The sequence below is a fragment of the Hyalella azteca genome, unplaced genomic scaffold (assembly GCF_000764305.2).
Source record: "Hyalella azteca isolate HAZT.00-mixed unplaced genomic scaffold, Hazt_2.0.2 contig1004, whole genome shotgun sequence".
NCBI lineage: Eukaryota > Metazoa > Arthropoda > Malacostraca > Amphipoda > Hyalellidae > Hyalella > Hyalella azteca.
The window spans coordinates 23,072-84,019 of record NW_025931337.1 but is presented as its reverse complement, the minus strand read 5'-3'; the positions used below and the strand labels follow the sequence as shown (position 1 = coordinate 84,019).

Sequence of the window (60,948 nt, the reverse complement as noted above, 5' to 3'; positions counted from 1 at the left end):
TTGTCCGAATTTCGCTATCCTACATGATTTAATTCTTTCTTTTACTCTCAACTGGACATGTTATGGAGAGTTTCTAGCGTGTGTCGAGATCAGCTAAAATATTTAGTGCCGCTGTTCTTTTGCCCCTGACACAATATTTTTTAGTTATATACAATGTAGAAATATGAATATCTATGCAATTCCGCATGACAGGGATATAGCACGGCCCCATGTGAGAGTTTCTAGCGTGGGTCGAGATAAGCTAAAATATTTAGTGCCGCTGACCTTTTGCCCCTGACACAATATTTTTTAATTCAATACAATGTAGAAATATGAATAACTATGCAATGCAGCATGATAGAGGTATATATATACGTAGCACGGCCCCATGCATATTGCATTAAAAATAATTTGAACTCTGATCGGACTTTGTTTCGGAAATTTGCATTAATGGTTCCTAATTTGAAAATGTTTTTGCAAATATGTTAATTTGTGTTCAAAAATATCGTCGAATAACTAAAAATGTTTCTTTACAGATGATCGGACGTGATCAGCCATCTTACTCATTTCAAGAAACCTGTCTGATAACATACATCAAATTAGCGATAATTCGTAGTAATCCGTCGCTGCCGTGAAACTACAGCAGCCATGATTTATAGAATTATATATTCCTTACTTTTAGCATCTAGCTGGCTAGCGAGTAGCGCAAGTCCGACCTCTCTCGATTCCAGTCCCTCATCCCAAGACGACACAAAATACCAGCTAAAAGGACATGAATCTCCTCGACTCTTTACTGAACCCTTGGGTTACGGTTCAATACTTCAGTCTAGCGAGTATTATTCCTACGAGGCCAAGCACGGATGTCAGTGTGCAATGTTCCTGGTAACGAATTCTGAGTGGCTGCCGCAACACAAAGTCTTCGCCACAGGCGAGCAATATCCTGTCAACTGTTCCTTGCCCAGTGAAGCTCATGAAGATTGCCGAAAGGCGTGTCAGGAAGAGGTAATTATGCTGTTTTTTTATTTAGAGGTTAAAATAAAAAAATAAACAAAATTTTATCGGTCAATCAGATGGTTAATTTTTTGCTGGTTTGTTATTTTTGTAAGTTTTGTTGCAAATCGACTCTTTGGGTCACAATGTTCCAAAAAAATTCTATCTTTATTATTATAATAATATGTGAGTTGCAAAATTATTCAATATTGTTCCTATCAATTACTACTTTGAGGGTCACCACTTCATCGATACATCTGCAGGCTGCAAAGGAAAGATTTTATGGTCAAAATTCATCATTGTATTGTGTTGCAGAACACGAGCGTGACGCGCGTGTTCCAACTTCACCCCGAAGCCTTGTACATGTATCCTCCTTCATCGGCCACCCCGTGCACGCTGCTGCCCGCTGCCACCGCCACCTTCTACCAGGCCTGCGGGGAGCAGTGGTCGCCGCTGCCGCTGCCGTCTTTCATGCACGTTTGCTGCCATCCTGAGACGGGCGCACCTGCGTGGTGAGTGAAGGATTCCGGGAGTAAATAAAGTACTTGCATGATAATGGCTAATGAATTTAGAAATACAATTAGAATGGTGTGTTCCTTCCTGCAATTTTACTGTCTCTCGAACAAACGGTACGAGTTTTTGTGTTTGAAATTGCTATTGAATATCATGGTAGTAATTTTGTGACCGATGAATTGCAGCCCTTAAGACATTGTGGGCTGTTACTAAAATTATAAATTCATTTTAATAGGCTCATGATGAGGATTTACTTCTATTTTTCTAGGTGCGATTCCATCCCTGACGAGCTTTTCACCCAACGTAATGGGTATGGGCAAGACTTGGGCATTGAAGACCGCGGCTTAGACCTGGAAAAAAGCCCCGACGACGCAGAGAACAACGAGATAGAGGGATCGACTAAGCCTGAGAAGCTAGATAATGACGTAAGCCTATTTTCAACGAGGAACAATACACTGTTCCTCGAAAAATATTCTTTCATTAAAAAAATTCCTACTTTTTTATTGAATTTCCATATTCGTTGCGAGAGGAAATATTTTCGAAATTAATATCATAATTAGGTACTGAAATACTGCTTCGAAGTAATGTATTTAATTGTTTAGTCCCAATTAAAGCTCCTATGGTTTTAATTAATAATTATGTACTTCCAAAGTTCTTACAATTTGTTTCCAAATTGCTTTGGCAACAACACTTATATTTCAATATGGAATACAAATCTAAAATTTGTACCCTTGTTCAGATCTTGAGTGGTGGCGCTGAACGGTCATGGCTGAAGTATGTACTGAACATCTTCGGGTACAACAGCCTTGGAGAGATGGTGCAAGGCTTCGATATCTTCTCCCTACCTCAGAGACTCAGACACGCCGTCAAGGTGAAAATATATCTTGGTTGTAATATATTAGATCATTTTTAGCTTGGATTTATTTTATTCTTGAGTATTTCACTTATGAAATTCAAATTTCACCTTTCTATACGTTTTTAAACTACGCAGATTCAAATTGTGCTCCTTTATTGACAATCTGAAATAAGATGAATTTATCCTAAATGAATTTTTTCCTGAACGAAAAATATTCTGAAACTATTTTTGAAAAATATCCTGGATATCTATGTGCAGGACTACCGAGACGAGGTAGGCATGGGCCAGTGCTACATGGAGTATACGACCTACTCCATCTTCACCAAAGGCGAGAACCCCTTTGAGGCGTTTATGCGCTCTAAACGATCCGTGAGCGACGACCCAGACTTGAGCTTTTCACTGGATGGTGAAGAGGTGGACGCGGCCGTAAATTCTGCGCCGGATGAAGATTACAGGAACACAAAATATTCCAGTGGAGAGTCGAAGAAAGCTCAGATCGAGACCATCAAGGTTTGAAATATCTAAATTCCCTATTGTTGATAAAACGATTGATTCGTGTACAAAGTATACAAATAACATGTTTTAATCCTGCTGTGTTAATGCAAATTTTGCTTGCTTCAAATTTTGTATCGTCCCTTTCAATCCTTTTTGTCACCTACTAGATTCACTGCAATTTATCGTCCCAATTATCACGTCCCTGTAACAAAACCCAGGTTATTTTTTGGTTACTAGCTTCCCAATGCATGAATTAAACCCTCGAGAATAATAGAAAAATAAATGCAAACAAATTAGAAAACACTGCACACGCTTAACCCATACCATGCACAGATACTCACCCGTTCACTGACAACAGTTGTGTTGTTGGTAATTGTAGCGATGAACAGTTGCTAGATGGATCAGGAAATTACAATGTAGTACCACATAACTAGACTAAATTAAAGTCTACAACTTCTTCTCTGCTGCACTTGAAGTACATTTTCACATTCATTTATTAGTCTGGCAGACTCCTCACTTGAGGAACATTGCAAAAATAACCACGTACAGTGAATGTAAGGTGAAGGTTCTACGGTAAACAGTAAATGTATGATAAGCCGGTGCAATAATTACCTGAAATTGTTATTTAAATACATCCCAATGCTCGATTTGAGTAATAATAATTGCTGAAAAGTTTTCCATCTCATTTAAATTGATTGATATATTCAATGCACAATATACAATCCACAATAATGGGTGGATTTTCTTTTGTTAAATTATTATAACTTTATTATTGTGAAGTCAGTGGCCTTCAGCTAAGAATTCTCTACAGAAAATCGCATTTAATGAGAGCTGCTTGCATTTACATACATACCATTTCGTCTTCAATTAATGTTGAAATTGAAGCCAAAAACTGATCCCTTCACTTTGCATGCTATTTCAAATACATTATTTGAATAATGAGGCCCACTTTTACTCCAGGTGCATTTACCCAACATAGTATTCATTCTAACCCGAGTTCATGTTCTCCCTGTTCAGTCATTGGTTGGGAGTCTGGTGAACATGTTAGATCAGTCGGAGAGCACCAAACGCTATGCAGTCGTCATAAGACAGCTACTGCCTGTCGTCACGCGCGTCTATGCAGCCGAAGACCCACAACAAGCTGTGCATACGCTCGTGTCTTCCGTGCTCGGACCCTACCTCGAGAAGGCGAGACTGCGCTCTTCTTAGCAGGGAAAATTTAACCTTGCCTGTGGACATTGAGTGGCTGATAGTCTGTTATCGATTCTACATGAGAAAAATACTTTTCACGTTAATTACTTTTAATTTATCAATGGTTTTCATGTCATTACAAGGATAATTGCTTTTATACTGGAAGTTTTGAATTAAACTCTAAAATGCACGTGATTGATCTGCATCGAAGTAAATAGAAATGACAATATGTCGTCCACCGAAAATCTTAATTAACGTATAAAAGAATGCTTTCTAATTTTGCCAATATTTGGGAATAGTCATTGATAAATTTTAACCGTCAGCCATTGAGTGGCCACAAATAATTAGCTTTTGATAAATAATGAGGGTAGTAATGGAAGGTTCTGTTTAAAAGTTCATTTAGTACAGGAGAAATTCGCACCAATTGGATAATAATAGTTCAGCTGTTTTTTATTAGTGAGTGAGAAGGTTGTATTGTAACTTAGGTGACAAGTTTCTTAATTATTATTGTTTTAATGTTGTTGGGGTACAGCTTATTATGACCTCATTATTCCCCACTAGCACCTATTTTTCCCTAACGTAGTAGCATGTGAGAATACTAACTAATAACATAATTGTGTGATGGTGTAACTTGTTAATTGAGCTTTTTCGTCAGATAGGGTTACTAGTGGTACTTTCCTGTAAGTAACTAAAACCAAACAATGTTGTAAAAAATGCCAATTTTCCGAACAATGAATGTATGATTATATTTAATCATGAATAATATGCGATCTATATACCTTGCTTGTGGCTGCACGATGATAACAGCATGCTAATTGATCGGAATAAGCAGATTATAGAAATCATTATCTAACGAATAGTTTTGAATGATTTAGTTTTCATGGTGTCGACTCATTATAGTATAGTTTTTTCTTTGGTTAAATAACGATAAATTTAAATGGTTTTTGCAATATTTTGATGTATCTTTATGCATTCCCTAGTAATCATGAAGGTCTTCTGCAGATTCAAACCCGCAAACCGAAGCCTGGCGACAGCCACAAAATTTCCGAGAAGAAAGATAAGTTGAAGTCATCAAAGCCATCGATTCCTGATCCACCATCACTGGATGACGCGATTACCGAAGCTGGAGATGACGCTGAACCTTCACCCATAAGCACCATCTTATTGAACCTCGTGCGCCAGTACATGGGAATTTACTTCAACACGTTGACCGGTAACTGTTATAACCAACATCGCCTTCCTATGAATTTGGAACGTGTGCATTATTATCTTTGCGACGGAATATGAGTGCATACATTATTTTATTCGTCGTGTCATGTTATTCATTATACGTGCGGATTCGGTTTGTAATTCAGCATAATTCACTTTGCGGTGTTTTTTGTGTTGCGCCCTCGTAGATTAAAACCTAAAGTTAAATTCGCTGCAAAATTTAAAACAGATAATTTATTAAACATCAAATGTGATCACTGTTAGATTTTGCAGATTTACCAGTAATCTTAATGGGCTATATAAACATTCTAACTATATTTTTTGAGAGAATATGCTGTCCGAAAATAAGAATTAGCTATGTTTTTAACTTTTTTTTTTTGGGGGGGGGGAACAATTCAGTATGGTTGAAATCAATTAAAGGTATCTAACATACTCTTAAGGGTATATATTAGTATCATTGGGTTCCTACAGCAGGAGCTGTGCTTGAATTGCTTGCCGGTTAATTAATCGAATTATAGGCAGTAAAATTCAATATGAGTTCTTATGACACGCACTTTTACGTTCTTGTTGAATTTCAGGATCGTCTCCTAATAAAATCGTAAACGAAAACTTGATAGAAGAAAAAGTCGAAGATGAGATCAGAGTACCGTCGAAAAAGCCACCTTCGCGACCAGCGGCGTCGTTTGACTGGATGAGGCTATTGAACCTATTTCTTGGTGGACCTGGACAAGCAAATCCCCGTCCTACGACTACCAAGGCTACAACGACCCCCGCGCCCGTCATCGATGAGAAGAAAGATGACGTCGCTGCAGCGGAGCTGGTCCGGCCCAGAGACTTTGTAGACGTGATACTTGAAATTATCCGGCCTGTGTTCATCAGCATACTCGGCAAGGTGGGTTGCTCTATGAATATTGGTCGTATTTCAGTGGCAAGCAATGCTATTTCGAAGAAATTGGTCCACTTACTGATAGACGAGTAATATAAAATTAGGATTTTTACGGAATGGATACTTGAAGATAAGCTTTAGCGGGCGCAGAAAGATTCAAGTTAATGTAAATCAGAGATGAATTTAAAATTATTTCATTACTACCGTCCCGGCTGATGTGAAACCCGTTTTTGTTGAGCTTACCAACTAATGTTCATAAGATTCACGACAAAAAATTTTCAGCACTAATTATACAATCGCAAACGCTAATAAGTTCATGATAAATTGAGTAATGCTCTAGAATTGACGAAGTTAATCCCTTATTTATTGAGACACCGAGATTCGTTCTGTGTGACTCAGGCCCCTGGAGACAGCGGCGTGGAAAACATCAGGGAGATTTCTCGCCTCAGCGTCCTGGGGCGTGTCGACGATACCGTCGCGGCGAATGTGAGTGAATTGCTAGTTAGGATACAACAAAACTGATATCGTCTCTTATCCCCATCTCTAAATTGTTATTTTTAGCGCATTTTCTCTTTTATGGAAAAAAGCGCTATTGTGCTCGCCATGTCCGTCCGTCCGTGACTTCACATTTTCGTCGACCAGAATATGCGCTCTCTGTCACTCACTGCAGTGAGTACTGAGTTGTATTTTTGGATTATGTTGCTAGATAAAATATATCTGAGCTTAATATCTCTTGCAAATGAAGTAGAAATAAATGAAGTGCTCCTAATTTTTTTTTCAAATCTTATTCTATCGACAGGTTTTGTCACCGTACTTCTGTCTGAAGACATACGGCGTCAACAAAGCTTGGTCGCTAACGGAACGAACCTTAAGAAGCTTCGCTGCCTCGCTTACGCCTGAAGATCGTCGACCAGAATATGCGCTCTCTGTCACTCACTGCCGTGAGTACTGAGTTATATTTTTGGATTATGTTGCTAGATAATATATATCTTGGCTTAATATCTCTTGCAAATGAAGTAGAAATAAATGAGGTGCTCTTAAATTTTTTTTTCAAATCTTATTCTATCGACAGGTTTTGTCCCCGTACTTCTGTCTGAAGACATACGGCGTCAACAAAGCTTGGTCGCTAACGGAACGAACCTTAAGAAGCTTCGCTGCCTCGCTTACGCCTGAAGAAATTGAAACAGTGAGAGCGTTACTGGCGTGATAACAACATTTATTTTTGTCAGAAGATTTATGAGGAGATTGAATAGTTCGCTGGAACAATTAAATAAGGCCCATCTTTCGATTTAACGACCCTATCCAGGGAGTAAGAAATACACTACGAGGTGTACATTTTTTTCCTGTTTTGGCCGGTGGTGTTCCAGACCGCGGAACCGATTTCCCGGAAGCTTCTTAATTCCGAAGCTGAATGATCATAAACTCAGTTTTATATTCACAGCTGGAATCCCATGAAAAGATGCTACAGCTATCAATTGAATTGGGCTCATGTGGGGATACTGCTGTTAAATTGAAAGCAGCAAGTTAATTTGTAAGGAAATATGTTCGCCCATTTTCAACTTTTTGATCACGTTTTGTCATTTGTCAATTTTATAATTAATCAATTACAGCGTAAATTTGATGATTCCAATTACCGTTACTGATTTTCTTCAATGAAATTGCCATTAGAGGTAATTTATTTTTACTGCTGTTATTTGACTAGTGCCAACGATTCGGTGTGCGTGCGTGACGTATGCGTTTTAATTTAATTCTAGATGCAGGATTGATGAAGATGGACTGTGTATAGCCGACTATTAGGCTCACCTATATTTTATTATTTATTACCTGTTAACTTCACTAAAACTGTTAGCGCTCTAGTTTTATAATTTTCAGCAGTCATAAATACCGTGGTTCGTCTCAAGCTGTTAAGAGACCACCTCTAAAATTAAATTTTTATCACCTAATTTATTACGATAGACGTTATAAAATTGGTGTTTCTTCACAACATTTCCGAAAGTACCACAAATGAAATTTATTTAGAGTACTGCCATGTTAAAGCTTCACCCTGAGTGTTAGATTGTTTTTTCTGTCAAGGACAGCTTTATGAAGGCTCAGTAGTCGTAAATTTCATTTTAAATCAAGAACAACATTTTTTAGAATATAGTCGACGAGAAATGTTTTTCGAGCTTATCAAGTACATTACCTTAAGCGGACCTTAATTATTGAAATGATTTAATGACTCTTGATATAATACCAATTATAGTATAGTTGGCATGTTAATACTTATAATGTCGTCTATTGAAAGTGATAGCTTCATATTGTGAATCTAAACTATTTTCGAGATTTACAAATCCGAGATAGTTCGTTTATAGATCCTATTTGGATCTACAATTATGTTTAATGTACGGTATTATTTTGAAACATATCACATATCCATTCTTGTATCGAGTACGATGTTGCCTTAACGAATGACTACCAGTTTCTTCCTGATGATGTATAACCTCCACCCTTGTCTCGAAGCTTGCAAGCTACCGTAATTTGAACTTCTCGATTTTTCATAAATCTTGCCGATCTTTAAAGTCTTGAAATTCCGGTAGTAATTTATTTATGAACATCCGTGATACGCTTGCACCTCGTTGAGCGTGTAGATTCTAAATATTCTTAAATATCACTGAAGAAAAACTTGTGATGGTAATAGAGATCAATTGATCAATTATACATGAACTAAGTTTATCAATTAAGATAAAATCTTGTTCCGGGCCTTGTTTAGGTCGTAAGTTGAGGAGAGACATTTCGTTGTGAAACCGAGATTTTGTTTGTTCTCGTTATGCATTCAGACACTCTTACTATATATTTATTTAAATTATTACTTAGTATTGACATTTATTAGTAAAATATACCTACTGACTATGTTTCACTTCCTATGTACGAGTTTATCTTTAGCAGCTTATTTATTCTAAGTTTCTAGTAAAACTCGTAAACATTCAACTATCCACTATGTATATAAGGTAATTCATAACAATCGACAGTAAAACATTTATTTATATAGTTGTGGCTCTGCATAAATGAAGAAATGACTTGTATGCAATATCGGAGTCAAAAAGAATTTACATGCACTTAAAAAAATAATTTTTGTTATTTCCCTTCGATCAATTTCCTATGATTTTTTTTTCGATTTATCTGCGATCAATATGAACGGAGACAAGTACTGAGTTTCCACGGAAGCAGAATTGCTTTGCTATTTCAATAACGTTTAAACTTAATAAAATACGGCGCTACAGGTAATGTTGATTATTTACTCAGGATGTGGATCTTGTAAACGCCAACGAGCATATGCGTAAAAAGTCAATATTTATTGAAAATATTGCATATATTGGGCCAAGCTTGTGAAAGAAAAGTTGCTGAGTGAAATTAGATTTGCATTCAAATTATACTTTTAGTGTAGGTCAAGCTTATTAAGATGAAATAGTAGAAGATTGTTGCAATAAGGGTATGAGTGACGTGATTTCTTGAGTGATATATACCGGTTTTACATTGACTTTAGAGAAAAATACGTATAATTTGGTGCCCCTTTACTTAGTACGGCACGCTGATCCAAGGTGTCAGGTCCAGCTTGGGTATAGACGCGCTGTCGCAAGGCACCTTCATGTTCCTTGAGTATTAAACATAATTTATTAGCCACATGTGCATGGAAATGAAATGAATCAATTAAACTGTCTACTCTCGTAAAGGGGAATCACTTCATCGTTGGAAATTAAGGCTGCGTTCTACATTTATATAATACCCAAAAGCCATGAATATAGCTTATGAAAAGTACGCGCTTGAAACATTTTTCATTTATGTAAGTAAACGACTAGATGTGTATCCGGTACTGTTATGGCTAATACAATCATTATGGTTTATAAAGTGGAGAATTTACACGTTAGAGTTAAGTCGTTGTCATAGTATCTCATGAAGTTGCTGAGAATAGCAAACTAAGTAGCTTCAAAAAATATCATCAGGAAAACTCATTTTGTTATTATAATTTGAAGAAAACTTACAGTTTTCCTGGCAAGCGCATAGCGAGGGGCTGGACCGCCTTGATGTGGTCGCCGTTGTCGCACATGATGCGCGCCCAAGACGTCTGCTTGATCTCCCGTAGCTGGGCTGTTAATTGTAACGCACGTGTCAGTTATTTGTTCTATTTCAATCCGAAATACGTCGCACATGTAGAATAACGCAGAAAAAACGTTATTCGCATGGTTTGAGTTCCTCTAATTAGATTTTTGTTAACCGAAAGTAAATTTCACGATAATAAATTTCATGGGATCATAAAAAGTAAATAGACAAAACATTAGGCAACATTAAACGACAACATCACATAATACGACAACGTAAAAATAGATTTTCTTCAGGTTATGGATTTGTAGGGGTAAACAAAGTTTTTTTCACGCTTCATGAAATGATCACTTCGGTAAACTATTTCAAACGAAATTCTTACAGAAAACTTTGCTAATTTGAATTATGCTAGCCCAACCATCGACCTAGGCATACAACTTGTCTCCCAGATTTTTGGATTATTATTATGTTACCTTCAGTGAAGGAGTTCGGCAGACCGCCGTGTTCGTAGAAGAAGCGATCACCTCTGCGCAGCCGCATGAATTGGTCGGCGACGATGCATCTAAATACAGGAAATAATATTAAAATACTGCACTATTACTCATCCAACAAGCGGTAAGAGAGACATTAATTCAGGATTCTCCACTCACGTCTAACAAAATATTTCTCATAAAATATTGTCGATTAAGTGACCGAAAAAAGAGAAAAAGTCATTGCATTGATGTTGGTAGAAGATTAAAAATTATGCAATGTGCAGCATCTAAATTGTTCTGTTCACTATTAATTAAAGTTAGGTAAAAATTAATGTTTTGTTCGACCATCAGGACTTGAAAATTTTCCTTGCTAAGAATGCGACTAATTTTTTTACTGTTGCGAACTGTTGTCATTTTCAACAATGAAATACATGTATTAGAAATAAAAGTTTGAATTCTTTACAACCGTTGATGCATTCTTCATAAAATAAAAATATAATATTTTCAAATATATGAAATTATTAATAGATAAAACATTTGAACGCGTATCACTTGAAAGTAGGCCCGAGTACGGCGCCCGGCACCGGTCGCTCGGCGATGCCCGCGATGAAGAGATCGATGTCGTCCACGGAATCGTACACGCCGCTCAGCCTCTGGACCACCTGAACACATGGAACAAAACTTAGAACATGAGACGGAGGGAAAAATTGGCAGGATAAATCATAAGAAGAAGAAAAAACTGGGAGTATGACTTAAAAGAAGAAGAAAAACCTGTGAAAAGAGCCAGAGAAAAAACTTGCAACTTGAGTCAAAAGATAAAAAACTAGGGCATGAGTCACAGAGAAGAGTTGAATATTGAATCACAAAGAAGTCCAGAATCACAGGCATATGATTCATGAGCTAAAATCTTTGGCGTATGAGTCTAAGTGAAAAACTAAGAGCTAGCTAGAAAATTGGGTGGACCCAATGTATGTTTATTGCAAAATAGTAAACTACCTAATTCTTCACCACCGCAAGAGAAATACAAAAAGTCACTTACAGTGTATGATATACAGTATATTGTAAAAATTAGGCTTGATTTAATATCGTGCGGCATCAGATTCCGTGTAAAAAACAAATTCAAGTATATGAAGACTTTCCCATCCGATATCTGACGCTGAATTCAACGTGTTTTTCTTGAATAAACGTTATTTAAACGTTGTTTCAACGTCATTCCTTTGATGGACCTAAACTCACAGGACCAGGCATGACATCGAGCAAATCTTCGAAGCTCCTGGCCCTGGGCAGCCCGCAGGCTTCCCTCAGCGCGTTGTAGGGCGGGATGCCGTGATCGCGACCGCGCTGGATGTTCAGGGCTACCAAGTCCATCCCGAAGGGATTGTTCATGCCCTTGTGGGGAAAGGTATTGTTTGTAAAATTAAATAATCAACTCGTAATCATGGGATAAATGTACAACTAACTTGTTAATTTGTCAAGAAAAGTCCAAAAACTTCAATTTACATCAGGGGGCAAGGCTTAATTTGTACATCGTGTTAGAAAATAGTAAATTTAACTGTGCATTTTATGTCTGACATAAATAGGTACCGATCGATCGCATTTGAATAAGTTAAGAAATGTCCCTCAAGATATATTTCTATGATATGCGATTTAAAAACATTACAATATTTTTCTGTCGTATTTTGTGGACTTTCATATTGAGTTTACCGTGGCACCTAAGGGTTAACCCGAAGGGTAATTGGGTTAACACTTTTTGGAGTTAACTGGGACAAATTTTCGGGCACCTGGAAAAGTCTGTTGGTGAGATCTTCTGTGACGAAATTATCGAACTTCTGGATGGGCTGCTTGGCCAGACCTCGCAGGAATTCGTCGAGTTTTCCCGGCGTGTACAACAAGTGGGGACTGTTGAAGTGCTCGTGAAGCTGCACCTTCTCCGTGGGCTGATGATTTTTGCCGAATAATCTTGAGTGTGAGAATAAGTTTTGTGTCAGTGAATGATGCCAAAAGCTCTTGACATTCTATCGATCAAAGGCTTCATATGTCATGCTGGTATAATTTATGTTTCCACTGTATGAAAAAAACATTTCACTGTGTGAAAAACATTACATCGGAAAACATTCCACTGTATGGAAAAAAGTCAGTAAGTAAACAACCTCCCATACCCGCTAGATAGTAGTTTTCGCCTATTAAGTTGACTTCTTTAGGTTAACGTGAAATTTTAGTAAGCCTATAAAAAATGTGTCTAATTCTATTTATTGACGCCAATTTCTTTAGAACGACATCAATGACTGCAGGGCTGAAAGCAATTTGTGGAAATAGCCTAAGAATTTCGTTTATTTGTATAATAATAATATGAGCTCATATAGCTGAAGCTTGGGTTAGGAAAATCCAGGTCAATATACAAGTAGTGTTGAAAATATCAATAGCCTGTTGAAGAAAAAAATCTACGAAAATTACTTAGACTGCAGGTAGCGATAAAAGAAATTAACGAATATAAATCAGGCTGGAGATAGAGTGGCTTACTGGAACATGCCCTGTACAAGAGTGTGTCCGAATCTGAAGGCAGCCGCGGCGAACTCGTTTCTGATGGCGGCGTTGACGTTAGGGTCGTAGTCGCGCGAGAAACCGTCGGGTCGCGGCAACATCAGGTTGTTCACCATGCAGTCCTTGCCTGCACATTGCGAAAGATTTATATGTACAAAATTTATAAAACCTAATGCGAAAAAATTCTTATATATGGCTTAATACTCAGTTAAGAGCATATATGAGTATTTGAAGACTTCAATACGCAAGTATTTGAAGACTTCATATAACAATTACTAGGGGGCAGAAAACGATGCAGTTTCACACGAAAAAATTGCAAGATTATTTGACGACACATTTTATGACACGGCCGGTTATTTTTTTCAGTCAAATCAAAGAAATTTTAATAATTGCTTTTGAAGAAATGTTACAAGACAATTGTGTGTTACAAGACAATTGTGTGTTACAAGACAATTGTGTGTTGGACTGTCGAACATTAGTGTACTTGATGGAATTCAGGAATTCAAGTACAGAATCAATCATCGATGCTAGAAATGACTGCCATTATCCAAAAAATGTCGTCGTAGCTTTTATTATATTTTGGAAAATAACGTTACAATGAATTGACGCAGGGTATCACAGCTCAAGAAAGGACTTGATATTGCGAATTACTAGAAATTTTTAAAGATGTTCATAATTCTAATGTCCTGTCATTAAACTTGTTTCAAATTTTTTTTATTCATTCAAAACATTTTTATTACTTCAAACATTTTTATTCATTCAAAACATTTTTTTTCATTCAAAACATTTTTATTCATTCAAAACTTTTTTTTCATTCAAAACATTTTTATTCATTCATAACGTAGTTTAAATCATTATTCAAACCGAGGATGATGGGCAGCCACTCGTTGTAGATGATGTGCTGCATTTGTGCGACGTTGATGCGCCGTGCCTCTTGATACAGAGTTTCGTCGTCCCACTGAGGGTTGATTTTGGCCAGCTGCAGCGCCAGACGGTTGTGCTCTCGCATAAAAATGGTGTGAATAACAGCGAGGTCTGGCTGCTCGTTCACGCGATTATCTCCTGCAAGAATACATACAAAGATGAACAAAATTTATATTAATATAGAAAATTATAAATGAAAGTCTGGTGTTATAAAAGGAGAAGAAATTGGCTGTAATCCTTACCTTCTCATTCGATGTGAGCCGCCAACTCTTGTTGGGCATACTTGAGAACTAATTTTTAGAGGGATTGCTATAGTACATGATTGAACACGAGCAGAACTGTAATTTCGCTTTGTATCTCATTTTTTTAACTGTAATTAATCTTGTTGATAAGGGTTAATACTGATACCTGCTGTATATAGTTTTCATAATTTTTTATTTCATCTACCAAGGGATGGGATACATTTTTTCAGACCCATTCTTTTAGTCTTTATACTACCAGATGAGTAAACATTCATCATTTGAATTGGTTTTGGATGTATTAAAGTGAATCTTGGTGAATGGTGCTAATTTATTTCAATATCAGAAGTATTTCATAGATGATTTACTTCAGTTGGAAAGAAAAAGGAATTATTTAATAACATTTATATTTTTCTTCTTATAGATGAACGAATGAAAATAGCGACGTAATCTTTAGCGAGTCACTAAACCACTAACCTTTAGCGAGTCACTAAATAGCGAGTCACGCTAAAAAAAGGTTTATTTTACCTGCCAAGAAGCAGTCGAAGCCACGGTTGAGGGCGTCGCACGAATTCTCGGAGGCGCTTGGGTCGGCAGGGAGCAAGGCTGGACCTTGGACATTGAGGAGGCCGCCCCGGCCTGCCCTGATGCTGCGCTCGTCTTCCACACTCGAGGCGTACACGTTGGACCCATCCAGAAAATGAGTGATTTGGTTCATCTGCGGGAGGAACGTGTAAGTACGAAAATTGTCGGAAAGATCAAAACAGGCAGCTTGATTCAGATGAGTATTGGTTTTTATACCAATTAACGTAGTTTAAAGAAAATTTTGTTAATGGCAAACAAGAACACGAATTTAATAGACATGGCGAGAATAAGAATGAGTGAGGAAGGTACGATCAATCTCAAATAACTATAAAATTTTTCGAAATTCTCTGATTTTCGATAGCACAATTATATCTCCTGATCAGCGGTTAGTCTACCCGTTCAAAGATTGTATCTTCAGTTGAAATCTCCTAAGATCCATAATTATGGATTGATTATCGGCCGAGATGCCGATTAAGAGGAAGTTGATTTGATTTTGAGGAGAAGGATATCGTGTCTGCCGAAATAATATTCAAAAGGGCTTGCAGCGGCTGGAAGATGTTAGTGGAAGAGTTATTATCTACTATCATTATAAAACAGCTGAAAGAGAGGTAGTTAACTGGAATATCATTGGAGAAGGTAAAATGGTCAGCGGGAATGTAGTGGAGAAAGATGCTGAGAGTTAGGAAGAGACACAATTTGTACCTGTTGAGCTGAGCCAAATGTGCAGTTTTCGTTCTGTGTTGGCATGGAGCGTACGAAGTTCATGCAGCGTCTCCCGAAGCGCGAGAAGAAAGGATCGTCAGTGGGGATTTCAACGGGGAAGCAGGCGGGATGAGTCATTGAAGGATCCACAAAGGCACCGTCGTTGCAGCACTGAATACCGCTCTCGTTGCCTGACAAAATAAATCAACATCATTTCTAACGTGCCTTACACAGCTTTACACAGACAAGTGAATTATCAAAAAATTTGTTGTAGGTGCAAGTAACGAACACAAAATAAGTTCGGGATCAGGTGCTACATATGATTATTGATAAATATTTCTATTTTGTTCAGGGGCGTTTTGGAAACGTATGGGATTTGCAAAATTATGGCCGTCGCTTGATTTTGCTGGCATCCTCGAATATTTCCCACAAGCCAAAACCTCTTAAAGAAGTCAATAGTGGACGAAATTAAAAAATAGTGTTTCTCTTTTATATGATACGAATAATCTGTGTTATGTCATGAAAGCTTTTGCGAGATCTATAACTTCTATGGCATACATTTTCGAATTTTTGGAATCGCAGGAAAAATCATGCGTCGAATCCTATCTTGACCTTTGCACTTACCGAACCTAAAGATGGGCACAGACGTAAGGTCGTGGTCGATGAATTGACCCATCTGCATGACTGACAGTGTCAGTTCAGGGTCAGGCATGTCCACGTCAGCCACGTTGCTGATGCTCACCACGCGGGCAGACGGTAACTGACGACCCGAGATTCCTCCACGCGGCTCGAACACCCCTTAGAGAATTGAAGTTTTAACCTCGAATTTTACTTCTAAATAATAGGAATTTTAATCGCAATATCATCATGATACACTAATGGTGGAACAGTGTTGTTCCGACACCCGCCACTTTTTACATTCAATCTCATGTTGTACAGCCGGAAATTACGGAGATCTACCATCGTCTAACTGTTTATGCTGACTGTGTTTACAAGTCCCGTGCTAACATGTTAATCTTCTTAAGAAAGCACACCAGTTAGTCCGTACCAATAATCTTCATAGTCTCAATAGCACCGCTAAGACCACGTGCACGGTAATGTAGTAAGTACAATAGCCCAATACTAACCATCCTCATAATGTGCAGGAAGGATCCTGTTCAGCGCGGTCTTGGCTTGACCCCATCTCGGGTTGCGGATGTTGTTGCAGGAGCCATCGATGGTGCGGTAGTATTCCTCCTTCTCTCCGCAGTACGGCTCCTCGGGACAAGTGTCGCTCAAAATAGTATCCCGTACTGAGAAGCGGCGCAGACCGTAGCCCGCTTGCAGGGAAGTTAGGTAAAACCTGAAGAAGATATATCACAAGATCCACTTATGTATAGTATTTATGAATGACAGTGGTTTTTGAATTGAGGAAGGCAGACTCGATCAAGACAAAAATTATTGTAAGAAAATTCCATCTGTCTTTTAATTGGAATTCCTGCTCTTACATACACTAACTACATATATATCAGCGCATCGATTGAATGTCATATAAAGTGTTTTCATTCGTCCATCGAATAATAATAACAATTTACATGAAAACTCGTTTGATATTTGCGAATCTTAAATCCGCCAAACGCATTTTTTTCACAATCCGAAATGGTTTTGAACGTTGTTAATGTGGTTACACCATAGCCTACGTTCTTCCACAGTAAAAGCTTTTTACTTCAACGTGCATTATAATTTATTTATAACAAATCAGATAGCTTGGGAGCTTACTTTTTCATAAGAAATACTGTGGATCGCTCGACTGTGATTGCCGCACGACCGAACTTCATGGCGCGAGGCGACGTTTTGAAGAACTGCAGGTGCCGATACTCGGGCGATTTGGGGTTACTGACTACGATATCTTGAGTTCGCAGAACCTGGAGACAAACCGCAATAATAATAGATGATAATAAAAGGTAGGTTTATAGTCGCCAGAGTAAAATTAGAAACAGTTACTCGAATGATGGAAGTTAACTTATAATATAATTTTTGTAAACCACGTTGTGTCATTTGTCAAGGGTTCGTCGCATGATACAAAAAAATGTGTATATAGATTGTTAATAGATTCGGTTAAAACACGATTCAGATTGCATAATGGTAGGTTGTGATATAGGTATGCAGCTGAATGTTGGACTTTATTGAATGTCGACTTTCTCAACATCGGCTGTAATTGCATCGGCTCTCCTCAATCACGAAACCAAACCGTTCGAAATAAAATTTTTTGTAGTAGATTACTATGAGGAAAAATCCGGTAGCCTGATGAAATTGAGCACAAATATCAGTTACGGAATATTGCAGATTACACATTAATATTCATCTAGAAACTTCAAACCTGTTCTAGTTTGTCTCGCTCGGCCACTTCCCAAAGACCGGCTTTGGCAGCTTCATTTAGTTGGTAGAGTGAAATGTCGGGGGTCTTCACGAAAATATTTGGGACTGCAAACACTCGTCGATTCGGGGCTGACGAGATGATCGAGAGAGTTTCGGAATTATTTTTCATCAAGAAAAAGAAATATGATCAGATAAATTATGTGTATAGAATCATTAGAATGGCATAAATTTGAAGTACCGGTAGTACTACGAGTCCAATATAGTATCATCACTGGGCGTATCTCGAGTTTGCCGGTTATCGTATTGAACTTTATCCGATACATTCCAGTATTTCATTTAATCAGGATTGCATAATTTATGTCATCAAAGATATTATCAGAGTTAAATTTAACTAATTAATTTTAAAGCTGATAAGAAATATGTTTTGAAGGAAATATTCGTATATTCAGATAGCATCAAACTTGATATAAAAAACCACAGGTTTATATGAAAATAACAATATGCAATATTAACGTGAAATCCACAAAATATATAATACTTATATAAATGGACGGGGCAAAAGAAGTAAAAACACCAAGACATCTACAGGGAAAGGTGAGAAGTACCGTTAGGTGAGGGTGAAGGAGGACAGCAGACACCGAAGTGTCCATCTTCAAGTTCACACTTGTCGTAAGGGTCGAGTTCTGAGAAGCAAGCAGCACACGACACCAGGGGGCTGCACGTAGTGTGGCCGCGGCAGCTGCTGCCGACACCTAATAGTCATCGGACTTTTTATTATTCATTGTCGTAGGCATGTAATCAGGAACTCAGTAATATAATTCATGTAGGAAAACAACATGGAAACTTCAGTGCATGATGTAGAATGCGACTAGATTTTAATATTTAGATCTAAAGGTTACGTCAATTTGTGCATTAAAGTGACGACGATTTAAGTTTCAGTTAACGACAATGAGCTTGAAATTATTCTCATCGGATCCACATACTAATTAACATTGATGAATTCATAACCAATGTAGCAAGTCTACAATTAACCGTCAATGCAACTAACGACGTATCAGCACTAAAGTTACTGGACTTCAAGAGAAACGATCTAAATTCATAATTCTGTAAAAATAAATAAGCCACAATGCACTTGCACGATCGAAATGGCTGTTTAAATATTTTGTCCACAAATCGCATTCTAACCAGTATTATAAAGTTTTTTTTTGCGGGTGGCGAGTTAAGTGTAGTAGCTGTTGAGTGGCGACCTATATGTCTTGTACCGTTTACGGTAAAGGTTATAGAATATACAGTATTGCATAGTTCAATTGATTCGTAACCTAACATTAAGACATCTGTAACATTAATCGTTACCAAACTTCCAGTATCTCTAACATTCAGACATCTCTAATTATTCGTCAATATTAATTACTATTCCTAAGAAAAGCAAAAAATTAGGGGTATTACCTTGGTGGTGCTCGGTTTTCTCAGCTTCAGGGAAGTCCAGTCTGTTATGACCGACGACCGGGGCGACGTTGTGTAGCGTCGTGACGGGGTGTAGCTGGCGGATGGTCGCTTGACCGCGGGATGAGTAACCACCCTGCAACAGGGTTAAGCGTTGCGGTTTGTATACAAGAAACAATATTAATTTATGAAATATAAACATATTTACATGATTCAAACATTGAAGGCTATTCGGGCCCAGTTGACGTAGATTCTGACATCATAACTTGTATGCACTAAGCAATTGCCGCTGACCGATCAATAAAATTTTTCAAATATTGTGCTTAAATTCGAATAATGTTACTTTATCAGAGTCGAACTTAACGGAATACTGTTGAAATAAAACTTTCAAATGACAATTGAGGTCTTTTCAACTGACTAAATGCACAACACGCGTTACAAAATAGAGTTTTTACATTTTCACAAACAAATTATACACACGACTCATTATAATATAGAACTTACGTTTGAACCTAGGAAGTTTGAGACGCCAGAGTTGGCGTGCTGCAGTGGAGACGTTGGTAGGATGGTTGGAGTAGCGGAGAAAGGCGAGTATGACGTGAGGTGTGCCGATGGGGAGTGTGGCGGGAACACCACCGGCCGACTTGGGGAAGAATTGCAATGCTTTTACTAATACTGAACGTCATTGTTCCTTCAAGATTGTTGTTATATGGAAAATATTACTGCGTTTTGAATTAATAGTATAATATTTGGTGACAAATACAGCACCAAGTTAAAAGATAATAAAGAAAGAGTTCATGGATAAGTTCTATGAAGGAATAATTTAACAAAAATTTGCAAGTGAACAAATTTATGCTGGTGTAAGTGCTTATTCGAATATGTTCTTTGCCAAGTTGTCTCTTATATTAAGGTTTAGCTTATTAGAAAAGATCTCTATCCGTATAGAGAAGAAATAGAAGACGAAAATAGTTTCCGAGGCGATATCAGAAACGAATTAATGACTTAAGCATCTCTTTCCATTAAAAACTCAGAGAACGATATCCGATTAGACGAATGATTGTTGTAAAGTTTAATCAAGCTTATGAATGCAAACTGCCGATTCATTGCTGATGCAATGCTCTATTTAGGGCGTTCATGGTCGAACAAACTTTCAATGCTTCGAACTCCAACTCATGTTGTAGCAAAAAAATTGCGATAGAATTGGTCAATAAATCTCTTCTATTGATAAAAATCTGAGCATTGCCAAACATGTTGCGTCATTTTATTTATAGTTTGGTGCATTTCTCCTCATGAAAGTTGAATAAGGAAAGAGATCGGCAAAATTACGATGTCTCGTTTTATTTCAAATTAAGATTTATAACTTATGTTGGAGTAAAAGGTCTTATAATTAACAGAAGAAGCTATCGCGAGCGCATGAATTGATGATTTTTTACGATTGAATAATTTAAATAGGTTAAATTTAAATTTACAATAAATTTAAATTTACACTAAAATTAAATTCACGGAAAATTTAAATATGCAATAAATTTAAATTTACAATAAATTTAAAGTTGTAATTTGGCTTCTCAGAGCATTTCATGTCAAGATCAAAATCGCGTGCTTGGTTAAATGAATTGTGATGTGAGTTGTGCATCAGCCATATTTGCTAACTGGAATAACATTAATAATTTTATATTATATTATTTTCTAGTATTCATATAATTTATTTGTCGTAAACTGAAATATTATTTCAGGCAGCATGCGTGAAAAACATTCATGAAGAGGAAAATTAATGTAAATTCAGTAATTAATGAAAACATTTTCCTGAACATTCTATACAACAAAACAACAGTTGGTCAATCTGCCTAACTCTCAATGATAATTTATATTCGAGTACCGAAAAAAACATACAAAACTGATCTGAAAAGCTTTGTAAAAAAAGAAAAATATATTTATCAACTTTAATTAATAGGAGCTTCATAGAATAAGTCAGAAATTATTAGACTCACTTGAAATGTTGGTTGAACGAAGTTATTCCAGAAAAGGACGGAGTGGGATTCTGATATGCAAGACCTCGCGCAAAAGTGGGACCGTCAACACGGCTCAGCGGGAAGACGTGTCGTGTATTACGAGACGCATCGTCACCTTCATGACGTTTTACAGGCGAGCCATCATCGTCGTCTTCGACTTTACGAAGCTCGTCTTTTTCTGAAGAGTCGCATAAAACAACAGCAAGAAGACAGAGTAGAGCCGTCATGCGCCTGCAACATGTCGCATCAATCAGTTACGCATTACGAATAATAAATGAAGCAAGTATCATGTGTGAGATACAGTAAAAATTTACATTCTTAGTAAAATATCCAGGAGGAAGATATTCAAAGCGCTGTAAGTTTTGTTGAAAACAAATAAATAACACTTGTAATAGGAATCACTCAGTGCAGGTAAAATCGGTTAAAGTTGGAGTAAAATTTTGATTGATCATATATTTTAATTATTTTCGTATAAGATTGTTTTTATTCGGGGTGGGTTAATTTTTACGCAGATTAAATTATTTGCATGACCTGTTGCGTGGTACGCACATTAAGGTATTAATCGGCAAAAAATTAATAATTTTATGTAAATTGTTGCAACCCAGGTAAAAATTCGTCTCAGATTCTTTGATAAAATGACTGATCTTTCCCAGGAATTTCATCATTAAAATTTTACGTTTTTTAATTTCACTGCTCTCAAGTCTTCTTCAATGCCTATTTTTAACGGTTTTGTAGCAATGTGTATTACGGGCGCACTGGTCGAGAGGAAACAATGGATATGTTCGCAGTTCGTTTCCTTTTATGTCTTTTAATGACATAATTTGAATGAGTCAAAGATAAGTTAAAATAAATTATCACAATCAAATTGAACTACAATTCACCGCCATCTGGCATGTTGTGGCTGGACTAGCAGAACATCGAGTCTTAATGTCATAAAAAATATGTTGAACTTGGGTCTTAGAATGTGATCGTAAGGATTTGTACGCTCATAAATTATAAAAAAACAGTGCGCATATAAGTATCCCTTGTGTTCGATTGAGATATCACTTCAATATCTTAATAGCAGGTAAGGATTGCATTAGGTCATTATTCTTCATAACAGAGCTCCAAACCATTTTTGAAGCAGCGAATGCAGTGTTTCGTCCTTGAAATGACTTCTACATTGATAGGATCGACTGGTACGCTCAAAGTAAGGTCAGAGAAACACGCGTAGGGTTTAACAAATGTTTATCATCCATAATTAAAGCAGAATGAGCTATGCCCTATGGAAATTCTCTCCATTACACTATTGTCGGCTCAAGCGTTCGCTTGATATCTCGGAATCTTTAGCGCTATGTTCAGAGAAAGGCATTCCGCATCAAAAGATCGATCGGATGTTCCAATTAAGGTCTGGGTTTCTGTGAGCGTTGTTTCTTGTAATTATCTGTGTTACTGAGCGAGTGAAGTGGATGGGTTTGAACTTATATCGATGAAATGAATTTGGAATATTGGAGTTTCAGGCGCTCAGAATATACGCGGAAGAAATGAACGTTAGCTATTTTGAAGTAGATTTATTATCATGCGTTTCCAGTCTGGACCTGGCGGAAAAAAAATGGTCGGTCAGCACAGAGTTCTCAATTAGAAAACATCCCATAAAAATAAAATGCAAAGTTATGGTGGTTGGTTATTCTGTGAAAAAAACTATTCATGCAGCGAATAGAATTAAACAAAACACATATAATCTGATATTTTTGTTATATATTTCCATTATTCATTGCTGATAGGCCTTGGTCAATTAGGGCTTAATTAAAAAACTATATGTATAGACGACTGCATGAACTTCCAAACACAATTTTTTGTTCAAAGGATTTGACACTCGTTGTAGGAAGCGCCGCTTCGCATGATAAAACACCCAAAAAATTCGTTTGTTTTGTCGGGCCAGACGGGAAGCGAGGAGGTTACCGCCAGGCACCGGCCAATGATGTTGCAGCGAAGGCATCGGCGCGTTGAATTTGTGCTTAAAGGCCAGCAAATTTTATATGGTACTGGGAAATCATCGCTTTCTCTGTTTGTGACCTGCTGTTTATTGGAATATGGGCTTTGTGCTATTTAGTGTGTGATTCACAGATGAACTCTCGTGCTAATTCTTCTATGTATTTCTGTATTTCTATGGTATAGGTTCTTCTTGGTAAGGAAACTACTATTTCATGACTATCGACATTTAAGGGAGTTAAATTTAAAATTGAGATAGTGTTCTACGGAATGAAAATCGAGAAAGTGTAAATTCACTATAATTATCAAGGAACAACTATCGTCGAGTAAAATTATGTGATTAAATTTTCCCGATGTTTTATTACTAATTGAGATTTTATTTGGTAATTTGATGCACCAAAGTCATGCTGGAATATTTAAATTCAAGTTGTAACTTTTTATTTTCCCAGCACTAAGATCGAAAAATTGAATTTTACGAACGAGCAGGCTAATCAAAAACCGTAGAAATAAACGGAATAAAATTGAAACATTGCCCCTGACTCTCAATGAAAAATTAAAGTACCTATATATAGGAAACGCAATGCGCGGGTAATGAGCACGTCAAGAGGATGTAACGTTCGTTATAGTTTTGATATTAATATTGTTAAATCTATCGCTGCATGTAGAAAAAAGAATCTTGGAGATTGATACACGTTTCATAGACAAAAAATAAACACGCTGAGAGATCTTATTCTAATTCAAAAAGATGTATTATCAGTGAGAGGGATATTTTGCCAAACATGACGCAAGCTTACTATTAGAAAATGAGATTGTTGTATCGCAAAAGACCTTCTGTTCCGAGTTCCGAAAATTACACAAGAATTAGAACAGTCACGGAGATACAAAGATTAATGATGGTGGATCATAGTCTCTTCAAGATTGTTGTTGTTCAAGTAAGGTTTGCCGATCTATGACCTCACATACGACCACTCCCTCGAAACCCTAATCGTTGGTTGACCTTCCACTTTATATATTGGCAAGCGATCACGATGTTTGTCGGTAAAAGTTAGAGTTGTGTGTGTGCGAAAATGACGATATTATTATATCAGAGTTTGAAATTCTTGAACGCGCTTGCGAAAAAACATCCGTTCATGAGGTGCAAAGACTAAAATTACCTATTTAAACGATTAATGTTAAAATACATTATAAGCATTTAAACGCGCAACTTTTACGTCGTGTTTGATTACATTTTGCGAAATATTGTAAACTATGCTATCAACATTTGTCAACTGGCTGTAAGGAAATATTTTTAGAGTTTATTTTCTTCATCCATTGAACCCACCAATCGACAATATAATTGGACACTTTAAAATAAATAAATTTCCATTCCCCAAACACATCTGACGAAGTTTAGGTCGGAGCGTATTACTTAGTTATCACCTGCAAGAGGTTTGACGAGTTGCCATTATTTGAACGTGAAATCTTTGTGAGATCACTATTACATAGTGGAGCGATGTACTTATTGTACGGCCTTGCCCGCATGATTGAAACTTAGACAGAAACTTTGCTCAAAAATGAAGTAATATATTCTCCTGAAATTTATGATATGAAAATTTAATCTAGAAAAAAATTTTGTTATTGATTGAAGATTAAAGTTGCTAACGCTAATGATAATAAATGGCCCTCCTCGAATGCATGAAACGATGATTCACTGAATAATTAAACATCGATGCATGACAGAGTCGATTAAATTTCTCTGGCTATCATGAGCCATAAAAATCAGTTGATAACAAGCCCAAAAATAGAAAAAAATGTCAGAAAATAGTTTAGAATTCATTTGAAAGAATACTGTCTATCAAAGTTTCTAGTTCAGTTAAAAACAATTACTGCAAGATAACCTTCGAATGTAAATACACCAATATTGTAGTATATGAACTATAAAAAGAATATATAATTTATTTCACATTTTATCCGATATGTATCTGGAGTACAAAGTGGCTTTTAGTTCTTGTGTGCTTGCTTTTCTGCAAAAATAACGGACAGACTACAACTACAAGGTAAGTTATTTCTTGAATATTTATGAAAATAGTTCGCAAATGTTTTGGCAAGCTAAGGATTTTTTCCACTTACTTTGAATTAAAAAAATATATATTTATGACCCAAGCGAGCCTTTAGTTGTTAATTGATTTGCTGCCAACTATATTTTAAGGTAATGAAACCATATGATTCGTACTGTTTAATCAATGAAAAAAAAAAAACGTTCTCAAATAAAAAACACGAAAAATTTGTATGAATTGGAACCAGGGCATACTATAAAAATTCATGAATCAAACTGCATCTTCGAAAATTAAAATAATTCTGTTTTCCGATCTGTAACGTCAGTTTGTCATATCGCTTCACAGATGAGACCTGTGACGTGAACACACAAGAATTCCTTCAAACATGTCAACTTCCTCGTACAATAATTGAACCCTCATGCTCATACAAGGACTTTATTCCACCAGCAGTGACTGGCGGAAAGTATCGAGACCGTAATTCGGAGGTGTGTGCTTGAGCTGTTCGTCGAAATGATCGGCATGGCCTTCGTCTGATTAATAGGGTGAATTTAGGCATTGTCTGCGACCCAGGATACGAAAAAATGTCTTGCGGTTTCACTGGAATTGACAGATTTCGACGAACTGATGACAAATGCTGATGAACGATGGCAGATTTGAATAGATGTGGGAAAAGTTCTTCCGAAGAATATAGATTGGAAATGAGATAACAATGCAATGGTACCAACATTTATTGGCTGAAGAAATGGAAAAAAACTAAAGAATCGTAGAGCCTTTCAGCAAGGAGAAAAATTACACGCAACAATTTCAAAGTTATTATTAAATTTAAAATAACCGCAACTGAAAATTTGTCATAGGAAAGCAAAACTTTGAGCATTTACAATGGAAATAATTATTAATTTTAAGCTAATATAACGTTGTTGTGAATAATTTGTTGTTGGTCAATTATCTTCCATGTGTAAATTATCACAATGCAAAAAATATGTCGGCAAGTATAAATTTCAAATCAAAAGATGAACAAATGCAATCTACTCAGCCCAACGGGAAGGTTTTGATAACCCACTGCGAAAAATCGCTTTGTAATGAGTACTTTGTACAGAAGAATCACTCTCGACATGAATGATCATCAAAGCGGACATAGTATTTTTATTAATTTTGAACAAGTAGGTCATATCTAAAGACAAATGTTCGGAACAGGTAAAGAAAAAGCGCTCAAATTAGCTTTCTAACATGCGCCCTTGAATATTGCTAAAAAATCTGTCGTAAATGTGTGAGGAATTCATTTCGGAAGTCAGAATCGACCTGCGCCTTTCAAGGCAGTTCCAGGCCCTCGGTCACCGTATGGTTTAATTGCGAAACAATGAGCTTGGTCGATACGTGTGTTCCAAATCGGAATGACACTTAGGTTCTTGATAAGAAAACTACATTCTATTTAATGAAAGATTTCTGATTTATTCAGATTTCAAAGACACGCGTAATTAATTATTTGAAAAAATCTTGATTCGCAGACAAATGCGAAACATCTACTCTGATTGTCTGTTTTGCATGATTTAGATGTAAAAGTCTATTCCTCAAGATTTCATGCCAAGAGAAATTTTAGGACAACGACTATTTGCTACATGCAACTCTGAATGAATTCGAAAGAAAATGGAAGCATCTATGCAAAAAATATTGCATGCATTCTGTATAATTTTTGCAGGGCAGCTACTTTTTCCCATAAATTGTTACGTTATAACATAAAATGCCTAACCCTGAACTTAATTGAGATAACTTATAGCAATGGCCGCCTTCCTTCCAGTCCTCGATGCTACTTAAGCTACACGAACGTGCGTAGATCTCACGATATTGAACGCATCGCAAAACGGAGCGCTCTAGAAAGTCCAAAGATTTGATCAAATTAATAATTTACGAGCCCACCTTTGGCGGTACATGATCACGTTTCCGAAATACCGATGATAGATAAATTAATTTCACTGAAATATCGACGCATGAAATAGTGACGCGTTTCGAATTTCGAGCGTTTCCGAGCGCACCAACATTTTCAGTGAATCACAGGAGCGGAAATGTGAAATGAAAAAAGTAAAAAAAGTTTTGAAACTGGATGACGAGAGTTTCTAGTCTCAGTCTCAAATGCAAGCCAAGTTTCATGAGTGCTTGACCATTTTTAATGGACGAGAGAAGAGCAGCAAGAGACAGTAAATTATTATTTGTATGTATTTTCAGCACCAACTGAATTGTGCATTTAGAGGTGACTATTAAATCGTATATACGAGCGTAACGCGCTTGATAATTACTGCTCTACGTGGATTCCTCAGATGAAATTGTAAGACATTCGAAAAATGGTTTATAGAAGCGAATTTTAAAAATAAAAATAGGGTTAATTCTTTTTTTGTAAACACAGGTTATTCAGTTTTTTTTACGGAATTGGTTTCCATAGGGAACCTTCAAAGTTTTACGGCTTCTAAATTCATATACATCTCTTGTGAGTCGGCATCTTTTTCCGGATCATTGTTCGACAATAAAACAGCTTCTCAATCAAAGAGAAGACGTTGCCTTTGGCTCATAAAATGTTTCTCGCATCATCTTGAGGGATGTCCATTACAACAAAAGCTTCGTCCATTCTAAACGCGATTATCGCGCGCATTCCGCAGTTGAGAAAATGCAGGTTCATCTTCCTGCGTTTGCCGTTCTCGGAACGGCTCTTTAGTGAGAATAGAATGAAAGTGTGTAAATGGTTGAGTCAAATTACGCGATGCGAGACCTCGCAATTAACCAGTCATTGAAAATACGACAAACGACGACCTCTAACCTTCACCTATTAAAATGGGTGTAGTTTAGCTCCCGACGCTGGTAAGAAGAACAACTTTTGCTCCACCGAGATTCATGGGTCATGTAAATGAGTGAATGCATGAGAAATAAGATGAATGACGATGGACAATAACTTTAAAACTTAAACTCGAAAGCATTCGAAAACAGCTCTGGCAGTTTGTGTGACGTATTACCCTAAAGCTAAACGGTGTTTCGGCATGTCATACCTAATTCACAGTTCAAAGAAACTAATAAATCTTTCAAAAGGAAGATACCGTATTTCATGGTTCATTAAAGCAATTCAATGGGTATTGTTAAAGTAATACAGTTATTTTTAGTTGCATACCCTATAAGGATCATATCAGAATAATACTTATAATTTAATTCAATATCGACTCAAGTGACTCCTAACGAGTTCTAGTTTGTCTCACCATAGAATCAATAGAGAAAAAAATATAACTCAGCACTCACTGCAGTGAGTGACAGAGCGCATTCTCTCGTCGACGAAAACGTGAAGTCACGGACGGACATGACGAACGAGTCACGGACGAACATGACGAGCACAATAGCCTTTTTTCATAAATGAGAAAATGCGCTAAAAATCCGTTTTGGCACTGTTGGAATGGTTGAAACATAAAGTGAAAAATGCGGTGCATGAGTTATGAACTTTAGTGATAACTTACTGATTTATATGAAAGTTGAGAAAAATATCTACAATTTTGAAAATTTGTAGTTTTTGTTAGTTTCGAAGTTGAATGTTTGATGCATCACATGTTGCATGCTTGAAGCATTAAATTCTACATGCTTGATGCATTACATATGCTTCATAACTGTTCCAAAAAATAATTTTGACTCCAGATGAGTTTGAAATTCTATACTGCGTGCCATGCGCATGCGAGACAGCCATGCCAGCGAGTGCTTCGATATTACTGTGAATATTCTTTTGAAAATAATCCCTTGTAGAAGACTATACTTTCACTCTAACGGAATGAGCATGACAATGCAGAAAGACTCTATAAGCAGCGAGGAGGTCATGATTTCCTCAAGAAAAGTCAGGTTGCGCATGACATCACTTTCCCTGTACTTTTGATTCCCGTTCGAAGACGTCAATCTTGGAAAATATGTGCCCAAGTAGAGCGGCAGAGATCATTATATGAGATAAGCGAAGTAAATCGTGACGCTAAAGTAAACATTTTTTAGAAAGCCATGTTGGGCATAAGGCTAATCCGTGAATCACGAGCATTAGATCAATAGGGAAAGCCAGTGCAGACTAATAGCGGCAACCTACCTCAAAATGGGCAATTGAGTTAAAAGTGAAGGAGCACAGCACACTCTGTATGTGCAGAATGTATTGGTGACTCGTGGATATCCCAAAAGGAATAAATTGCCATGACGCCTGTACGGGTCACAGGCGTCGTATATGCGGAAACAACTTCGACGTCAGAACGCCGACGAATTCAAGGAAACCAAATTGGTCTTCTCAACTTTTAATTCGATAGACTAATAGACAATAATAATTGATGCATTAAACGAGAAATAATCGAGAATAAAACAAAAATTATTCAAAGAGATAAACGACCGAGAATTTCCTGAAAATGCGTAGATGAAATTGTATTTTTTTTAATTGATACCACGATATTCTTCATCCAGTCCTTTAGCCACTTATGAAAAAGGGAAGAAGAAAAGGGACATCCCGAATTCAGCACCATACAAAATAATAAATGTTCTGCAGTTTAGTGGCCGTCCGACCTCTCAGCGATTATTTATTTAATGAACGTTTTGCCGCTTGACCTACACAAGGGAGGCGCTGGATCATAAACGAGTGTTCACAGGAGTGAGGTAGCGATCGGTTCGTTGAGCATGCGAAGCTCTACGAACAAGAATGCAATGAAGCACAAAGTTCTACCGTTCCGCTCGAGTGCCCAAGTGACCTTTGGCTACATTCCCGGCCGTTCCTTGTACGAGCTTGTTGCCTTTTAGAGAAAGTTAGAAAAAAATGAAATCAAATTGATCTCGGTGAGAAGGTGATACAAATCATCCGTGCCATGAAGGTCAGATAGGGACTGTTCATTTTGTGAGGCATAAGCTGTGTTTGTAACCAAGGTAAAAGCATTCAAGAGGATATGGCTTGTCTAGTGAAAAAGCTCCTCTTTTGAGAGCTCCATAGATATGAAGGAATCTTCAATCTTCATCATTAAAGTTACCATTCATCTGATGGAAAATGCATAAATTTTACATACATGTTATCATAAGAAGCCGATGACCAGAAGATGCAATGACAAACGGTTTACTAACACTGATGATATTTACGAATATTACAGAACGCCATATCATCTCTCTTTTAGTTATACATAAAGCTGAAGGTGACGGAACGAGTTGGTGTCACTTGGTTTCATTTCACTTTTTACTACAAAAACGAAGCCAGTCAAGCACGTCCAGCGGCAATGAGTGGGCAAGATTGTGGTGTGTCAGGTGCATGTTTACATTTCCCCGCTGACACAGCGAAATAAACATAAATATATTAAAAGTATTAAGCAGAATTGTACGGATTTTCTCGATACGTTACTCGTCAAATTTATTCAACTGAATTGATAAACGATGAAAAAAGTTTATTTTCACCGGATAGAGTGAAAATAAATGGTGAGTTTATCTCGTGGACAGATTGTGGCTCATTATTAGCTAAACTGGTTAAGCAATTTTGAACATGACAGCAAAAAATTATTGAATAGAATATCACTGTCGTTTTCATATGAATAGCTTTTCGAAGAAACCTGAGTGGTAAAAAAAGGGTCGTGAAGTAACATTTACAACTGTTATTAATGAATGTAGATTTTTTGTTTATCAGACCATAAACATTTCTCTCGTAAGAGAAAATTTATTACAAAAAATATGTGGAATTTGATCCTGATCAGACGAGGTCAGTGGAAGCATTTAAGCAAACGACAACGCTCCTGTTCTAAGTGGAAGAGTGAAAGGCTTTGAGGCTTTGTCCTTCAACTCTTAAGGTAACCAAATTACTCGAGTGAAAACAGAATAAATTAAGGAAATTATCTTGAATAAATTATAATGAACATCATAATGAATAGCTATAAATAAAATAATTATCAGGTCACCAGGTAATATGAAAATAATATCAGGGAAAAAATTTTCACTCATATACGTTCCTAAAAGTTATATAATTCACCAAAATATCACGCGTTGTATGAAATATATTCATCCTATATAAGAGGTCAGCGATACCTATAGTATGAAGGGCAAGTTTTTTAGCAGACTGTGATGCAGCAGGCCTCAAATCAGGACAGTTATTATTCATTGCCTTCGTATGTTAATCGAGAAGTGAATGCAAAGCGACGACCGCAGTTCAACTGTTCAGTGAAAACGTTACATTGTTACCATTAGCCTCGATAAAAATAAGAAAGTTACCCTACAGCGTTAGAGAAGCCTTCTGAAAGGCCTCGTGCAACAGATGTGTGATTGAATATATGACGAAGAAGCAGAATTAATGGATCTATGTAGAAGACATCAATTGCAATCAATGCAGTTTTTATCAATATACAATATTGTAAAGGTCTGAAATATTGTCGGATTTAAAATCAGTAGCTAATCTGATATGTACTTATAATTTAAGGTTTCTTTGTCTTTAAGACCTTGTATTTAAATCTTGACACTATAAAATTTTAATTAAAATTTCATTTTTAATTAAAATGTAATTTTTCAAAATTTCATTTTAATAAAAAATTTCATCTCAGTAGACATTCAATCGTTCGGCAATCGCCCAAATATTTCTTTTCGGCGAAACGCCCATTATTCATTGTCATGGCGTAGAAGCGAAAGTTTTCTCGTAGAATTTTTACAGAAAGAATCTCTCCCAATGTTTTCATGCAGGGAGGTTCCAGGTCATTACTGCTTATCGCCTCATCAGCAACACATCATTGCAACGAGCGTCATCAATGCACAAGGTCGGACACTCACTCACAAATAACATTATTTGTGAGTGCCAAAACACTCTCTTCTGTGAGTGTGAAAACATTGTCCAGTTAGTGAATAAATACCAGTTTTAGTGCGTGTAAAGATCCTAACTTGTGAACTTTCTTCAATACGCGTCAAAACTAAGTTGTGAGTCACTAAATTCTCTCTTCAGTACTTGTAAGAACACAACTTGTGGGCGACTATGATCCCTTTATAGTACGTGTAAAAAACTTAATCTGTAAGTGGATAAATACTTTTTTCATTGCGAGTAATATCCTTAACTTGCAGGTAACTAAATATTCTTTCTTATACGTGTAAAAAACTTAGTCGGTGAGTGACCAAGCACTTTCTTTAGTACTTGCAAAAAATAAATCTATGAGTGACTAAATAATCTCTACAGTACATCGGAATAAATTCAACCGGCAAATGAATGTATATTTTTTCAGAGAGTGTAAAAAACGTAACACTTGGGTAACTAAAAACTCGCTACAGTACGTGTAAAGGATATGATTATTTCCTCAGTTGATTGTATCATTATTGATGCGACGACATAACAATTTTCCTCGAATGAAAAAAATCATTGATCAAAGGTTGGACGTTGTACGTTAATAATCGCAGTGAGAATAGAACTGACGAGTAGAGCTCATAATGCAAGAGCATTAAAAAATTAAAAGCTTTTAATATACCAAAAGCAGACCGACGCCGCACAACAAAAACGTATATTTTTTGTTAGAGAGCTGCAAATCATTTAAACATAAAATGATTAGAGAATTATGTACGTTTAAATTCTTCGACACATCTAATTAAAGCCCGATGCTGCCTACGAGTTTAATGTGAGGGTATGCACCGCGCCTGACTTGTATGCCTGCATTTCCTATATATTCTGTTGATGAAAGTGAAGTGAACTGCTGCCTTCCTGTTAGTGAAAGCAGTTCACTGACTGCCACCCTTCGTCAGCCTAAGGTCCCTTATCCTCTGACCAGAACCAGATGCAGCTGCTTCCAGGTGCGGGGTGCCAGCAACACGGCTGCCGTTACTACTTTTCCCTGCCGCCCGATTGGGAAAGCTTCAAAATTGCACGGTAATGCAAACGTAAAATTTGCCCGATAGTAAAAAGAATGCGGAAAGATTGCGGAACTTAAAAAGTCGGTGTGTATAAGCCAAGATAACATTCAACCAGTAAAAGTGTGATTGGCCAATAACAGCTAAAAAGAGGACAGAATAGGCAGTGTTAAGTGCATGCACAATGGGCAGTGCAAAAGACATGTTATGAAGAGCACGACAAGAATGAAATATTATATATGTTCCATTTTGCATTTCAGTGTGATTGTAAAAATAATGCTGTAACGACAAACGCTGTATGATAAACATAGTATGCAGTTAATAGGACATAATGAGAATTCTGAAGTAATATTTAAGAAGCGCACTATTCCGTTTCAAGAACATAAAATTAATCGTAAATGATATAGTGGTCAGTGCAGCGAGGATCCCATCAAGTTTCTGCTTGAATCGACATAGATGCTGTTTGCTAGATCGACGTAGAACTGCTTGCTTGCAGTTTGTAATGCTGGAAACCAAAATTTAACCTTTAATTCAAGCAGGAATGTGACCCATAAATTGTGCGACAAATAGCAAAATGGATTCATTATTGAAGCACTGGTGACTTTTTTACTTTATGTTTGATACAAATATGAATTGTTAGTCACGTCTCAAAAATTAAACGAAAATATGGGTTGTTACAAGATCGCCTGCTACCCACTAACTACCCAGCCGGAGTTCTGGAATGAAAAAAATGAGCTTATAATAAAAGCTCACACCACTAAATGTTGTTGATTGTTTGCATATTTGCTCCGGATACTGGAGAACTAAACCCATGAGTATAGAAGTTACCAGACTTTAACCAATAAGAATGCTTTAATAGGATAGTTAATATGTACAAAAATCGCCGAAAAGATCAAACAGGTACACATGTACAGCTGTACACAGATTGTTGTTATACAGAATACGAGTTATACGGAATTATTACAGTTAAAGAATTACGGAAACGCAAAATGAGTAGTTTGGAATGTAATTACTCTTAAGAATTTGCCACTTAACAGGTTTATAAATTTTAAGAATCAGTAAAGATAAAAAACAGGACCTAAAAGAACGTAGTCTCGACTGAAGCTGGAATTAGCAAGTAGTCTAAACTGAAGGATAACTCGCTTAAATATCCAACACTTCTATTCAACTTGCCAAAATTATCCTAGTTAATGAAACTTACGAAGTTGAAATAATTACATTAGTATATGTCTCAGGTATTACCACTAATAAAATATGTTGTCTTTTGAAGTCATGTGACACATTTAAATTGGTTCTGCTTTTTATTAACAGTTTGCGTGGATAAGCCGAAAAAATGAAAATAAAATAACGTTCATGGTAAGCTAATTTTTTTGTAAGTATGCACCTGGGCCAATTTATTTGAAAATTATTTGCTCGATTTATAATGTTCTTTGCCAAGTTTTTGAAGTTTTTGAGGCTAAGGGAGGCTTTCAACACTTCTTTGTGGCGTGCATTAAAGATATAAACAAATAATTTTGAGGTACATCGATAAAACATGAATAATAAAACATATAAAAGAATATTTACATCAAAGATTCATTAAAAATGGATTATTTAGTAGCTTACCATTTTCCCATTTATTGTTTATCGTAAACGATGTTAAAATTGCAACAACATCGAATTATGCTGCTCATGAGCAAAAAAAAAAAAAAACTATAAAGGGCACAATTAGCACTTCAAAGGACACAGTGTGCCTTTTAAATGATGCAACATGCGATATAAAGGGTATATTCTGCATTGTTAATGACATAAAGTGATCTATAAAAACTGTGACAATTTTTTCATACGTTTTTAGGACAGCATTACAGTAACCGCGCTGTAGCTCCATTGCATGGTGCAGGTCATTGAGGTCAGGCTTGCAGCATCAGTAACTCGCGTCATTGGTTAAAAGGCATTTGCGGACCATAACATATTGTCAGTATCGGCCTTCAGTTCTTTAAGTCCATTACTTGGTTTAGTCGTAAAGACCTAAACAGGATTATGAAAGGATCAGTGAAAGTAGCACCCAAGGAAGAATACGAGATTAAAAAAAAAACACGGAAAGAGATGTACAAGAACACGGAAAGAGATGTACAAGAACACGGAGAAAGATGTACCATTTGAATAGAATAAATTTTGTGTAGTCAGTGTAATTTATAATTTATTTCCTATACAGCTCAAACTGGGAAGTAAATTAAGAATGAGAATCAAACTCGAAAAGCTTCATTTGAAACAGAAGAGAGCATCAGTAAATGATGCTCCCGCTTCAGACTCCCGTTAGGCAGTTTAAAAATTTGGAACCCAGATATTAGTGCTAGAATAAACTGAAAATTTATTGTGGCACATAATACAAATTAAGTATTCACAGGAATACACGATCTATTGCATACAACGCAACACCGTGGGACTCGGCGGGTACAACAGACATTTTGGGTTTGCATCCTCTGTAGCGCTTACGAAACCGAGAGTGAAAGTTGCGCAACTTAAGCGTTGCTTTCTTTGTGTGGAAGAAACACGCGTTGTGTGGGGCTCTAATGCATCAGATCTGAACGTGCGCCTCCATGACAGCTCGATCTGCTGTACTGCATCCATATACGTTGAGGTAGGTCAGGAACAGAGGAATATGGCTTAACATGTGGGAATGAGAGATCTCAGCTGGAAGTAGTGCATGATGCGCTCATGAAAGCCCGCACGCTTTAAAATTAAAAAGACGGTTTTTAAAGAAAGGATTAATAAGAACATTCATTTATATTTTCTGTCATCACTTGTCAAGTAAATTTCAAAAGAGTAACTTATCTTCATTAACCAGTATTGCGCCATTTTTAAGTGAAATATTAAGTAAAATAAATAGCCGCATAAAATACATCAATTTGGTAGTGACATAGACAAATTTGATTGAGGTCAATATCATATTGAATAAATAATTAACTTATCTAAGATAAGAATCTGGGACTAAGGACGATCTCGGGATAATATGTGGCTTGCAATCGCTTTGGGTTTTTGCTGTGAACGGAAAGTTGAAATTGACTTTAAAAAAATTAAACTTCGGCTTCGTGGTATATTTCTAATGCAGATTCAAGGTATAGATAAAATATTATTGGACAGTGAAAAAGCATAATAATGCACAGCCGGGCTTCACAGCCAAAGCAAACACTCGTAAAGAACATAAAAGTATCGCCTCCAAACATTATAGTAATTAAATGGCCCGAGGCTTTCTATCACGGCGTTATTGTTGCTTCAGATGAACTAAAATCTCCTTGAACCTGTTAGACTTTCACCCTGAGTCCGTCTCGAGGCAACTTTTAAATCTAGCATGACTAGGCAGGTCACTGTGATCACTGCTCTGTGACACGTAATTTTCAGAGGAAATGAACGAATCTAAAGTTACCTAACAGACACGAGCTTCCGTTCTGAGCAAAGGAAATCGAAATGGGATTGTCGTACACATTCAACGAGTTGATTGAGCATCAAATAAAACGGAATTGCATTTCTCAATTTGCTATTTTTTACCGAAGATGGGTGACTAAATTAATATGACGAGCTCTGATTGGGTGATTAAATTAATATGACGAGCTCTGAGGATTAAATATATCTGGCAAGGTGGAAATGAAAAAAATTAACCGATTACTTATTTTTTATGTTTAAGTGTAAGTCATAAATCTCACGTTCGAATTCAAAGCAAATATAAAGATCAACATCCTACTACTTTCATTTTTCATTTTTTTTGAAACCATCTTTTTGAGTGGCAGTTTGTAGCAATTTAAATTTTCTTGTTAATTCAATATGAATATGGCCGAGCGATGAAGCAAGAAGGTCGTTCGGTTGAGCCTGACCAGACATGTTACAGAAGACTGTAGTAATCAACGTATATTGGCCTTGGCGTGACAAATGTACGACAAAAACCTGGCCCAATCTTGTTTAAAACTTGCGTGATTTAACAAGAACTGTGATTTAATTCGCTAATCAAAGCCGATGCTCTTAAATTACCGGAAAATATTCACATCTGCTTCGCTCACAAATATTATGAGTGCACGATAGCTCCCATAAGGAACTGATGCTGCTAATAACATCATATGGTTATCACGTTTTTAGCGCATTTTCTCATTTATGGAAAAAATGCACTATTGTGATCGCCATGTCCGTCTATCTGTCCATCTGTCCGTCCGTCTGTCCGTCCGTCCGTGACCTCAAGTTTTCGTCGACGAGAAAATGTGCTCTCTGTCACTCACTGCAGTGAGTACTGAATTATATTTTTTTTGTAATGCATTGTCGAAGTATCAAGTGGCATTGGACAAGAAAAGTCATAAAAATTTGTGAAATGATAGTTTAGGTATTTTGCAGAGTGAACCTCTGACTACAGTTTTTTTGTTTTTTCAGCGATGTTTGATAATAAAGATTTTCGGAATTGATTCATCATAAAAATGAATTAGAATAAAAATTATCATGAACTCCTGAGTTACATTTTAATTTTTTTGCATCGCTCAGTATTTCAGATGATAATGTTTTAAATAGACTTACGCTTCTAAGGGCAAAAATCCTCACTCTGGAATTTACTTGTAGCAGCAACAGCTGCTGCGGATTAAATAAGATTACAGACTAGAAAGCACGGTCACTTCAGACCAAATCCTGCTTCACACTGTCAGCACTGCGCTTTCCATTCAAATTGAGGACTTAATTTTTTTCGCCAAGATTTTCGATTCACTTTGTACGAGTTTCTTAAGAATATATTTTCATCCATGGTTACTGTGGGTTCTACATGTCCTAGCTATGGATAAATAGTTGGGGAGTATCCATATGGAGTTTGTTCAGAGCATGATAATGAGTACCGTGAGTGTGAATTGATTGATTTATTCAAATTTTAACAAGACAGGAGGCTACAATTAAAGCGCTAAATGACATTTCTTTAATTGCAGTATCAGAACAAGAAAAAACTATTTGCATCATGCCATTAGCGAAACTTAAAACTGGCATGATGTTGAGTTATCAGCCCGTTCATTATTGCAATTTCTGTAATTATTATTCAATCACAGTAATATATAAAAATATTTTAATTTGTACTCACATGGCTGATGATCGTCCCCACATTTTGGACACCGATGGCGTGGTTTCTTCGAAGTCGTCGAGCCCTAGAAATGTTACTAACAACTACTAAATTTATACCTGAAAGAAAAATTGATTCAGTTCTTCAGAAGTAGATAATTTATAAAATTTGGAACTACATTCACTCACAAGATGTTATTTATATTATGACGAGGATATTTTGATGAATATGAATTTAATAAATTTAATTTTTATGTCGCTGTCATAGAATGTAATTTATAAATTTAACATAGAAAGAATCATTTTATATCTAATTACGGTATAAATATTATTGCTATGTTTGAGTTTACACGTGAAAAATGATTAATTGAGTGCTAAATGTTAAGAAGTTCCTAACTGAACATATTTAACGAGTCTAGGTCTATGACCGTTAATTTTTACGTAGGTATTTTGTATGACATTTCGTGGTATTGCTGAATTAAGTTACAAGTACTGTTTTTTTCTAAATTGCGGACATTATTCATATGATTAGAATAATGTGAATGGGATCATGAAGAATTAAGCTCTTCCATGGCCATTAAACTCCATTTAAAAGATAACTTTCTACGTGTGTTAAAAATTAGATACAAATAACAATAAGTACAAGTGAGGGGTTTAAAACTCTTTTGAAGTAATGATAAAAATGTTGCGACTATCTTTAGTTACAGTTTGTCCTAAAATAAGAAAGTATATTTTTAAAGCTGTGGAAATTTGTCCCAAATAACAACATTACGGCAGAAATATAAACTCTAAAATTCTTATTACAACTTTATCATTTAAGTTCTTTGGTTAATTTCAATTACAAACTTCCTCGTTAAAAACAAGGTTCAAAAACTGCCCCCTGTTCGGCTGCCGTTAGCAGAGCCGCCCTAATGTGAAATAAATTGAAATGAAAATTCCTTGCATGTTAAATGAATAAAATGATGTTAGATGGACTTGGAAGCATATGAATCGTATTGCCTTCTATTGATTGCAAAATAAAAAACGTCCATTCATTTATATTTTAATTAATAGTTTAACATAAAATGTGAATCGTAATATAGTAGCAAGGACGTGTTTTAATTTGTTAAATTTTATTTTGTATGATTATTTTCATGCGAAAAAAATGACTAACAACCATATATTTTTTCGCATGCAATATTTCTCAAACATATTTTGGTAGACATAGCACACACCGAGAGTAACTTAGTTTTAATATTGTCTATGAATAAAACAAACGGCTAATTTGTAGGAACAGTTCTTCCCTGCGGTTTCAAATGTAAGCTTCCGTCGTGCTGGAGTAGCACAGAGTAGCGAACGCACGTCTACTTTCGACCGCGAGTTCATCGAGACTGACAACGGCAGTGAGGGTTCCCCTCTATACATACACGGGTCTCTGCTTATGTCACCTCACTCCTGCCCTTGCGGCGGTCGAGAGAGGGTGGGTGTACGTAGGATGTTGTCTGCATTCCCGGACACTCTCACTGGGAGGCGGGTCTTTACCCTGCGCAATTGTACATGTTGGTTCAGCAGCCGCGGGAAAAAAATTTGCTGCTGCCTATAACGAAACAGCTCTGAGCATTTCGAGGCGCTAGCCTGTTAATAATTACGGAGCTCAACAATTATTTTGACCAGGAAATTAATCAATACATCACCACTGATTATGTGTCTCTGATGATGGTGTTGCAGATTGGGGTTTTGTAGAATCCACAAATTTTCGTTTTCTAAATATTTTTCTGATTTGAATTAATTGATGCTAAAAAAGTGCAGTAAAAAGATTCTGAATAAAATAAAATTATTTCTTTTAACATGAGCAACATAGAAACCGTTCACAATACAACTTTATTGTAGAGTGAACATGTACATAAAAGTTTTACATTTGGTCATTATACTTCACTTAAATCGAATAATTATATATATTGCGCTCATGCGTAAACTGTGTGTTTTAGCTAGCAGCCTCGATTATCAACATAAGTGTCCTATTAATTCAAGTTATGCGGAAACCTGGGAATACGCGGAAGTTTCACTTCATAGGTGCGTGGGGAAATTAGACAGTGGGTCTATTTGTGTGGACAGTACAGTGTACGCAGAAATATAGCAGCGATTACTGAAAACTACAGCTAATTAAGCTATTTGTCTAATATGCAACATCCGTACAACTGAACCCTCTCGGTTATAAAAATGAACGCGGATAGTTTTTGACGCAACTTGTAATTTTTACTATAATTTTTTAATTGAATTTGAGCAACTGAGAGTAAACGGATAGATTTTATTAATATGTACTTTATATTTATTAATAAATTTAATTTCTAGACTGCTCCTACGAGGAAGCAACTTTTCAACCATTACTTTAATTCAGTCCTGGAAACACGATTGAACAGGATACCGAGTGGAAACATTATCCTATACGTACTGAACTATTCGTTTTTCGATTTTGGATAGGAAAAGCACGAAAATATTCCTGCTTGTTTTTCTTTTAAGGACTCATTGTGCAGTAATTCCGGTTACGCATTCTTCAACTGGCGATTCTTGAGGAAATTTCCGAGGTTCCCCTGAGGCAAGACCTCGACCGCTTGACCACACCCGAGCACCAAGGCTACCGGTGATCACCAGAGGCAGTCTGGCGCACGACGCGCAGGAGTTGAATAACAAGTCGAGTTTGAGAGAAGCGTTAGAAAGAGTATTGTAAAGGTTGATGTGAGTTTTAACAATTATTTTGATGTAGTTTGAATAAACAAGCATTGATTGTGCGATTTTTTTTAATTTATGCAACTAGTTAATGTAGATGAGTCGAAGATGAGTGACTGACAGTTGACTAAAAATTTGTTGCAAACTCTGCTTATTTATATCACGAGACGGTTCTAACTAAAGAACAAAAGCATTTCAGTACACAAAATACCCAATAATTGTTATAAATATAAGTTAATTCTATACCTTTTTATTGATATATTCCGAAGAAGATTGTCGATCTTTACTGTTCACAACGCAGATAAAGGCTGCCAAGTCATCATTTAAATCATCCAAGCACACGGTCATTGTTATCTGGAGTCCAACTGGATTGATAAGTCTTGTGCTTTTTGGATTTCGAAAGCAGGAGAATGTTAGGCTTCTGAGAAGTGCACCCCACATGTCAGCTAGTCGATTTGCGAACTAATACGATTTGCGAACTAGCATATATGGCTCTCCTGCATTGTATCAAAATCCGAGCTACGAGCAAGCTTTCTGTAGAATCCAAAGTAGTTAAATCGGAAATAATGTTCAACGAAATATTCTGTCACTGGAACCATTTATAAGGGTGCATACTGCATAATCACCATGAAACCTGCAAATGCACCATAATATTAATATAACCATCTAACCCTCATCGTTAATATGTTAACCGTCAATAGCCTGTATGGATAAGTTGTTTGTGAAAGCGAACGGTAATGTTTAACCTTCACTAATCAAAATCTAGTCTTAACGCAATATGGATATCGTAATTATCGGTTAATTTTGTTGTTATCCTCTCATAGAAATTAACAAAGTGGTCAAATGATCATTATGTTATATAATAAAGCAGTGTTTCAAAAGACGGTTTGAAAACTGTAATGTATTTTGATTATTACATGTTAGTGCCCAATAATATATCATAAATACCAAGAAAACTCTAATGTATCTTGATTATTACATGTTAGAGCCCAATCATGTATCATAAATACTTAGGACGTCAATTGATTCTCGACTCTCAGATCTACCAACGCTTTAGTCTTTATTGCTTTTCTGCACCGCCATGCGTTGAATTGTTCGATATGGCGCATGTCTTTCATCCCCATTGCAAACAATGTTATTTAATTAACGGATGATAAAATATTTTCATTAAGTTCTAATAAGATTTTTGTACGGAGACTTGGCTTTTCGCTTTGATAGTTTAAATTTCTCGATATCACATTGTTGACTACAATAATTTGACTTTATTAGCACAGGTCTATTGTTATTGTGAGATTATAAGGTTAAAATATTTTTTCAAGTCGACATGTATTTTTAGGATCGTTTGTGAACACACAAATCAAAGTAAATCAATTCAAATAACAATTTGTGTCGAAGACTTTCACACATAATCGCTTACACTCACGCATGATTTTTAATTTCTATTAAAATTAAAAAAAGAATTTTAATTTCTATGAGAGGATAACTTTTTAAATTACCCGGCTACTTCGTTCAGCCCCAAACTGCAATATTTCTGCAGCACCAGCGATAAAACATTAACGCTATATTTAAATATTTAAAATCCAATCGAACTTGCCCTCCATTGTTTGCCTAGCCAGGCCAGTGCGTCGCAGTCCAAATGACGAACCCTGACGACGGGTAAACTCCACGCTCTTGTATCATGGATACGAGTGGATTTCAGTTCGCAGGTCACAGTCAGAAAAATGTGGGAGATTCGACCAAATATCGAAACACTTTTTACAACACTTCTCTTTTTTTAAAAAGTAACTTTTAAACGTATATTATTTGACTCAAAACAAAATTTATCTGGAAACTGCTCTTTTGGCAAAACTCATGTATACAAATTTATTCATACGGTACATAATTTTACTTTAGAAGTACGCTAATTCTCTCACAGAAAGTTACAGCTCAGTCTCTGGTTAAAAGCGTAGATTAAAATGTTTCGCAAGACAAACATACAATAAGTAAAATAATAAAATGGTATAATATAAGAGGCCACATTGATTTGATTGGACATTAATCAGTCTCAATAGATACAGCAGTTGCAAAATATCTGAAAACAGCAAGGCTAACAAGTAGAATAACATGCTACATTCGCTTATGCTTGGCCATCTCTACAGCTGCTTTCTTGCCTCGTTTGGACCGCCATTTCTAATAGCATTAAAGTTGAGCAAACATTGTTGACACAAAGATGTAGTTACCACACAACAAATGAGCCAAAATGGATAATAACAGCTTCTCTGGGAGAGAATTGAGTGAGTTATTGGATCTCAATTTATTATTTTCTACGGTTTCGTCAGGTATTCATATACCAAACTTTAGTACTCCTTAGGTACACCTAAACGTCATCTAATCAGCCGATTTTTGGCAAATCATCAAAACTCGTCCATAGGATACTTTCTGAAGGTGATACCCTAATCTTTGAAAAAATCTTTCTGGGACACACTACTAACCTTTTTGGCTGCATTCAAATGTGATCGTGAATCCTAGCCCGGGAGAAGTTCCTCATTCTGTAGGATAGGTGGTTTGTTTAGAGCGCGACTGCATCGTTGCGCCGAAAAGTATATTAATTAGACTTGTTTCATTTGATATGTGGGTAATTTTGTAAATTTTATAATGAAAGGTCTCATTTTTTGCTTAAAGCATTGCAATAAATCATATTTTTGCTCTGTAAAGTATCTTAATCATGAATCGTTTGATGCACTTAAGACTTTTAGTTATAAGCAAATCGTAACACTGTGATGATCTCTAAGTGAATAAATACTTTAAACTGCAGGTTATCTTCAGTAGGAGACAAATCTCTTTTTACTTAATTGATTTGCATAAGCTAATTCAAGAAAAAATTTTATTTGAATCATGAAGGAAAATTGAAGTGTATTATGTGCCTGCAGTGAAGCACGTAATTGAAAGCACACCGCTCTCTGCTACAGGTGAACCACGAAGGAAAGTTCTTATATGTACTCGCTCAATCGCAAACAAATTGCATAAGATTATCCCCAAATTTTCAGACAACCATAATAATGAACAAGACTTAATCTTGACTTGGAATCTTAAGTGATCATAAAAAATTTAGTAAAAAACAAATTTAGGCTTATGGATGGGAATGCAAAGAAAATATTTGATACAAGAAATTCTCTGTGACTTTTATGAAATATAATCAATAAAACATGACTGCTAATTGCATGGATGGCTGCTAAGATTGGAGCTATAAATTTTCAAGATAATTTAAACTTCCACTTAGTGCGGTGCTTACCTTCCAAATTCATCTAATTCGAAATAATCCGTATAGTATTTAACCTGTGAGTGTGTAAGTTTTTTATTTGCATAAGCGTGGCATTACACAGCAGACTATTGCAATATAGTCATCGACGTTCTCTGCTGTACAATATATAGCAACGGCCACCTGGACAACCGGCGTCCGATCAGATATCCATTCAGCCTTGGCACTACATAATTGCTGTGGGCATTATTCTGATTTATCTCTACGTAAATTTCCGATAGAAGAAAGAAATCTGTCTACACGATTGGATGATGGTCCAGGTTTCAGGGGGCAGGGTGGGCTGGTGGTTACACTTCAGGCAACCAAAACTAGAGCAGGGAGTTGGGTGATCGATCCCAGCTACCTTTGACCGTTCTGATTAAATCAACGAGGTGGTCGAGCAGTTTATAACAGCAAAATTGAACCCGTGAAGTGCGTGTTCGAGACTAGCACAAGCTGTAAATGCTCTGTGATGTTAAGAATTGGGGATGGGTCTATCGGCTTAATCAACGCAGACACGCAATACTATACTAACTGCTGCTGTATGATGGCTTTGAACTCGCCAAGTTTTAGTTGGAAATCACAAACGGTATTGGGAAGGCCGTGGAAACGCCTCCAGCTGCCCCTCCAAAATCGCCTCCATGTTTTGGAAGTGCGTGACTATGGTCAGGAATTGACTTATTTAATCTTCAACTCCACCATTATTTTCGAATCGAACGTCGTGAAATTTAAATCAACATACAGTATGCCATCTGGGATTTGAACAAAGTGAAGAGGCTAACAGTACATTTATGGGAAGCGTCTAGATAAAAAAAAGCTTTTTTACTTACGGACGGATCATTTTGAAACTTGGTACACATATGTAAAACAGAAATCTGACACTTTGTTGTTCGTGTAAATTTCTTGAAAAGAATGAGAGAAAACGTGAAATTCAAAGAAAACGGAAAAATAGAGGCTCTGTAAAAATCTGCTTGTTTACTTAACGTGCTACAACAAGAGACATCATTTTACAAGAAATGACCATATCTAGCGATTGACCGCTCACTTTTTCAAAATTCTTATTTTCTAGGTGTGGGGGGGGGGATTTTTTCGATTATTTTTACAATTTTCCGCCCTCCCCCGTTTTTTCAATATATAATCCAAACTATAGGGAAAAAAACTGACGAAAAAAAGTCTTTAAACTTCTCTGTTTATATCCTCGCCAGGTATTTTTTTACAAATCGTATGGTATATCTATATCTCTCGATGCTGTAGCTTGAAAATCGTCGGAGGAGATAGATTTTTACGACGGCGTATTTTGGAAATTTTAATTGTCCAGAGGAGCCTAATAGGTAAAATCTATTGAAAACAGGAGAAAATGTTAAAAAAATTACTTGATACTGCAGTCCTATATGTAGCTTTCCCAGTTCCAATTAATCGAATAGGGGGTACCATGGCGCGTCTTTAAACTTATTCTTGTCCAGTTTAATGCGAATAATAAGCTATAAATGTGATTTTTCTACTTTAAATATTTCTATAAATGATAATTTCATAAAAGTTCAAAACGGCCTTAAGCTAAAAGTCTTGCATGTACATTGTACATCGTTGGTATTAGCTTTTTTAAACGCGTCTTAATTGTTTGTAGCTTTCAAACGAGTTCAAACTCTTTGCAATTAACGCCAATAATGATCCATAAATACCGTTTTTAAAACAAAAATGGTTATAAAATGGTCATTTTATGAAAGTTCAAAACAGCCTTACGCAAAAATATTGCATTCACATCGATAGTTGTTGCTTTATTAAACGCGTCTTGTTTGCAGACTTCAAACGTGTGCTAACACTTAGCAATTAACGCGAATAATGATCTATAAATACAGATTTAATTAAAGAAATATTTATAATCAATAGTTATAAATGTTTATTTTATAAAAGTTTAGAACGGCTTTACGAACGAACCATGAAAGCTACCTCATCGCAGTTTGTTGCAGCCGCTTTGTAATAATTCTCCCTAAAGAATGAGTTGAAAATACAAAAAAATTCTCCCTAAAGAATGAGTTGAAAATACAAAAAACACATAGCAGTTCCTCCGTTTTTTTCCAGACTCTCCCCTTAACTGGTATTGTCTGGTACACGCATGAAATTTGTTTACTGAAGCGCTCTGTAATATGGTAATAAAGATAGATAAACATTATAAGAGATACTGAGAAGTATAATGTCATGTGATACCTCACATCGTAAGAAAGCTATATAGGAGCAAATAATATAATATATATATATCACTGTTGGCCAATGTTTTGGATTACCATAAATGATCCAATTCTGTTTAAGACTAGCATGCGTTTCAGTCTACCTGATAAAACTTCACATCCGTGATTCAACCGGAATTTGAATTTCGAAAGAATTCTCATCATAGCCAGTCTTATTTTTGCTGCAGCTGAAGTACAGTTTTGTTGTGTACGACACAATTCAGTCAGTATTGATATACACGTATTATGGCTGCATGGGATATTTGAGGCGGATTCTGAAGTTAGCTATGATATTTTCATCATAAGCTAGTGAGATCAACTGCGACCTCGCTCGTCAATTGTAGGAGGAACACGGAGTTAAAAGCTATAATTGTTCAGTAATTTTCATCCATCACATTTTTCTCTAATCAATAGTAGTTCACGATTAATTTTAGCTTTTCAAATAAATCCGACATAAGATTGGATAATCATTGTTTCATAGGGAAATAGAAGTACAGTTGATACTCAGAAATGCTATACTTCACAAATTTGAAACTAATGTCCTGTGGACAATGTCATGATTAAGCTTCATATTCAGCGAGAACTATTTAACTAATTCATGACCCTTCAGCACCCATGCCGACACTCGTGTACGCATAACCACTCTCATTCTGAAATTATGATCACACTTAATAATAAACGTAGCCCCAGACGAGCTGTTCACTCCACACTCTGGTATTGGAGATTCGAGTGGCATTTTGGCCCAATTTAAATAACGGCAGCTTGTGCAGCAATAACCTGTACTGAGCCACTGCGAAGTCTCCAACATAATAATAACAGCTTTGTAAACGAATGAGTCCGCTTCTTAATTATTTATTCTGAGTGACCGACAAAAAAATCTCTCGAATTTTTAGTTGATTATTTATTCACTTGCAATTAACATTATTCAATTTTGTATTTTTCTCGTTTTTTGTCATGCGAGATATATTTCTATAAAAAAGCATACCTTGTAAAATAATACAATTAAGCCTAGTAATTAGAACGGAGATATTATCAATTTAGAGGTCATGACACGCTGTATAATATGACATACTGGACATTTTTCCATCATTTACGTGAAAGTGTGGGAGTTTGTCTTCAGCGTTTGCCTTCTCTTTAAACTCCTGCGTTTGATAAGTTTTTTCTTTTTATTTGAAGCATTACGCTTTGTTCCGATTAGTGAAAAACAAACCGAGATATCCCGTAACAGGCTAGGGATTTTATACTTTACCGAATATACGTATTTCAGACATTTTCAGAATTTCAAATACTTTACTGTGTGAAATGTTATCGCTTATGTCTTTCTCGTAAATAAGAGCACATTTGAAAGGCCAGGGAAAGCTCGTCCTCACTCTCCGAAGCGGCCGCCTGTAATTTTTGTGTGTTTGCAAGAGGCTAATAACGAGTGGCGGCCAGTAGCTGGTCTAACTAACAATTATTGTTCGATAGGCTGTATATATGAAAACCACTAACATTCATGCAGAGTAATGGTTCGTTCGTAGGCTATTTTGTGTAAAGTTGAATGCATGGCAAAATCTCATTAACCTTTTTTCTTTTCGTCATTTATTGACATTGCATTACACAATAACTTTCTTGATAACGGCACCACTTCACGCCTGTAGGGTAAAACCATACAGATTCACATGCAATATTTTAACACATATATTATGAAGAAAAATACAGAATTTCAGGTTTACAAGGTAATATTATGATTAGAATTAAATATGGTGCTGTAAATGTTCTGAAGATGATGAAATGTTTACCATAAAAAACCTGCTCAAACGATCGAAAACTATGTTTAAAATTGAATTATGAAAACAGCTCTTGGAGTCATTCTAAGATTTCATCTTACGAGGCAATCAGCCTAGAAATCAATGATCTTTTTATAGATCTCCTAAATGCGCACCTATTAATAAATCAAACTGATTTACTCTCAAAATTGATTATGAAATTAGAAATTTTAATACATTACCAATAAAATCAACATTTAGATAGATTTATTTAGACGTTGCTGCATATACCGTCAGCCCCCCATTACGACTTACGGCAAAAACTTTAGTCGGAATTGATGTCAACGTTAATTCACGGCAAACTATTAAATTGTTTTATTTATTATTCGTGCAAAATTTTTGTGCTGTTGGCTCATACCGAAATCGCCACCGCTGGCGGTGATTGAAACTGTCTCGGCCGGATTTTTGCCGTTCGCTGCCGTCATCGCCTGGGATATATATATAGCTATTCACTCTAACACAACAGCGGAAACATGCACGCTTTAATAAAGAAAGCATCACTCTCCAATAACTTCTGGACGCAGCCATCCGAGCCTGCGTGCATGACAGAAGTGACCCGTAAATCGAAGTAAAGTCATTCCAGGAAAAGCGTCAACCACTGAAATGGTCGACTTTCAAATCAAATTGCTTAAAATGCACGAAATCGTAATAATAGGATAAAAACAGCAAGGCTTGAAAAATTTACACCGAGAGAAAAAATAAGCTGACCAACGTCAAGCGGCGGCGGATGCATAACCACTTTATATGAGTGATGAGTGGACTAAAATATTAACAATTCACCAGTTCTTCGTTTTTTGGGTGCATGTCTGGGCACAGTTACGTCTTTTGGACCACATAATGGGAAAATGGTATAATGCATTTAAGTAAGTAGCCATTTTATTCCAGAACCGCGTCGCTGTATTGGCCATCTTCACAATCTGTTGTTATCAAAAACCCGGAGATTAAAACTACTAGTTAATGACAACTGAGCCTGCTGTGCACACATCATCCGGATATCATGCTGCAATGCCTACATTATCAGGACATCACTGCAGGGCCCACATCAGCCGGGCATCACTGCAGTGCCCACATCAGCCGGGCATCACTGCAGTGCCCACATCATCAGGACATCACTGCAGGGCCCACATCATCAGGACATCACTGCAGGGCTCACTTCAGCCGGACATCACTGCAATGCCTACATCATCAGGACATCACTGCAGGGCCCACATCATCAGGACATCACTGCAGTGCACACACATACCATGAAGCAAATGTGCATGAAACATCCCCAAGGAAGGAGGCACCGTTACTGAACATGAGAAATGCACAGTCTGAGTTTTCGTTGGGTTCCAGCGGTCCCCAAAGTCCTGAACCAGGCAAGCCGGACATGACTTGGCCAGTACGCCAAGTCCAGACGAGGTTGTTGCGGTGAAGCCCCACGTAGTAGTTACCAAATGTGGCTCCCACTGTCATGAAAGAGATGGGATTTTATAACGCTTAAGTATAGATTTACAATTGAAGTCACATTCAGATGAATGTTTCTGAACACTATTGACACTACACTCAGGAACACTATTGAAATAGAGCACACGAAAAATTATTACAAAAGTTTCATTTCATTTAGGGTGAAGCTGCATTCCTCCATCCTCATTATTCATAATTTTTCCATTAACAAATGTATCATTTACCAAACCGGAAAGACTTCTGGTTTACGTAGTCAGCAAGCTTGAAGAAGTTGTCACTGTGGAGAGAGACGAGCCGGGATCCTCCAGGGCACGAGGCCTGGGCGACGTCGTACGTCTCTACGGTCTCAACCACAAACACACAACCGACGTCCTCAACCCAGTCGAAGGGGTCCGGGCAGAGTAGGACTGAGTGTAAGGATTGTTTTAGCAATCATAATTAGCAAAATACGGGTAAAAATAAACTAATAGTACTAATTAAATAATAATCAGTTAGTGTTATTCTGCAACACCTTATCCAACCCGCGTGAATTGACAATTTAGTCAACTATTAACAGATTTTCTATCATATGCACCTTAAACTACGGAATCATGCGAACTTTCATTTAATTATAACCAGTGCCTTAATATTTGCTGTTCATGTAGCCGTCTACGGTATTTGCAGTTCCTATCAAAGCTGTAAAGTAATTTTTGTAAACTGCTTTGCTGTTGAATTGAATTCATTAGATTTTCTTCCCAGCTCGAGCGCTGAACCTAAAAGACGTTATTATTCATCGGTTACTTACACGTCAATTCAGAATGTTAATTCATTCTTTCTCATGTCTTTGGTAATTTGAATCATTTTTAAAATAAGATTAGTCAAGATCGTTGTACGCTTCGAAAATCTTAAATTATTTCAGGATTCTAGACCGATTGCTTCTCATTCCTAATAGATGCCAAATGTAACTCCCACCCTTATCGTTAAGGTATGACAAGTAAGCGACGTTGCATTATAGACGTCAATACGTCATCATCATAGATGTTAGGACGTCATTGTCATTGGTGATATGCCCCTCGCATGATGACATGACAAGTAAACGAGGTGGCATCATATACGTCAAGTGCAAAATTATTTCCTGTTCCCAGAAATAATCGCGCGAGATCGTTAAATGAATTAAAACACTATCAGAGACGAGTTCTATAATAGGGGTTGACAAAGTGATTAATATCGGCCACTGGGTGGTTGAGGACTGATCACAGATGGTGGATAGATTTATGCGGATCGGAAAGAGGTCTCTTAGGACCTCTTTCTTTAGGATACAAAAATACATACATATTCAAAAGAAGGAAATTTAGTGTTTAAAAATTGGAAATTTGGTCCAATTCCATACTACAAAATAAACATGGAAAACTTAATGTAAAGATTTAAGAAAATGAAATGAAAATTTCAATTCGAATGTCGATCGAGAGACTTGTCTAAAATTCAGTACCCGCATTTGAGACATTATTCTCACGTTTTTGTACGTTGGGAGTCTATGTAAATATTGCGATACAAATAGCCTACGGACAACTGGTAAATCTATTCGCCTAACTATGATCTATAACGATCATGATCCTTCGATCATGATCGAACGATCCCACACAGGGGTTTTAACGATCCTTCGCCCACAAAATAAACCCTCCAGGCAAATGACGCTGAAACAACGTTGATTATAGATTAGAATAGAAGTGTAGGCACTAAAGAAGTAGGTCCATGGCCTGTTGCCAATTCTTGTACTTTTCGAGACTTGATTCCACAAGGGATCCGGCCTAATGAACCCGATCTTTCAATAACTGACGATTGTTTGAGATAGCTGCTGGACTTATTGCAAGGCTCGTAAGTGCTAGGCCTTTCAAGACTGAATATATGCTCATGCATAGCTTTGTCTAGTCTGTTCTTATGAATTGGCTTCATTTAAATAACGTTAAACCAAAATTATTTCTACTCTATATGCTTGGCAATAACTCAGTTTTTTATGTTAACACGCGTGCGTCGCTCTCTAGCAACACGTGTACATTGTTTATTCGGCGACACACTCGCGCTACATATACTGTAACCTGTATATTTTTCTTCATCGCCCACGCTTCAGAGACATGGATGCTAAACAACCCTCATTATACTCCTTGTTCAATGGTTAGGGTTAACCACCAACCGGATTGAGGCAGTGCATACAGCGGAGACGCAGGAGTTCATAATTGGCAGCAGTTGTTTTGCACCATTTGACTCGTTCAGATGCAGAATAAAACATACTCCTCATTTCAAGCGTGAAATCCTACCGTGAATTGTGTGAATGCGACGTTAAAATAATTCAGTTTAACTAGGCTCCACATTTAATTCTAAACATTTTTAGAAACACAAGTTTATTAGCTTTACTATCCACTTCGTAGAATGATGTTCATTGAAAAATCCGTCAGCAGCAAGGCGGCATTCAGGAACACACAGTTAATATTTTGATTTTCAAGATTTTGGAGGCGATACAAATCCTCATAAAGTATTTGTTGGCATGAGCGAGTGATTTCAGTTGCTGGTATTCATATGCTCTAGGTTCTAATTTCTTATTCACCAAGATGGCTGGACGAATTTGTGGAACCGAAAGTTCACCATTGTCAAGTTTTGAATTGACACCATGAAGTCTTCACATCGCGGCGCAGGCCGCTTGCAAGTAAAATATGTTCGAAAAATGATCCTATGCGTAACTACATGATTGTTTTCCGTTAATATGTGCTTTATTTTGCTGTATCGTCAGGTTTGTTACCGGAGTAAAATCGGAGTACTGTTATTTTAGTTATTTTTGATGGACTAAATCCTGTAAGATTTATTATTGAAGTTGCCATCGAGCTTGGCAATGTTAGAATGACCACAAACATCATAACAAATTTCAACGGTAATAGAGCGTCTATTTTCCCTATTGCGGCCGCTTTAAAGAATTTATGGACTCGTGCAGAGTAGTGTACTGGACAGAGATACTGGACGGATCTACTGGACGGAGCTACTGGACGGAGCTACTGGACGGAACTACTGGACGGAGCTACTGGACGGAGCTACTGGACAGAGCTATTGGACGGAGCTACTGGACAGAGCTACTGGACGGAGCTACTGGACGGAGCTACTGGACGGAGCTACTGGACGGAGCTACTGGACGGAGCTACTGGACGGATCTACTGGACGGAGATACCGGACGAAAATACTGGACGGATCTACTGGACGGAGCCACTGGACGGAGCTACACAACACACGTATCGTGAAATTAGTCATTAGCAAATTATTTTTGATGTAACGCAATGCCTGTAAGAGGAAATAGGAATTCAGTTGGGCCTATAGCTTTTAAATGCATTTCCACGAACACTTACATTGTTAGTATTCTATGCCTGGAAATAAAGTAATGAGCTACAATACTTAAGCAGACACTTGTTGAAATGCTTACTAATTTTAAATCAATTCTACGCATTAAAAATTGAGCCTTATTGAAACACTAGGCTGTTGCTTGCGAATGTTGTGGGGCACCATCCAGGACTGATTATTGCGAAAAATATTAGTTACTGATGTATGTATATGTGATGGAATGTTTGGTACTCATGTATTATGTGGGCATTCACCAATGTTTGTTCTTGGTGAACGGCAAAATTTTTTCAGCCTTGGTGAATTAGATGGTACCTGGTAACACGCTATTTATTGCAGATGGGTGTCAGAGAATGCTTCGTACTGGTGAATGTAGGAGAATGTTTTGCACTGCTGCACTTGGAGTATGTTAGGCACCCGGAATATGGCAGAATGTTTGGTACAGGAGTGAATAGTGTAGAATGTTTTGTACCAAATAATGTGGGATAATATTGAGCGGTGGTGAAGATGAGAGAATGTTGTGTACTGATGTATGATAGGAAATGTTTGGTTGTGGGAAACGTGGAAAGTTGCGCTTGAAAGTTTTATCAACTAATAATATTAAAGTTAAAATTCGCGTTTTTTTCGCCTTTTGCTTCATTGTTTTCTCATCTATCCTCGTTAGAACAGGAACTTGTGAAGGCAACGAGTGTAATGAAAAGCACCCTCCCTGCCTCTCCTTAGTGAAGGATGGGGCAGGGGGGGTGTTTTTTTCGGTCCGTTTTCGTTCCCGCCTTGGAAGGCATGAGATGTCTAATACTTGCGCCCCTTGGTCGACTTCGCGACCATTGGGGAATTTACCTGATCTTAATCAGGCGCTTATTTCACTCGGAAAAACGGAATGAAACTCTGACATAGAGCCGCTAATTTACGTTCGAATCGAGCTTGGGACGTCTCTAAATCAGACGCTTTCAGGACCGTCAAACTTAACAGGCGGAGCGCTGCGCCTGCTACTAAATATATCTTACTACTTTTTGTGCATTAAAGTTTCAGCAATAGCTGATCAGATGGTTCAAAATGTTTTTTAATTTGTTTTAGTGTAGTACCATTGAGATCCAGTATTTCCGTTGGACATAGCAAAGCAATAAAGTAAACTCACCTGTATGAGCAAATAGAAAGGAAGTAATTCTTGTAAACACCGATGTTTACGTAACTCACTCACCTCTAACACTAGGAAAAGTATCCCGAACGTGGCATTTGTAGTCCATAGAACCCGAATAAGTTCGATTGAACAAGGGTGGGTACGTCGAGTTCAGCAGCAGGCACTGCCCGCTGGTGCTGTGCACGCACAGAGTTGGGTAGGGGATGCCACTCTGTGTAACAGCCCGGCTGGCACAGCGGATGGCACTTAGGCCAGAGTAGTTCTTCGATGCCACGCCAATTGCGAGAAGTTCTTCCACAGGCACAGGGACCGAGGTGTGCATCACCGAACTCCCCAGAATTTCCTTCACCACGGCAAGCAAGGTGAATACTAGCAGTTTAATGGTCATTATGCTCACAATTTCCATTGTCAACGAAAGCTTTCCCATTTTTATTGTATCTGAAAAGAGTAAAGGAGACAGTAGAAGCTTAAACACCGATCACATTTAAAACGGAGGAAATATTACAAAGAATTTTCTGAGTGTGCGTTTCAGTCAAATACTTCATATTCACGAGTGTGCAATAGTTTGATAAATGGATAGGAAATATTTTTAAACGGCGTTGCTATAGTTGCAATTATCCATTAACATTTTGCAATTTAATAGTCTTCTCCTATTGTTTGACGCTGCTAGCAAAAACGATTGTGACAGCAAATATGTCAGTAGTTCATATGATGTTATTTCGATATAATTTTATCCAGAGCTTGCGACATTTATTAATATAATAATAATAATGATAATAATAATAATAATAATAATAATCATCATTGCGGTTTCAACGTTTATTAGGCCGTAGGCCTGTCGCCGATTCTGAACATCGCACAACATTCACAGCATTTTGCGGTCTCGAACTCGCAACTCACTGCATCAAATTCTGCTGTGCTTAACCGCCCGGCCTCCTTGCCGATTCTAACCAGAAACTGGCACACAGAGCTGGGATCAAACCCGCGCCTCTCTGCGCCAATCTTGGTACTTTGAACTTTAACCACTGGGCCAAACTTTAACCACTGGGCCAAACTTTAACCACTTGGCCAAAAGACATTTGTTCGACAACGGAATGATTTCTTGCATACGTTCGTAGTGTGAACCGCGATAAAAATTAGTGAAAGGGCTGTGATTGAACAGCAACTTCTCCATTGATTCACAACAGCCTCCTCTCCATTTCCTCGCGACAGCCTCCTCTCTATTTCCTCACAACAGCCTCCTCTCTATTTCCTCACAACAGCCTCCTCTCCATTTCCTCACAACAGCCTCCTCTCTATTTCCTCACAACAGCCTCCTCTCTATTTACTTACAACAGCCTCCTCTCTACTTCCTCACAACAGCCTCCTCTCTATTTACTTACAACAGCCTCCTCTCTATTTCCTCATAACAGCCCCCTCTCTATTTACTTACAACAGCCTACTATCTATTTCCTCACAACAGCCTCTTCTCCACTTCCTCACAACAGCCACTTCTAATTCCTCACAACAGCCTCCTCTATTTTCTCACAACAGCCTCCTCTCTATTCACTTGCAACAGCCTCCTCTCTATTTACGCACAACAGCCTCGTTCTTCTCTATTTACTTACAACAGTCCTCTTATCTATAGTTCTTTTTTCGCAGATTTCATAATATATATTGAGATCTAAATCATGGGTTTCATGGTATTGCCACGGCATCGTTATGAAAAATCCTTTCTATCCTGTATATTAAGCATAACGAACAAGCTGCGAGCAGGAAAGCAGACAACTAGAATCCAATAGGAGGGACTGGAAAAGTAAGCCAACTGCTAATGATGAATTTCATTGTAAAAAGGACGTAATTAATTAGTATTTCTTTCACCCTTGAACGCAGGGCAAATTTCCTGAGCGTAGCGGATGTATTCACTGGAACCGGAATAAATTCGGTCGAACAAGGTCGGGTACGTCGAGCTCAAAAGCAGAGTGTCCGCCGCTGCTGTGCACAAACAGAGTTGGGTAGGAAATGCTAATCTCTACAGCTCGGCCCGCACAACGGATGGCACTCTGGCCAGAGTAGTTCTTCAATGCTACGCCAAGTTCAAGAAGTTCTCCACCGGTTCAGGGATTGATGTGTATTTAGTAGAACTGCCCAGAGTTTCCTACACCACTGCAAGCATGGCGACCTCCAACAGCGTAATCATAATGTTTCTATTTCCCATTTTCGCTAAATATCTTCGTCTATAATAGGAATATCTGAACGGATCTTAAAATTTTTTTGAAATTCAAACGAAGATAATAATTCAATTTTAATTACCAATTTGAAATCCAATTTTGCTGGCGAGGCTCTTGTCTTCGTGATATTGAATCAACACGTCTTCAGTACCCATCACCGTGCGTGAGTTCCAATAGATGATATTTCTATCATCGTTGTTGTCGTTGAAATCTATGTTAGAGGCCATAAATGTGAACGATAAACAGTTTTTAAACATCATTTCATTATTTTTATTCTATTTTTTATTTTTGTCTCTCTCAGGGTTGTATTCAAATGAACCGGAAAAATAGCTGTAGTTTCAAGTAATTTAATTTTGGCCAAAGCATTACACCTCGCTATAAGACTTAATGCTAATTTCGACTGATTTAGCTGGAAATATATCATTAGCGATACAATAATAAACGAGTTCCACAGATGGGCATCAGTGGTGAGAAAACCGTCTTGAAAGATCTTGAATCTTCGTGATCGACTGATCGTCGGTGTCGCGTATAACAACCTAAGAGGATTCCGAAAAGTTAATTGATAATTTATATTTACGGTAATTCGATGAACTTAATGACTGAACATATCAATAATAATAAGACTTCGACGAAATAAGAACTTCGACGGTGTGTTCGCAAACTTACTAAGAACCTCCTCACAGAAACGCAATAAAAACCAAGTGCCCAGCCGCGTAAGCGACATCCGAAAGAAAATGCACAGTAGCACAGCTTCCTTTTTACTTCATGACCTACAAAATAATTATCGTGACATCTGCTCCTTGTCAAAAGTAATGAGGTATGATGGACCAGAGACACCCGCACACATACACGTATTGCCTATAAGTTGCTCAACAACAAAAACGAATTCTTGTGTTTAACGGCCAAAAATATAACGCATAGCGGTACAAAAGCGCTGCTTTTGTATGGATTGTGACGTTAATTACCCAGAAGAGGAGCAGGTGAAGTGTGTTGATTGTTTCTAAGGTGTCAAGAAAATATCAAATCTGACTTACACCTACACATAGTTGGAAATATTCCATGGACCAGCAGATTACCATGTCAATTTTAAATCGAAAATGGGACATTGACATTGAATTATTGTCTTTAAAAATGTTAACTTACAAATTTTGGCGATGTTTTTTTTAATGTATGAGTATGCCTATATAATAAGTGTGTTTGTGGTAGCTAAACCGAGAAAATCTTTACATTTAAACCGCATTGTAACCTTTCCTAAAAAAATGAAGACAGAGTTTCAAATAGGTGTAGTCTGATAAACAAACGAAATGCATAAACGGTATCTACGCTACCATGGTACCACGCTTCGAACACCAAAATTAAGAAACCGTATTCTGAAGTTCGTAAATGATTTCTTTAAATCCTGGACACAAGACCACCGTACGTGAGGCATAAAGTATATTGCCCATCGACTATGAAGTAAACTGCCGATCAAGTATAAAGTAAACTGTCCATCAAGTATAAAGTAAACTGCCCGTCAAGTATAAATTTCAGGCCAATGTTCCAAATCACATATTCACTGCGCACGAAGTGCTGTGATCCGCTCCGCTCGGCGTGCTGCCTCTATATGCACGCCGGTATGTAATGCTAGAGCGGCCGCGTCCTCTACTTTTCAATTCTTAATGACGATTGACTGGAACGAATTGAAGAGAGAATTTAATTTGTTTCTACAGTTCAAACAATATCAAGTCATTCGGACAAGATGGCGGTCTGAAAATTTTGGTGGCTGTATAGGAGGATCAATTTCACTAGAATATTCCCGCTTCAATTGTGCAGCTGTTGATGAAATAATTTGTAGGAAACCGCATTTTAACGCGTCTGTCGTCCAATTTAAAATGTTCTCTTAAATTATCAACATTAATGTCATGAAATGTAGGAAAATTTCACAGGATACAATTCTTCTCCCGCTGTGGAGATCAAATTGGCACAGCTGACGGCTGTGCTCAATTAAATGAATTTAATGTAATTAATTTGATCTTGCAAACTAATGACCTGAATCTATATGTTGCATTTATTAGAAGTTCAACAAAAAATACCCATGATGACGTTGAATCATTGATTACCCTGCATCGAAGGCTGGCATACGACCGAAAATAAGACCAACGTGGCTCTCATGTCAGAGAAGCATTATTTATACGGTTAATCACGTTACTCGAGGTAGCGTTGCGCGTTTAAATGTTTAAATATTGAGATGCAATAACAACTTGGGTGTTAATTTCTTGGTAGCTCAGAAGTGAACACTGTTGAAAGTCACGAGCGTCATAAGGCTGGTCGATGGAAAGCCTTCGTAGCGCCGCTCTAAAGTTGCCCAGAAATTCTCGAGGTGTGCTGTGAGCTCAGGAATGAACCAATTCAATCTCCATAGTAAGCATTTGCCTCAAGTTGTACGAGACAAAATTTTGATTAATACCGTCCACGGGGAAGAATGTGACACGACGAGATTCATACGTACCAGTATTGTGTTTCTATAGCAATTATACTGCTACATCTAAACTTCACTGTTGGGACGGTATTCTTCGGGTAAAACGCAGGGTCGATCCCAACAGAGGATTTCACTCTAGGTCACCAAGAAAACCCCCTCTCTTGTAGGAAATTCACGTAAAGGACCGCAGAAACTTTGCAAAAGAACACGTGAGTAAACCATGTAGATTTTGGTATAAAATATTATGGTCAGACGAGACTAAAATTGAGTAATTTGGTCGGAACTGTGTCCGTCATTTTTGGAGACAGAAGAACTCTGCGGTTAACCCAAAGAATACCATCTCAACAGGGAAGTTTGGAGATGTCAGCATAATGCTTTGGGGATGTTACTCTTCTGAAGGGCCTGGGGAATTGAAAATCATAGAAGGAAAGATGAACTCCAAAATGTATAGGGGCATTCTTTAGAGATGTCTCTTAAAGTCAACTAAAAAATTGAACCATCCACAAGGTTGGATATTCTAACAAGACAATGACCCTATTAAAAGCACACAGCTAGGGCAAATCTCGCTTGGTTTCTGGAGAGGGACACTAAGTTATTGGAATGGCCAAGCTAAACACCTGACCTCAATCCGATTGTAAATCTGTGACGGGAATAGAAGGTACAAGAGAGAGATCCAAGAAATCTCATCCATCGTCGCGGTATATCCCGATACTTCAACTGCCGTATCGCAATATCCGCCTAGCCCTGGGTCTGAAGACATCAAAGGGTCTAAAAGACGATACTTCAATATTAATGTTTTACTATCCTCTCGTCAAGGTAAAATCTTGCACATTCAAAATTAAAGTGGAAATGGTTCAAACATCAAATACAAATGGAAATAAGATATAAAATTATTATCCCAAGAAAGTTCAAGGGACATGGTTTGCCACTAATTCCTTAGAATTTAATTGTACAAAATTGAAAACACTTTTTAACCATATTTTATCCGAGAAGTGAAAATTCAAGAGCCCAGTTTAATAACTCTCGAGTCCAAAAGTCATGTTTCAGAGCCTTAATATCAAGACATTTAAGATGAATCTTGAACATTGTTCAACGAGTTCTGCAGTATTCTTAATGATAGCATCAGCAGAAAAAGACAAAACTAAGGCACAATAGGTGGTAACTGGCGGCTTAGGGTAATTCGAATCATTGGCCTAAAGGCAAATTCAATTTCTTAAAATGGGCTACGAATGCTAGTAACCTCTGGTGCTATCCTGGCCTCAGATTGACTTAAAGCGAAACTGGCCTCCGGTTGTGTTGTCACATTTTGACATGAAATTACACCCTGGTCAAAACATCGATCGCTCACATTGTGATGACGGCTCAGAGAATGCACTAATAAACTAATTAGATTTGGTTTCTTTTTCAATACCTGCGTAAAGAAACAATAGGTTGTCATACATGGTAAAAAATAGCGAGCAAATCAAAAGAATAATAAATTATGCCCCAGTTAATTTCTGACATCAGCACATCCACCGAGTGAATTACTTTGAATGAATTCCATCGTTCTGGCTATTCAGACTGGATCTATCTAACAAAACATGTTGAATTGTAAGCTACTAAACATCATTTACTTCATTGGCACATGACCATTTGAATGACCCGATCAAGCAGACTCCAAACTGCACTGAGGGAAAACCTGTCAGGTGAGCATGGTGAATATGAGATGAATAAAATAAATTGGAAGCTTATAAAGAACAAATCAATTAAATATTCATTGCAATTGTTACATTAGAGAATAAAGTAATCAGGTAGTCTTTTTTTCACACTTGAATTCTGACAGGCCCATATCGAGCTTTGGATTAACATTTTCAAATGGCGCTCACAGTCACGCACTAATTTTCTAATTTTACAGGACACAGGCTAGCTCATGGTTGAATTAATTCAACCATGGGCTAGATAATGTAAAA

The 60,948-nt window shown here is 37.1% G+C and overlaps 2 protein-coding genes across 4 annotated transcripts; one reads left to right on the top strand and one right to left on the bottom strand.

Annotated features, from left to right (window-relative positions):
• Positions 1 to 514: 514 nt before the first annotated feature.
• LOC108680531 lies at positions 515 to 9,025 on the top strand. 3 transcript variants are annotated; one of them, XM_018169360.2, is made up of 11 exons: positions 515 to 981; positions 1,285 to 1,481; positions 1,751 to 1,907; positions 2,222 to 2,353; positions 2,597 to 2,848; positions 3,851 to 4,021; positions 5,027 to 5,237; positions 5,812 to 6,125; positions 6,519 to 6,605; positions 6,919 to 7,021; positions 7,295 to 9,025. In XM_018169360.2, the coding sequence occupies exons 1-11, from the start codon at positions 628 to 630 to the stop codon at positions 7,324 to 7,326; spliced, it is 2,010 nt and encodes a 669-aa protein (XP_018024849.1). In that variant the 5' UTR covers positions 515 to 627; the 3' UTR covers positions 7,327 to 9,025. The 3 variants fall into 3 exon arrangements, with proteins under 3 accessions (XP_018024849.1, XP_018024848.1, XP_018024850.1); XM_018169359.2 differs by lacking the exon at positions 6,919 to 7,021 and having other exon boundaries at positions 7,192 to 9,023; XM_018169361.2 differs by lacking the exons at positions 3,851 to 4,021; positions 6,919 to 7,021 and having other exon boundaries at positions 7,192 to 9,024.
• Positions 9,026 to 9,122: 97 nt separating this feature from the next.
• Positions 9,123 to 38,509, bottom strand: LOC108680530 (peroxidase-like). The gene is made up of 19 exons (XM_018169358.2): positions 38,394 to 38,509; positions 21,450 to 21,701; positions 19,966 to 20,104; positions 19,465 to 19,597; positions 18,624 to 18,770; positions 18,020 to 18,147; positions 17,419 to 17,564; positions 16,788 to 17,002; positions 16,285 to 16,458; positions 15,661 to 15,851; positions 14,902 to 15,091; positions 14,075 to 14,272; positions 13,190 to 13,337; positions 12,451 to 12,628; positions 11,906 to 12,058; positions 11,222 to 11,331; positions 10,670 to 10,758; positions 10,139 to 10,244; positions 9,123 to 9,750 (listed from the first exon to the last, which is right to left on the bottom strand). Exons 1-19 carry the CDS (start codon positions 38,414 to 38,416, stop codon positions 9,675 to 9,677), a joined length of 2,796 nt encoding a protein of 931 aa, XP_018024847.1. The 5' UTR covers positions 38,417 to 38,509; the 3' UTR covers positions 9,123 to 9,674.
• Positions 38,510 to 60,948: the final 22,439 nt, after the last annotated feature.

Excerpts from the sequence above, each read along its gene's own strand:
- LOC108680530 (XM_018169358.2), bottom strand. The coding sequence starts at position 38,416 with ATGTGGGGACGATCATCAGCCAT. Across the intron at positions 18,771-19,464 it reads GAAAACCGAGCACCACCAAG|GTGTCGGCAGCAGCTGCCGC; the intron begins GTAATACCCCTA and ends GATGACTATTAG. Across the intron at positions 11,332-11,905 it reads TCGATGTCATGCCTGGTCCT|GTGGTCCAGAGGCTGAGCGG; the intron begins GTGAGTTTAGGT and ends CCATGTGTTCAG.
- LOC108680531 (XM_018169360.2), top strand. The coding sequence starts at position 628 with ATGATTTATAGAATTATATATTCCTTACTTTTAGCATCTAGCTGGCTA. Across the intron at positions 5,238-5,811 it reads TTACTTCAACACGTTGACCG|GATCGTCTCCTAATAAAATC; the intron begins GTAACTGTTATA and ends GTTGAATTTCAG. Across the intron at positions 6,606-6,918 it reads ACGATACCGTCGCGGCGAAT|GTTTTGTCACCGTACTTCTG; the intron begins GTGAGTGAATTG and ends TTCTATCGACAG.